We start from the raw sequence: 62,468 nt of genomic DNA, 5'->3' as shown, positions 1-62,468 counted from the left end.
CAGACGATGCTTGGTTCATGGAAACCATTAAAGGTCCTGCTATTCAGTTTTTCAATTGATTAGTATTGGCAAGCGATCGCCAGCTGAGAAATTGTTTAAGATAATATTGGATTTACATGCTGCACTATCTGATTTGTTGCCTGATATTATTTTGTGTTCGAGTCAAAATCGAGTGAGTCAATTAGGGTTCGTGCCGTTGAGATACTAGTTGAGGTAGCTAGAGGGATATTATTGGATCTTTCTGGTGGAGTCGTCGGAGCGACCATCATAATGGACAGTAGCAAGGTCGTAGGTCCCACACGAAATAAAAATAAAAAATAAAAAAAAACTTTGATAGAGTTAACTCATCACCTGGTGCGAGGGGCAAATTGCTTAACTTATTGGACGTTAAGATGCGAATAGAGCTCAACGTTTCCTTAAGGTTGTGAACGCGATAAGGGGGTGAATGTTGGGGGGGGGGGGGAATTGCTACTTCGCCCTTTAATAATTTATAAGCTCTTGAGAAACTACATCTTATTAAAATTTATAAACACTTTAAAATAAGATTAGTCAAATACACTCTAAATATACTATCAGAGAATGTATTCTTATGATATATTAAATTAACACTTAGAGATTTTCTATCCCAACTTTAATATCCCAATATAAATTTACTTCACAAGATTGTTAATCTTATATTATAGTCCTTCCACTCCAAAAAAAGTTTGCATTATTTTATGTTTGGGGTGTCCCCGAAAAATTTATCCTAATTTATATTTGGGTTTAAGGTGCAAATGCATCCTTAATGTAGACACCCCTAGAGCATATATCCCCTCATACTCGACATTGGATCAAATAAGCCCATGATGTCACAAAACCGGGGAAATTAAACCCTCCCGCCAAACACCGTTACACGACCATTAGTTATTTAATTATTTTTTTATCATTCTCTCTCTCTCTCTCCCCAACTCCGTCTGCCACCACTCGCCGGCGACAATGGCTGCAGCAACAGCGGCGTTGCCATTGTGCCACCATCTCTCCTCCTCCAATCTCTTCATCTTTCCTCTCGTCTCTTAGAAGTTTAGTGGGCATTTTCTTGGTATTAGTGGGATTTGCTGCGAAATTCTTGGATATTGCAAAAAGGTTCATTGAGGGAGCTGGAAATTTGCAATCTTTGATGTGAAAGTGGTGTTTTTATTGATTGAGGTTCATGCTTGGATTGTGTTGGATTTGTATACTGAAAGCAAGAACTTTTTATGCTTGTATACAATGTTTCCTAAGTTCACTGTTTATCTCCTATCTGCATTGTTCATGATTGCATATGTATGTCCTATTATTTCTATATAAATAGATTATATGGTGTGTTGTAGATCACAGAAGACCATATAGTTCGAATAACCTTATGAGATATAAATTGATCACAATCGAGATGACTTTAGGACGAGTCGTTGGTTTAGGCTGTAGTATATATGGAAGTAGTTTGTTTTGGCTACTTATTTATACTGGTGCGTTAAAACGTATTGATAGGATCACAGTGGGATGTATTCTTCTGTCTGACCTAAGTGAAGAAACAAGATCTCGGTGACTTAATGAGACCTAAATCCTAATAAGATTTCATATATATATATAGGGTGTGGTTCTAGAGAGAACTACATTATTTGTGATAACGGGAGAACCATCAAATCTAATGCATTCACTGTAAAAATTAATGCATTCGCTGTTAAAATTAATGCACTAAAAAAATAAAATAAAAAATGATACCTTCAGGATTCGAACCCAGGTTCTATATTCATCCAACAAGATGATGCATCCACCGTAAATCTTGATAATCGAATGGCTGAAAATGGTTCTCCGTTCTTTTCTTATTTATGGTTCTTTCTTGAACCTCTCCCTATATATATATATATATATATATATATATATATATATATATATATATATTAAATTGTGTATATCACTTTGATTTACTATGGGTGAGAGTTATATATTAACTTGAGTACTCTGTAACTTGGGTGATAGCAATTTATATATGATATTTGGTAATCTGTATTAGGTAACCGTATCCAGTATAGGATAACAACATCCCCTTAAGGAGCTCAAAAGGTTTATTGCGTTAAACCCTGCACGTTGATTAAGTTCAGGCGCAATAATAAAGGTTGAGTGGTACTACTTAAGGATTAATAAGAAATTAATTAATATAAGTTGTCATAAGCTTTAATTAATTAATGAATGTTGGATATTTTAAATACGGGGTCTAATAAGTCTAAATACAATTTATCAGTGGTTGAGCATGCCAGATATTAGTGCATTTATCAGTGGTTGAGCATGCTAGATATTAGTGCATTTATCACTAATGCTCGACATGCTCGACTTGTATTGGTCAAGCATGTCAAGCAAAGTTCGCTATTTGAGCAAATTTTGCGATTTAAGTAAGGATAACTTTATGCTTTCTAGTTCAGAATGTGTAATTTTTATAATTTTCTTTTATAATAGATATTTTTTGTCTTAGGAAATGAGTAAAAGCAACTATAAACTCGAAAATAAAAAATCAGAACATATATAAAACAGCTGTAGCACCTGCACCACCACCATCGACCACTGCGGATAAGTTCCGTAGTTACCTTACTAAAAAAAAGGCTCGCACCACCGCCCCCGACTCGCTTCTTCTAATATTGTCATGTCGAGCATCAACATCCAAGGGCAACACCACCATTGTCGGTCGCCTCGTCTTCCTTCACCACCTCGTCAATTGATAACAAGAAAATATTGCAACGTTTTGAATCGATGACTACACGTAAAAAACAATTGTCATTCTTTTCTCAAATAAAAATTATTAGCTCGCCAAGTATTTATTCTTAAGTTATTTCTAATGGATTGAAATTATTTAATCTATGAAACTAGTGACGTCCAGGGCTAATTGAAACCGGGTGACTCGGCCGGTGGTCAACGATGCGGGCCTAAAACTATTGACAGTAGGCCAAATTTGGAACCGACCGACACCCGGTCAGATTACGGGCCTCTTTGTAGTGAACCAAAAAATCAGCAGTTAACCTTCGGGCCGGACAGACGGTTAACCAACTGGCCTACTAGTTAATAGGGTGACATGGGGTAGGGGCATGGGTAGAGGTGTCAAGTGTTGCAGTCGAAGCGAAAAATCGCCGATTTTGGGCTGTTAATCGACGATTTTTTGCCATAAACAGCCGATTTTCTGATTTTAGTTATTTTTAAAATTCAAATTTTGATATTTTCTCCCCTCAATTTTATCTACAAATACCTCCCACCTTCAAACTCACCCCATTGTATTAACAATTCTACACTATTTTCTTTCTCTACTTCTATTTCTCCTCCATTCTTTATGTGCTCTAGTTGCTCTTGCTAAATTGCTAGTGTTATAGTCCATTGTTCTTACTAAATTCCTATTGTTGTACTCGCTTGCTCTTGCTAAATTAACTTCTACTGGTCATAGTCCTACTACTACTACATGTCCTATATTTATCATCATGTCTTCATCTCGTGATAATAACATGTCTTCATCTTCGTTTCTTCGAGGACGAAGATATTGTTGGTTGCACTCCAACCTATCCTCCTCCGCATTCATCATAATGAAGGTGGAGAAGGGCTCCATCATTACACCATGAGGCTGCCGAAATGATGAGTGAATAATATGCTCGACAATAACAAGAAGATGATGATGCGCTTGCACGTAGTTTGCAAAGGTAAAAAATCACTTACATCTAATATATTTGTTAAACATTTACAGTTCACCTTTCTGATAAACCGTGAACTGCCAGTTCAGGTCTGGAACTGACGGTCATCACTATATGAAAAACTATTGTTTGTTATTATTATTATTATTATGCTTATTTTTTAAGTGCGAAAAAAAAAATTATATGAAATGTCCAAATTATATGAAATGCATATTGTTATTGCCCCAAGCCCCGAATAAGTTCCCCTCCCCCTCCCAAAAAGAAAATCCAAAATCCGAAATTCGTGGGCGGGCCCGATTAGCTCGCCAACTTGAGAGGGTTAGGGTTGAAAATTTTCAATCTGATAAAATTACTAGCTTGAATAACTCGTAACCACTAACCCGATACCCAAATAGGGTTGGCCCGAAATCCTATAGAGCTTGATTAGTAGTATTATAAGATATTTTTTCCATAAGTTTTTTAAATGTTAGAAATTCAATATTAGAAAGTCATACAATTATTCTCATCACTTCGCTTCTCTGTATTCATAATCCAATACTTAATATAAAATATTTAGATGTAAAAATTAAAAAATGATAAGTATTCAACAAAATGTTGCATCTTTATATCTAAGAGTTGTATATTAGTTATTATGTAAGTTGACGTTGAAATTTTATTTATGCATGTATTTCTTTATTACAAATATAATATTGTCAATAGATATATTAGTTAATTTTTTTTAAAAATATATTTTCGAGCTAGACTAGCTCGATTGACTAGCTCGAAACCTGAATGTTTAGGATTAGGATTAAAAATTCCTAACCCGTGAAATTTTCAACTCGATTAGTCCACACTCAAATAATTCAATAACTTGATAGGGCTAGCTCGAAACCGAGTGAGTTGGCTCGATTGACATCTCTAACAACGTTCCCCACATTGATTAATTTACAAACAACCAAGAGGAGATTAAATTACAACCTCCCCATGAAACATTGTCGAAAATTTTGCTACCATCAAGAGCATTGTTGCAAACCATTAGAAGAGCCTTCTTCTATGGGATGGAAATCGAACTTGGTGAGCGGATCACAGCAAACCAACTTCTGTTTTCAAATTCCAAACTTTGCACCAATTTGGAGAGAGAACACTTTTGATGAAATCATCAGTCTGGAACAAAAGATTTTACAAAATCTCGCTACATTTGCGTGTGGATTCAGAGGGTTTTTGTATGTAACTTCACAAATTATATAAAGTTCATTGTGAAGATCAAATTTTGTATATGATTTCATTTTATTTGTTTTATTGAAATCACTTGGTTTTTACACGCTCTCCTATGTGGCTGGAATACATAAATCAGACATTCTTGAAGGCTACCCTACTACATTGTTTTGTCGCCGGCCCCTCCTCTTTTTTCCCGGGCTTGGGACCGGCTGTGACGGGAAAACCCCATCACAGGCAGAGTTACACGACTCTACCTATCCGTGAACATATATATAACCTAAACGCACACATATAATGAGAGAACATGAATGAGCAATTCAGTGTCATTTTCACAAGCAATATCAAAAGGGATAATAAAAAGTTTTATTATAGACAATTTTCATAAAAATATAAACATCTTATGCAATGAGAAACTAATTTCAGCAATGGGGTCCAAAAGGGATACCTTTTCCATTCAAGATCTGAGCATTCATACTAATACAACCTAAGGTACCCAAAGTCGCAAATATTAACTGGACTAAGAAGTTCAAATAGTTTCTAGAGAGACATCAAGCTGTTCATTTCATTTCTTCTAAGACCAACATAATCCCCTATTTGTTTCCTAGTGGCTAATGTATCAATGCACTATTACTTTTTTCTAATATGAAATAGCTGTGACGGGAAAATCAGATGAAGAATCAAACAACTAGTTTCATGGTGAAGTTCTAATTTTATTTTATTTTGTTAATAAGTTACACACATGGAGAATCAAACAACTAGTTTCATGGTTGAGAGTGCTGGGAATTTTCGATCATTTCATTACTGCATTTAATAGATTTGATAATGAAAATCTATGAAAATAGCAAATGAAAGATAGTGAAAACAGAGGTCAGTAATGCCAAGAGTAGTAATCAGGAAACATTATGACTGATGAGCAAGTAGAAATCAGAAAACAAGCTAGTCATCTCTACAAAAGAAGGCTCCCCACCATATTCCCAATCGTAGTTCTACAAGATATGTATTATATAAATGGAATTATAGGAATCTTTTATACGACACAGAATTCTCACCAAAATAGAAACTCTCACCAAAATAGCAAAGCACTTATCTCATTAGTTAATTGGAGAGAGGACATAAAACAAGAAAATTTTAAAATAAACACGCCGATATCTACAACGAAAAAAGTTCATATATATGATATGATAATTATTTCTTGAGTATATCATCCGACTTCCAAGACATCAATCAAGAGATGAATTACAAAAAAAAACGTACAATAATCAGTCAATGTAACAACATACTCACCAATCAAAACAAGTTTGCAGCAAATGATGAAGACAGAAGAAAAAAACAATGTTGTCTAAACATGTTCATGAAATTATACCTAAAGAACTTCTAATGACAAAAAAACAAGAAAGCAGAACAGTATACCCACAACAAACAGTCAAGATGGCGAACTTCAAGTCCAACATCTTAGGCAGAGGGAGAGGAAACACCCTCCCAATCAAAATATCATAAGCAGCATAGAGTTTCAGACACTTCCCAAAATTTAGAAGACCAACAATAATAATCAAATAAAAGCCTTACGAGCAAGATCTAAGGAAGCTACACCAAAATCTCATCCAGCAACTTTATCAGCATGCAAGTACAACGAACATTCTGCTTTAGGCACACATTCTTGTAACTGAGGAAACCAGAGTTGAATAACCTTAAAAAGAAGACCACAACAATAGAAGAAAACCAGATATAAGTTGAACACCGGAACGCCTTCCTCTGTAAACATTCTGCTTTAAGAACCACCACCCCAAAGATCAGACATCTGGAAATTGAAGAGCATAACAATAAGCAAGAGGAATGTCCAGCTAAAAGATAAATAACAGTAGGAAAATATTATACTCCCTCTGCCACCCTCGATAAATATTATATCAATGTCAGCATCAAAGATTGGTCCATGTCCAACAACTGGACCAACATATCCCCCACGGCCCCCACCTCAAGTAACTTATTTGTATCTCCTGTTACAAGGTGAGGCCGAAAACAATATCCACATAACAGACAAAAAACTGATGAAGCAGACCAAATGGGAACCAAGAATCAAACCAAGAGGACGCCTTCCCTTGTAAACTGAGCAACCCTCAGATCAGACTTCTGGAAATTGAAGAGCAAAAAAAATAAGCAAGGGGGAAGTTCAACTAGAAGATAAATGGCAGTAGAAAAATATTGTACTCCCTCTGCCACCCTCGATAAACACTTTAAAATACTGTCAGCATCAAAAAATCCATCCATCCATGTCCAACAACTAGACCAAAATAGCCCCATCTTAAGCTCCTTATCTGATCGAACTAAAACTTATTTTGTATCTCCTGTCACATGGTGAGGCTGAAAACAATAATCCAAATCTACGTAACAAACATAAAACTGATAAAGTAGAGCAGAAGGGAACCAAGAACCAAACCAGAAATAGCCACCCTCGATAAGCACTTTATCCAATGTCAGTATCAAAAAATCCATCCATCCGTCCAACAACTAGACCAAAATAGCCCCATGGTGAGGCTGAAAACAATATCCAAATCTACATAACTAACAAAAAACTGATTAAGTAGAGCAAAAGGGACCAAGAACCAAACCAGAACCACATTCCCTTGAAAACTGGTTAAGAAATACACAAAGAACATCTGAAAAGGAAGAGCATAAACAATGAGGAAGTCGAAAGTCCAGCAAGAAGATAAATGACCGTAGAAAAATATTATACTCCTCTGCCACCCTCATAAACAATATATCAATGCCAGCACCAAAGACTGGTCCACGCCCAACAACCAGACCAAGATAGCCCCACCTTAAGCTCCTAATTTGATAGGACTGATACTCATTTTGTATCTCATGTTACAGGGTGAGGCTGAAAACAATATACATGTCTACGTAACAAAAAAAAAAACAGATGAGACAGAGCAAAAGGGAACCAAGCATCAAACAGACCGCCATACCTTGAAAACAAATCAAGAACCACCCAAAGATCAGACATCTGGAAATTGAAGAGCATAACAATAAGCGAGGGAAAGCTTCAGCTTGAAGATAAACGACAGATGAAAAATAATAATACGCCCTCTGCCACCCTCGATAAACATTATATCAATGCCAGAATCAAAGTTGGTCCATGTCCAACAACCATACCAAAATAGTCCCACCTTAAGCTCCTAATTAATCATAATCATCCTGTAACAGGATGAGGCCAAAAACAATATCAACGTCTACGCAACAAATATAAAATAGATTCAGGGCAAAAGGGAACCAAGCATCAAATTAGAACTACAGTGAAGGTTGACTACGAACCACACAACTATCATACATCTGGATAAGCACAAGGAAAGTTTAGGTAGAAGATAAAATGTAGTAGAAAATATATTATACTATATATACTCCCTCTGCCATCCTTGATAAACAATATATCAATGACAGGATCAAAGATTGTTCCATCCAACAAACCAACAAGGATAGCCCCACCCTGAGCTCCTATTTTGAGAGAATCAAGCACCAGAATGCCTTCCCTTGAAAACTGATAAAGAGCCACCCAAAGATCAGACTCAGACTTGTAAATTGAAGAGCAAAACAATAAGCAAGGGGAAATTCCAACTAGAACAAAAATGATAGTAGAAAAATACTATACTCCCTTCTGCCACATCTGATAAACACTATTTCAAGGCCAGCATCAAAGATTGCTCCATGTCCAACAACCAGACCAGGATAAGCTCTTAATTTGATAGAATCAACACTAAAGTATCTCCTGTCACATGGTGAGGCCTAAAAAAAATATCCACATCTACGTAACAAACAAAACAAAAAACTGATGAAACAGAGCAACAGGGAACCAAGCATCAAACCAGAATCGCCTTCCCTTGAAAACTGATCAAGAACCACCCAAAGATCAAACATCTGGAAATTGAAGAGGCATAACAATAAGCAAGGGGTAAGTCCAGCTAGAAGATAAATTACAGTTGAAAAATAAATACTCCCTCTGCCACCCTCAATAAACACTATATCAATGCCAGCACCAAAGTTGGTCCATGTCCAACAACCTGGACCACCCACCTTAAGCCACTAATTTGACAGAATCAAAACATATTCTGTATCTCCTGTCACAGGGTGAGGCCAAAAAAAATATCCACATCTACGTAACAAACAAAACAAAAAACTGATGAAAGAGAGCAAACCAGAACTGCCTTTCAGTGAAGGTTGTTTAAGAACCACACATAAATCAGACATCTAGAAATTGAATAATATAACGATAAGCACGGGGAAAGTCTAGGTAGGAGATAATATGAATCAAAAAGATACTATACTATACTATACTCCCCCCCTCAGCCACCTCGAATCACTGACAGCATCAAAGATTGGTCTATGTCTAACAACCAGACCAAGATAGCTCCACCATTGATAGAATCAAAACTTACTTTGTATTTCCTGTCACAGTGTGAAGCCAAAACCAATATCCACGTCTACGTAACAGATAAAAAAATTGATAATAGAGAGCAAAGATAACCAAGCATCAAACCGCCACAACTGCTTTCCAGTAAATGTTGATTAAGAACCACACCATGATCAGACATCTGGAAATAGAAGCGTATAACAATAAGCGCAGGGAAAGTCTAGGTAGGTGATCAAATGTGGTAGAAAAAAGAATATTATACTAACTATACTCCCAGTGCCACCATCGTAAACACTATATCACTGACAGCGTGAAAGATTGGTCCATGTCCAGCAACCAGAACAAGATAGTCCCACCTTAAGCTCCTACTCTGATAGAATCAAAACCTATTTTGTATCTCCTGTCATAGGGTGAGGTGGAAAACAATATTCATATATATGTAACTAACAAAAACTGATGAAAAGGAGAGAGCTTTATGAACTACAGCCTGACCAACCCCAAATATTGGTACCTATATCACTTGCTCAATGCTGCATATTAGATGCGCGCATATGGATTACAAATTAAGTAATAGTAGTGATGGAATAAATAGAGACCAAAACCACCTTTCTTGTCCAACAGTACAGCTCACATTTTCAACTCCTTTTTCTCCAAACTCAGTGATCAGCCATACTACTGGAAAATGCCCAACATTGCACAAGAGGAATAGTAGCACAACCACAAGTTCTAGAAGCAAACCAACATGAAGACTTACCTACTATGACTACCTTGGTACAAAAACTACTACCACAACCACTAACAAACTAAATAAAGTACACACTCAATGACCTAGGTAAGAAACCTAATACAGCACCTGGGATAACAACATTATTAGCCACCCCAGAGAAATGCTGAGCCTGGAAGAAAAACTACAAACTGTTTAGATTTCCTGACATCAGATATACCAAACAAATTCTTTTGAAATTAGGATTTATTAGCAAGTAAAAAGGAGATAAGCTCATCAAACCCAGTAGTCAACAGCCAGAGCCACCAAAATTCAAACCTCTGAAAGTACAGGAACAAATATATATGCAAAGGGACTGACAAGGCAAATAACGATAGAACACATAAGTGATCACTATTTTACTCCCTCCACAAACATTATATGTATAGGGGCATCAAGCATACCATCGATGCTCAACAACAAGAACAAGATAGCTGCACCTTGAAAAATTTCAGATTAGACCGACTCCAAGTTGTTGAATATATTCTCCTATAAATGATCGTAGATAAAACAAAGATAATTAATAAACCAAAACTTGACCAATTGTAGCCATCTTATCTGGTCACAGGAGCTTCTAGTATCCATGGATATAAAATGCCAGGGTGACAAATGATGGTCTGCTAATGAATCAAAACCAACAAGAGCCAAAGATCACAAATTGGTGGAAAACAGGTGTTCCTAACGATATTAAGAAAACCGGAGAGAGGGAAATAGGAAGAGCAACACATCGCAGCCGCAGCCTTATACGAATTTCATTTTTCAATACCCAAATGACCTGAAAAACAACTGAAAAAGTGACAAGATACAAGACCACAAGTTTCAATGCATAAGGATAGATTTGTGAACTAGCAGATGTTTAAATCTGGTTGTAAAATTGAGAGACCACAAGTTTCAATGCCTAAGGACCAGACTCTGGCACAGCATCAACATATCAATAAATAAAGGCACATACACACCTCTAAGAAAGGTAGTTATCTGAAATGTCATCAATAAAACTGGTTAGATAGAGGTTGATTACAAAAAATGATACTGTAGACTGACCAATCCCAGTAGCATCGCCACTGACATGGTTGACGGGAAAAAATAACCAAGGCACCAAATGATACACAACTACAGGGATTCTGCAATGAAAAAATATAGGTGATGTGGAAACATAAAGGAACATAAAAAAATATAAAAAGATACTACAGAAAATAGCTTAGCCAAGTAAAAATAATTAAACTGTGGGCTGCCGCTATGTTGACTGACTTTTCAATTGAATAGACCTCCATGCCAATACAAGAAACGAGGACATCCAGTGATTGACATAGCGAAGTGAAAAAGAAGTGAATTCACCAAAGAATCAGGACCCCGGAGAAGGAAAATAATTTAACAGGGACTGGGAAAAATGTTAATCCTTTTTATCGCCCTACAGTTAAGAACCATACAACGATCAGACATCTGGAAATTTAAGAGTATAACAATAAGCAAGAGAAACTCTAGGTAGAAGAGAAAATGTTGAAAAAAAAAAATACTATTATGCACTCACTCTGCTACCCTCGATAAACAATTATATCAATGGCGGCATCATAGATTAGTCCGTGCCCAACAACCCGACCAAGATAGCCCCACCTTAACCTCTTACTTTGATATAATTAAAACTTATTTTGTATCTCCTGTCACAGGGTGAGGCCGAAAAAATTTCCAAGTCTACATAACAAAGAAAAACTATAATAGAGAGCAAAGATAACCAAGCATCAAACAAGAACTGCCATCCAGTGAAGCTTGACCAAGAACCACACAGCAATCAGGCATATGGAAATTGAAGAGAATAATGATAAGCACGGGAAAGTCTAAGTGGAAGATAAATTGTAGTAGAAAAAATACAATACTCATTCTGCCACCCTCGATAAACACTATATCAATGAAAACGACAAAGGTTGATACGTGTCCAATAACAAGACCAAGATTAGCACCACCATAAGCTCCTACTTTGATAGAAAGAATAATTTCAATATTCTAGAAACTTATTTTAGACAATTTTCATACAAATACAAACAAATGATAGGCAATCAGGACGAGAAACTAATCTCCACAATAGAGCACAAAAAGGATACCTTTTCCATTTAAGATCCTGACTATTCATTGCTGCACGAAAAAAAGAATGATTTGGCTCATACTAATACAACCAAAGGCACCCAAAGTCATAAATTGGACTAAGAACATATAGGTTCAAGTATAGAGACATCAAGCTGTTCGTACTCTTCCTAGTGGCTAATGTACCAATGTCCTATTGTATTTTTTGAATATGAACTAGTTGCAGTCATCTACTTCTAATATGTAATGAGGACAAGGTGACTGATGAGCAAGTAGTAATTAGGATCAAGTTAGTCATCTCTACAAAAGAAAGCTCCCGAATATATTCCCTATCGTAGTTCTACAAGATATGAATGTATTATATGAGTGGAATTATAGGATATCTTCAATACTAAGCTCTCCCTATCCTCACAAACTCTAACCAAAATAGAAAATCTCACCAAAACAGGAAGCAAGTATGTCTCGTTAGTTATTTGGAGAAAAGACATCAAACAAGAAAATTTTAAAAGAAACACTGCTGATATATACAACAAAAAGTTCATATATATGATATAATAATTATTTCTTGGGAATAACATCCGACTTCCAAGATTAATCAAGAGATGTAAAATAATCGTCGATGTAAAACAATAAACACCAATCAAAACAAGTTTGCAGCGAGCAAAGATAACCAATTATCAAAATAATAAGATAACCAATTATCAAACCAATAAACACCAATCAAAACAAGTTCGCCTAATAGGAGGAAAGATAACCAATTATCAAACCAGAACTGCCTTCCAATGAAGCTTGAATAAGAACCAAACAACGATCAGGCATCTGGAAATTGATGAGAATAACGGGTAAGCACGGGATAGTCTAGGTAGAAGATAAAATGCAGTAAAAACATACTACACTATACTACCTCTACTACCCTTGATAAACACTATTATCAATGACAACATCAAAGGTTGGTCTGCTTCCCACAACCAGACCAACATTAGCCCCAACATAAGCTCCTACATTTATAGAATCAAAACTTAATTCTTATCTTTTGTCATAGGGTCAGGCAGAAAACACTATCCACATCCACATCCACATCCACATCTACATAATAAACCAAACTGCTTTGCATTTAAAAACCACACAACGATCAGACATCTGGAAATTGAAGAGTATAACAATAAGCACGGAAACTCTAGGTAGAAGAGAAAACGTAGTAGAAAAAATACTACTTTGTACTCCCTCTGCTACCCTCGATAAACACTATATCAATGACAGCATCATAGATTACTCTGTGTCCAACAACCCGACAAGGATAGCTCCACCTTAAGTTCCTACTTTGACATAATCAGAATTTATATTGTATCTCCTGTCACAGGGTGAGGCCCGAAACAATATCCAAGTCTACACAACAAAAAAATACTAAAATAGAGAGCAAAGATAACAAAGCAACGAACCAGACAAAGATTAACCCCACCTTAAGCTCCTACTTTCATAGAATCAAAACATAATCTTTACCTCCTGTCACAGGGGTGAGGCGGAGAACAATATCCATGTCTACGCAACAAACAAAAAACTGATGAAAGAGAAAAAGATAACCAAGCACCAAACTAAACTGCCTTCCAGTTAAGAACCCCACAACGATCAGACATCTGGAAATTGAAGAGTAAGTATAACGTAAGCACAGAAAACTCTAGTTAGAAGAGAGAATATAGTAAAAAAAAAAATATATATTCTGTACACCCTCTGTTACCCTCGATAAACACTATATCAATGACACCATCATAGGTTACTCCGTGTCCAACAACCGGACAAGGATAGCTCCACCTTAAGTTCGTAGTTTGATAGAATCAAAACTTATATTGTACCACCTGTCACAGGATGAGGCCCAAAAAAATTCCAAGTCTACGTTACAAAAAAAATGATAATAGAGAGCAAAGATAACCAAGAACAAGACAAATAACGATAGAACACAAAAGTCACCACTATTTTACTCCCTCAACAAACATTATATGCATAAGGGCATCAAACATCCCATCCATGTTCAACAACCAGAACAAGATAGCTGCACCTTGAAAAGGTTTCAGGTTAGACCGACTGCAAGTTGCTAAATATAATCTCTTATAAAATGATCGTAGATAAAACAAAGAAAATTAATAAACCAATACTTGACCAACTGTTAGCATCTTATCTGGTCACAGGAGCTTCTAGAATCCATGGATATAAAATGCTCACAAATCATCGTCTGCCAATGAATCAAAACCAACAAGAGCCAAAGATCACAAATTAGTGGAGAACAGGTGTTCCTAACGATATTGAGAATATCAGAGAGAGGGAAATAGGAAGAACAACACATCAAAGACGCAGCCTTCTCAAAATTTCATTATTCAATACCCAAATGACCTGAAAAACAACTGAAAAAGTCACAGGAAACAAGGCCACAAGTTTCAATGCATAAGGATAGACTCGTGAACTAGTAGATGTTTAAATCTGGTTGTAAACTTGAGAGACCAGAAGTTTCAATGCATAAGGACAGACTCTGGCACAGCATCAACAAATCAATGAGTAAAGACACAGACAAAAAATTTCCAAGTCTACATTATAAAAAAATATGATAGAGAGCAAAGATAAAAAAAAAAAATTCCAAGTCTACATTAAAAAAAAGCTATAATAGAGAGCAAAGATAACCAAGCATCAAAAAAGAACTGCCTTCCAGTGAAGCTTGATTAAGAACCACAAAGCAATCAGGCATCTAGAAATTGAAGAGAATAACGATAAGCGCGGGAAAGTCTACAAAAGAAAGCTCCCCAATTATTCCCTATCATAGTTCTACAAGATATGAATGTATTATATGAATATAGGATATCTTTTATTCTAAGCTCTCACTACCTCACAAAATCTAACCAAAATAAGAAATCTCACTAAAACACGAAAGGAAGTATGTACCATTAGGTATTTGGAGGAAATACATCAAACAAGCAAATTTTAAAATAAGCACGCTGATATAGACAATAAAAAGTTCATATATATATGATATAATTCTTATTTCATGGGTTCCAATGACCTGATATCTGACTTCCAAGACATCAATCAAGAGATGGACTACAAAACAAAACTGTACAACAATTGTCGATGTAACAACAATATACACCAATCAAAACATGTTTGCAGCGTCTAAACATGTTTACGAAATTAATACCTAAAGACCAGGAGCACCTGGTCAACAAATACCACTAACAACTTCTACTGACAAAAAAAAAAAAAAAAAAACAAACAAACAAACAGAACAGAACAGTAAACCCACGACGAACAGCCAATATGAGAAACTTGAAGTCCATATCTTCGCACCGCATCATATACATACTACACCATCTTAAGCACACGAAAGGAACTCCCTCCCAATCAAAATGTTATAAGCAGCAAAGAGTTTCAGAGGCTTTCCCAATATGTAGAAGACCAACCATAATCAAATAGAAGCCTTACAAGCGAGATCAAAACAAAGCGACACCAAAATCTCATCCAGCAGGTTTTATCAGCAAGCAAGTACAACGGACATTCTGCCTTTAGGTAAACATTCTTGTAACTGAGGAAACCAGACATAATTTGAACACCCGAGTTGAATAACTTCAAAAGAAGAAGAGACCACAACAGTAGATAACCAGTATGAGTGTCGAAGATAAACTATACACATCTTCACCAATTGAAATGCTGAAGATAAGCCGACCATCGCAGCATATAACCAGAGAATAATATAAAGAGCATGGAATAGTTTCAAAATAAAACCATCTTTCGTGTAGACCAGTAGACTCCTCAAAAAACAGATTAAAAAGAGCAAAATATCTTCAGCATTGGTCATGTCCAACAACCAGACCAACATACCCCACCTTCAGCTCCTAATTTGATAGAATCAAAACTTATTTTGTATCTCCTGTGACACGGTGAGGCCGAAAAAAATATCCACATCAATGTAACAAACATAAAACTGATGAAACAGGCAAAACGGAAACAAGCATCAAACCAGAACGCCTTCCCTTGAAAACTGATAAAGAGCCACCCAAAGATCAGACTCAGACTTCTGGAAATTGAAGAGCAAAACAATAAGCAAGGGGAAAGTCCAACTAGAACAAAAATGACTAGTAGAAAAATACTATACTCCCTTCAAGGCCAGCATCGAAGATTGCTCCATGTCCAACAACCAGACCAGGATAAGCTCTTAATTTGATAGAATCAACACTAAAGTATCTCCTGTCACAATGGTGAGGCAAAAAAAATATCCACATCTACGTAACAAACAAAACAAAAAACTGATGAAACAGAGCAACAGGGAACCAAGCATCAAACCAGAATCGCCTTCCCTTGAAAACTGATCAAGAACCACCCAAAGATCAGACATCTGGAAATTGAAGAGCATAACAATAAGCAAGGGGAAAGTCCAAGCTAGAAGATAAATGACAGTTGAAAACTACAAATACTCCCTCTGCCACCCTCGATAAACACTATATCAATGCCACATATTCTGTATCTCCTGTCACAGGGTGAGGCCAAAAAAATATCCACATCTACGTAACAAACAAAACAAAAAACTGATAAAAGAGAAAGCAAACCAGAACTGCCTTCCACTGAAGGTTGATTAAAAACCACACAACAATCAGACATCTGGAAATTGAATAATATAACGATAAGCACGGGGAATGTCTAGGTAGGAGATAATATGAATCAAAAAGATACTATACTATACTCCCCTCTCAGTCACCATCGAATCACTGACAGCATCAAAGATTGGTCTATGTCTAACAACCAGACCAAGATAGCCCCACCTTAAGCTCCACGTTTGATAGAATCAAAGCTTACTTTGTATTTCCTGTCACAGTGTGAAGCCAAAACCAATATCCACGTCTACGTAATCAGATAAAAAAACTGATAATAGAGAGCAAAGATAACCAAGCATCAAACCACCAGAACTGCTTTTCCAGTAAATGTTGATTAAGAACCACACCATGATCAGACATCTGGAAATAGAAGCGTATAACAATAAGCGCAGGGAAAGTCTAGGTAGGTGATCAAATGTGGTAGAAAAAAGAATATTATACTAACTATACTACCAGTGCCACCATCGTAAACACTATATCACTGACAGCGTGAAAGATTGGTCCATGTCCAGCAACCAGAACAAGATAGTCCCACCTTAAGCTCCTACTCTGATAGAATCAAAACCTATTTTGTATCTCCTGTCATAGGGTGAGGTGGAAAACAATATTCATATATATGTAACTAACAAAAACTGATGAAAAGGAGAGAGCTTTATGAACTACAGCTTGACCAACCCCAAATATTGGTACCTATATCACTTGCTCAATGCTGCAGATTAGATGAGCGCATATGGATTATAAATTAAGTAATAGTAGTGATGGAATAAATAGAGACCAAAATCATCCTTTCTTGTCCAACAGTACAGCTCACATTCTTTTTCCCCAAAATCAGTCATCAGCCATACTACTGGAAAATGCCCAACAATACACAACTACAGGGATTCTGCAATTAGAAAATATAGGTGATGTAGAAAGATAAAGGAAGAGACGTGAAATCTTGAAACGAAAAATCATGAATAAAACTCTTGAAACTTCTCATCGGCACAACGCAAGAGAAGAATATCCAGCGATTGACATTCATGGCCAGAGGAGTAAAAAGAAGTGAATTTCACCAAAGCATCAGACCCCGGAGAAGGAAAAAAATTTGACAGGGACGGGGAAAAATGTTAACCCTTTTTATTGTCCGGACACGGTAGAAGCATGATCAAAATATACCAAACCGGGAACCCTAACCATCCCTAGATCATCAATCGTTGCCAAATACCCGAATAACCCTTAACAGACGCAGCAGAAAATTTACAACCTAAATCGAACGGTCGCCAGTTCAAATCCATCAATATACAATCAACATTAGAATCAAAAGACTCGGAGTCGGAGATATCAAATCGCACGTCGCAAAATAGCAATCCATTCGGAAACACAAAAGCAGTATTCTATCGGAAACACAAAACCTGATTGCCTATGTTAGAAGCACCAACCGAAATCGCACAAGAAATCAAAATTATTCAAGCAAGAACGTAAGAAATAGTAGAAAACATAATCAGAAACGATACGATTGTCCAAAAGATAGTTTGGGTAATGAGAGAAGCTATGGTATATAGAGAGATTTTGGGGTAGAATAGACGGACCAAATTGATTTGATCAAGGTGTCGAGAAATAAATCGATATTCAAATTCCTTTTCTAGGTTGGATTCGCTGACGTGGATCATACTAAATACTCCCTCCGTCAAATTAAAAAATTGACATTTATTGTAAATAATACATTATTTATAATTATTGTACATTATTTATTCATATATATATATATATATATATATGAGATGGAACAGATATTCTGCAGTTACAGAAATATAGAAGTTTTTATTTTTTTTCATGTTATCTTCTATTCTTTTCTGATATAGTTCTCAGGTGAGAGAGAACATAGTATGTTCTGCAAATTTGCTCCAAATTCGACCAACTACATATCATGAATATTCCCCAATACAATTAGTACGTGGTAAAGAACCAAACATTTCCCATCTGTGAATATTTGATTGTGGAGTTTATACTCCAATAGCGCCACCAAAACGTACCACAATGGGCCCTCAGCTTAAGCTAGGTATATACATGGGTTATGAATCTCCATCTATAATTAAATTTCTTGAACCATGATTGGGAATCAATTTACTGCTCGGTACGCTGACTGTATTTTTGATGAAGATTATTTTCCGACATTAGGGGGAGACAAAAGCCCAACTTCAACACAATGTCGAGAAATTTCATGGAATGAAAAGAATCTTCACTATTTAGATCCACGTACTAATGAATCTGAACTAGAAGTTCAAAGAATAATTAACTTGCAATATTTAGCAAGTAATTTGCCAGATACATTTACTGATCATAAAGGAGTGACAAAATCTCATATTCCTGCTATGAATGCACCGCAAAGGATTGAAGTTCTATATGGACAAAATAAATCAGCTGATAATCCCGAACGCCAGAAGCGTGGGAGACCTATTGGTGCTAAAGATAAAAATCCCCGAAAAGCAAAATCAAATAAGAATATAATATCACTCCAACAACCTCTTGAAGAGGATCATCTCGTAGATGATAATCCTAGTACTTCTAAAAGTGCACTAACTAATAATAGAATTGCGGAACAACCAGATCATAATATAATGGGAATTGACAAAAATTTGGTTGATGTCAACATTAAAGTTGCTATGAACTTTATAAATATGGGAGAAACTTACAACAAAATGTTATTATAATAGACGATGTATTTGCCTCTACAATTACATGTATTATTACAAATGATAATCTGGATCCAAAACCAAAAACAGTAATGCAGTGCCGGAAGCGCTCTGATTGATTGAAATAGAAGGAAGCAATTGAGGCAAAGTATAACTCGCTAAAGAAAAGAAAAGTTCTCGGCACTATAATACTTATACCCGACAATGTTGAAGCATTGGGATATAGATGGGTGTTTCTACGAAAGAGAGATGAGAACAATGAGGTGGCAAGATATAAAGCGAGATTAGTAGCTCAAGGTTTTCGCAGAGACCTGGAATTGATTTTAATCAAACATATTCTCTTGTTTTAAATGGCATAACATTCTGCTATTTGATATCTCTGGCATCATCAATGAATTTAGAAATGCAGTTAATGGACGTCGTGATCGCATATTTATATGGGTCATTGGACGCTGATATCTATATGAAAATCCCTGAAAGATTTAAAATTCCTCATATGAAGGAAAATGAAACTCGTGACATGTATTGTGTGAAATTAGAAAAATCGTTATATGGTTTAAAACAGTCGGGGAAGATGTGGTATAACCGACTTAGTGAATTCCTCTTGAAGAAGAAATATGTGAACAACGATATATGCCCTTGTGTGTTCAATAAAAGATCACAAAATGGTTTTTATATCATTTCTGTCTATGTTGATGATATAAATATAATTGGAACACGCAAAGAGGTTGAAGAAGCTCGTTCATGCTTAAAGATCGAGTTTGAAATGAAAAACTTGGGTAAAACCAAACTTTATCTCGGCCTGCAGATTGAGCATCTCCCTGAAAGAATTTTTGTACACCAGTCAACTTATGTGAGTAAGATTTTAGAGAAATTCTATATGGATAAATCACATCCCCTTAGCACACCTATGGTTGTCCGATCACTAGAAGTGGATAAGGACCCATTTAGACCTAAAGAAGATGATGAAGATATTTTAGGACCAGAAGTTCCTTATTTGAGTGCAATTGGAGGACTACTTTATCTCGCAAATTGCATAAGGCCTGACATATAGCATTTGCGGTTAACTTGCTAGTAAGATTCAGTGTTTCTCCTACACGAAGACATTGGAATGGTGTTAAACACATACTTCGTTATCTTCAAGATACAAAAGATCTTGGCTTGTTCTATCCAAGAAACCAAGACATGACATTGGTAGGCTATGCGAATGCTGGTTATTTATCTGATCCCCATAATGCTAAATCTCAGACTGGTTATATTTTCCTCTCTGGTGGTACAACTATTTCTTGGAGATTTGTTAAATAAACTCTAGTTACTACATCTTCAAACCACTAAGAGATTATCGCTTTACATGAAACCGCTAAAAAATGTGCATGGTTAAGATCATTGATACAACACATTTGCGGATCTTGTGGTATTGCTGTTAGGTCCGAAGGGTCTCGAATAGGTGTATAGGGGGGAATACAGCTATAGGCTATTTTTCTCCAAATTCAGAGGGATCTCAAGATAGAGATCAAAACGAAACTTTACACGCAAACTTAGACGCCTGTTTACAGAAAAGAGTTTTGACCAAACAGGGTTGACGACTGATACTGAAATACTCTTCAGTAATGAGTTATCAGTTAAGTCACTGGAACTTAACTGATGCACGTTAAGGCTTCAGTCGAGTTTGCTAAGACAGAGATGTTACAAGTCTTCCTGACTATCAGAGGATAGATCAGTCAGACTGATAACATACGCAGCGGAAATACTTTGTTTCGAAATAGCCTGTGTTGAGCATGTTGTTAGTCTTAGGTTTCTCTTTGCTTTTAATTAGTATTCAGTTTATCAAATGTAAGAACACAAGTAGAAATCTCAAACTGAAAGCTGTAAATAACACAGAGATTTTTATGTGGTTCGGAAAACACTTCCTACATCCACGGTCGGTTGATCAGACCAACAACTTTACTCCGCAAGTGCTTAGCCGGGTGCACTGCAAACCGAAACTGTGTGCTTAGCCGGGTGCACACCACCGAATCAACTGAAGATCCAATCTTTAGTACCAACACTTCACTCGCGTTGGATTTCTCACTCCTAGCACAAACTGGCACTAGGATCTCACGGAGTCAGAGTACCTTCCTGAACTCCTTTTCAGCTCAAACACTCGATTCTATCGGTCGAAGGGAGGTTTGATATCTTGCCAACTAAACTTCAAATAACAAGTTCTTTGGAGTTAGTTTTGACCTAGGCTCTGGGTAAACAGGGGTTTGCCTAAGGTCTAAGAGAATGTATGTAATCAGCAGTGACTGATTTTTGGCTTTGGTATTCTCTTATTCGATTCAAGCTTTGGAGATGTTAAGCTTTTGGCAGATAAACAATTTTGGCAGAGTTTCAGCTTATGTCATTGAATCAGTGAAGATTGAAGTGATCCTCGAGCGCTATTTATAGGAGAGGTCTTTAATAGATCCGTTGGCGGAGAACGTCTTCAAGATTTCTTCCGTTGGAGAGCTTTTTGAATTTGGGCTGAGGCTTCAATCTTCGAGGTTCCTTATTTGGTGAGAACGGCTACGTTGAAGAGCAGGAGATGCGACGTCTCTGATAAAGTAGCCACCAAATAGGAATGACCTCTGCAGAGAAAAGGAGGATCCTAAGATCTCTGCATTTAATGCGGCTGTACTTTTAGAGTACGTGACTTCCTTTGAACGTTGGAGGTTCAGTCCAAGGAAGAATGCTTAACTGATACTTGACTTTAGTATCAGTTCGCTGAATCCACGTGGCACGTATTTAGTAATCAGTTTCGGACTGATTCTTCAACTGATACTTCAGTTGGTAACTTCAGTCTTCAGTCTTCAGTCCTTCGTCCTTCAGTCTTCAGTCTTCAGAATAGCAAACTAAACTAGAAAATAACTCTAACACTTGAGTTCGAACAGTTCTAGTCTATTACAATTAAGGCCTATGGATTTTGGTATCATCAAAACAAGGATTAGGATATTCTATTAAGTTCCCAACAATTGCGAATGATAGATCTCCCACTATCCTATATGAGGACAATGCTGCTTGTGTTGCACAAATGAATAGCGTACATTAAAGGAAATTTAACAAAACATATATTATCTAAAATTTTTTACCCACATGAGCTCTAGAAGAGCGGTGAAATTAAAATAAATAAAATTCACTCTTGTGATAATCTGGCAGATTTATTCATAAAATCTCTTTCTACGTCAACTTTTGACAAACATGTTCACAATATTGGAATGCGTAGGCTTAGTATATTATTAGTTTGAGGGGGAGCGAATTCATTACGCCTTGAAGGTGTATTTTTTGTTGTACTTTTTTTCCATTACTAAGTTTTTCATATTGGGTTTTCTTAGTTAAGGTTTTTAATGAGGCAACAAATGCAACACAAATTATATCACATGTACTCTTTTCTATGATTGATTCATCACTTTGTTGGATGAATTCATGGTCCTGAGTTCGAATCCCATAGAAGCGAAAAATTTATTTTTTGCAATTCAAACATTTACACAAAGAATTCATAGGTGTTCTACATATAATTCATACATTTTAATTAGTTTATAATTTATATGTTAAGAAGTGTTTATACTGTGTTGGGAACTTAATGAAATATCATAATCCTTATTTTGATGATACCAAAATCAATAGGTTTCTTTTGTAATAGACTAGAACTGCTCGAACTCAAGTGTTAGAGTTCTTTTTCTAGTTTAATTGCTGTTTTGAAGACTGAAGACTAAAGAACGAATGACTGAAGACTGAAGACTGAAGCTGCCGACTGAAGCATCAGTCGAAGAATCAGTTTTGACTGATTACTTAATGCGTGCCACGTGGAATCAGCGGACTGATACTAAAGTCAAGTATCAGTTAAACATTCTTCCTCGGACTGAACCTCCAACGTAAGGAAGCCACGCACTCCAGAAGTACAGCCGCATTAAATGCAGAGATCCCAGGACCGACCTTTCTCTGCAGAGGTCATTCCTCTTTGGTGATTACCTTTTCAGAGATGTCGCATCTCCTGCTCTTCAAGATAGCAGTTCTCACCAAACAAGGAACCTCGAAGATTGAAGGCTCAGCCCAAGTTCAAATTACTCTCTAACGGAAGAAATCTTGAAGACCTTCTCCGCCAACGGATCTATTCAAGACTTCTCCTATAAATAGCACTCGAGGATCACTTCAATCTTCACCGATTCAACGACATAAGCTGAAACTCTGCCAAAATTGTTTCTCAGCTATAGCCCAGACTCTCCAAAGTTTAAATCGAAAAAGAGAATCCCAAAGCCAAAAATCAGTCACTGCTGATTACGTAAATTCTCTTAGACCTTAGGCGAACCTCGTTTATCCAAAGCCTAGGTCAAACTAACTACAAAGAACTTGTTCTTTGAAGTTTAATTGGCAAGTTTTCAAACCTCCCTTCAACCGACTGAATCGAGTGTTTGTGTTGTAAAGGAGTTCAGAAAGGCGTTCTGTCTCCGTGAGATCCTAGTGCCCAGTGCGTGCTAGGAGTGAGAAATCCAATAAGGTGTGTTGGTACTGAAGATTGGATCTTCGGTTGTTTCGGTTGTGTGCACCCGTAAGCACATGTTCAGGTTTGCAGTGCACCAGTAAGCACTTGCCGAGTGAAGTTGTTGGTCTGATCAACCGACCGTGGATGTAGGAAGTGTTTTTCGAACCACGTAAAAATCTCTGTGTTATTTACAACTTTCAGTACTTACTTTCTTACTTGTGCTCTTCCTTTCGTAAACTGAAAACTGATTAATTGCAAAGAGAAACTTAAGACCAACAACGTGCTCAACTCACAGGCTATTGCAAAACATAAGTTTTCCGCTGCGTATGTTATCAGTCTGACTGATCTATCTTCTGATAGTCAGTAAGATTTATAACATCTCTGTTTATCAAACTTGACTGAAGCCTTACGTGCATCAGTTAAGTTCTTTTGACTTAACTGATAACTCCTTACTGAAGAGTATTCAGTATCAGTCGTCAACCCTGTTTTGGTCAAAACTCTTTTCAGTAAACAGGTGTCTGAGTTTGTGTTTGAAGTTTCGTTTTGATCTCTTGTAAAGATCAAAAATAGCCTATAGGTGTATTTCCCCCCCCCTCTCATACACCTATTCGAGACCCTCCGGATCTAACAATTGGTATCAGAGCAGGTTGTTCGCAAGAACAATTCTGTTTTGATTAGGTTCTAACTGAACTAGATCCTTCAGAGGGTTATTTTCACTGGTCAAATTCTTCTCAAAATTTTTCTTGAGGTTGCATGTTCTGTGTTCTTTTTTTTGTTCCTGTGTGTTTCATTTTCTCTTCTTCATGAACAGGATCAAGAAAGACTCCTCCAACGACTATATCAAAAAATTCTTTCGAGGAGTCAATGAGCTCGAGATTGGGCCACTGGATTCTGACCTCAACGACAGACTCATCTTTCCAGAAGAAAGCCAGAGTCCAACCCACACACCTCCAGGAGAAACTTGCAAATATGATCAAGTTCAACAAGAGTATCAAGACCTAAGTATCTTAATATGACAAAGATAAATAAATCATTCAAGTTGAATGGCAACAAACAAAGAAGATTAATGCTCCATAGATTGTGAAGCAACTATGATCTAATTCTTCTATTATTTAATAGAGAAAAATTTTGAGATAGCCAAAATGAATCATGGAAATCAATTTATGGCCACTTTTTGAAAAAACTTAAATTCTAGACATATTTTACAAATTCGGACGTTTTTACCCTTAATGAGGCGGACTGGGTAGGATCAGACACGCGGGTCGCGTGTCGAGTCGGGTTAGGCACTTATGGCACTATTAGTGTCATAAGTGCCAAGATTTTACTTCGTTTTATTTTGAAGCCATAAGCGCCAACGAAAATTCAAAATAAAACAAAGTAAAATGATCTTTTTTGGCACTTATGACACTATTTAGTGCCACAAGTGCCAACGAAAATTCAAAATAAAACTAAGTAAAATGGTCATTTGGGCACTTATGGCACTAATAGTGTTATATAGTGCCATAAGTGTCATACGTGCAGCACACATACAGAAACAACAACATCATTTAAACCCTAAATGGAACATGTAAACCCTAGGAGGAAGTGTTTAAAATGGTCTTTTTGGCATACGTGCAGCACAAATACAGATCAGATCAGATCTGCCGATGGCTGAAATTGAAAGAAGTGACGGCTACTGTTGCAGCGTAGATCAGATCTGCCGATGGAGGAGGCGGCGCAACGATCAGATCAGATCCACCGTCGCCGCCTCATCAGATCAGATCTACCGCCGCCTCATCAGATCAGATCAGATCCGCCGCCGCCGTCGCTGCCGCCGCCTCATCCCCCGCTCCAACGACTTTTGCCCAAGCCGATCAGATCAAATCCATCTGCCGATCAGATCAGATCCACCGCCGCCGCCTCATCCTCTGCTCCGACGACTTCTGCCCAAGCTGCGAGATCTACATGCTCGGCATCGCTACCGCACAGCCACTGGAAAGAGAGAGAGCTCTGGTGACTTCTGCTCGGCGCCGCTACCGCGCAGCCGCTGGAGAGAAAGAGAGGGAGATGAGAAAGAGAGAGGAGAGAGCGGCAGCCGCTGGAGAGAGAGAGAGAGAGGGAGATGAGAAAGAGAAAGGAGAGAATGGCAGCCGCTGGAGAGAGAGAGAGAGGGAGATGAGAAAGAGAAAGGAGAGAGGAGAGAGAGAGAAGGGTAGAATAGTCATGACATACAAAAAATGGCCAAAATTTATTTTTTTTAAATGATGGACAAAATTTGATGTTGTATATTGAATAGGGTCATTTGGCCCTATTGTTTCTATTTAATATGGTGTGTACTTATAGTGTATGAGTTGGATTATTACTGACCATGCTATTTGCTCTTCATCTGTATTAACTAAGACATTTTTCGGTCTTCCTTTTTCAGCCTTTTTTTAATTTTTGTAAAACAATTTTTTTTACTATATATATATATATATAAAAGCACAACCACTTTCAAAAATAACAAGTTATATTTTCCCGGCAAAAATCACCTTTCTATTTTTGGAAATAATTTTTTATTTCTAATTTTTTTATTCATTTCGTCTACTCTAAATTAAACAGATAATTTTTTTTGTTATAATTTTTTCTATTGGTACAATTTATCACATTTTCATAGTTTTTACCGTGTAGTTCTTATTTAAAATAAAATTGTAGCTTAACACTATCTTATATGACCAGTATTGCATATTTATTTAATGGAATATTATTAAACTGCGATTTTATTAAAAAAGAAAAGAGAAAACCTAAAAAAACCCTTGAAAGCACAAGAAAAGCAGACTAAGGGTCGAGCCTCATTAAAACCTTTTTACGGAAAACCCAAAGGGAAAAACCGTAAAAAAGAAAATGAGTACTCGTCTACAAGACGAAAAGCAAGAAGGAAAGAGCGGAAGAGAAAGTTTCCGAAACACCGGCCTAACCATCGTCCCCAAACAATCTCGGCTCTAACCCAACGAAAACCAAAACCCAAAAAGCTCGGAAGGCAGAAAGGCCGATGAGATGCCGTCGCCAAAAAACTGCCAACCTCAAATGAGCCCAGACCCAAAGAAGGGAAGCTACACGGCCGGTTATACGCCGTCGCCGTAAGCACCTCACAACCCACAACCCACAACCCAACCGACCCCACGAAGAAAGCAGAAAGGGTAGCTACCCGGCCGGTTATACGCCGTCGCCGTAAACACCCCACTGCCGAGAAAACCCCGAAGGAAAAAAATCAGAGGCAAAAAGTTTCAGCCGGTGAGACGCCGTCTCCAGAAACTAACCATCCTCAAATTCGCAAACCGAATAGACATTAGCCATAGGAAAGCAGCAAGGGTAGCTACACGACCGGTAATATGTCGTCGCCGCAAACACCCCCCTGCCTATCCGGTCTGCAGATCTGCCCAGAACGAAGTCCTCTCCTTGAGTTTTTTACATTGCAGAGCAGCGTTCCGGGGCAAAGATGTGCTGCGCAGCGCTCCGGGGCAGGGCTGCGCAGAGCAGCGCTGAGCAGTGCTCCGGGGTCTGTTTTGGTAACTGAGCTGCTCTGGTCAAGTAACAGCTCTGACTTCATAGTTGTGCTATGGTAATAGGTCTGCTCTGGAAACAGCTCTGCTCTGGTCGCTACTTGTGGGCTGCTCTGTTCTGGTCTCCAGAGCACAGACCTGCTCTGCTCTGGTATATTCCTGTGGGCTGTTCTGACGCTCTGGTAACAGCTCTGCTTTGGTCGCTGCTTGTGGGCTGCTCTGTTCTGGTATCCAGAGCACAGACCTGCTCTGCTCCGATAACAGCTCTGCTCTAGTCTATGCCTCTGGGCTATTCTGATCTGGTCGTTAGAGCACAAACCTGCTTTGCTCTGGTCTCTGCCTGTGAGCTGCTATGATCTGGTCTTCAGAGCTGCAATGCTTAGGAATCTGCTCTGACAACTGCAAAGATCCGCGCCGAACTCTGCCCTGACCTTTGAAAAGATCTGCTCTGGTCTCATAACTTAACATGAACGGTGCTATGCGTTGCCATATCCAGAGACACCGCAAGTTTAATCTCATCCAGAGCGTAAGGCCACCAACCTTCGTTTCGATCTAAGTTTGCCATCAGATCCGCCGGCTTGTTGCCTTCCCGATAAATATGTGAGACTTGAAATTGGAAGTCATCAAGAAGCCTTAAAGACTTTTTCCAAGCCGCCAGAAAGCGCCAAGGCACTTCAACCGATCGAGTCTGAAGAAGACGAACAATATAAGTCGAATCAGCTTCAAGCCAGAGTTGCCGCCAGCCACGATGGTGAGCTATGTCAATAGCATGAATAACATCGAGGAGTTCAGCCTCAAAAGCAAAACCCTTGCCCCCTTTAAAGTGGAAACAACCTCGAACCCAGCCCCAATTATCTCTAAACACCCCGCCCGCAGCGATAATGCCCGGGGCACCCATCGCCGAGCCATCCGTGTTTACTTTAATCCAGCTGTCCACTGGTGGCCACCATTTATTTAATGGAATATGTAACAACATATTTTTGTCTAAAATCATCATAAAATGTTCAGTTAATAAATATACAATATTTAGTTACCTGCATATTTAATAAAACATGTAATAAAATATTTTTGTCTAAAACTATCTTAAAGTATTTTCAGAGCGTATATACAATATTCAGTTAAATATTTATTTTGTAACACCCAGCATTTTCACTATTGTATATATTATTAATATTATTTTCTATTTTCTATTATTTAAAAGATGAAAAAGAAGTAGAAACACTTAGATGAGATGAGATATTATTATAATACCATGAGCTTTTATTTCCGTGATTGCATAATTTGACTAATTAAGTGTTCTTGCATCATTTATTAATTTTATTCTGGGAAACAAGTTTATAATTCCTGGTTAAAGGAATTATTTTATTATTTTCAGAGATGAGAATGGTGATAAATACAAAATATTATTAGTCGTGTTGGGAACTCAATGAAATATACTAGCCCTAGTTTTGATGATACCAAAATCCTTAAGTTTTCCTTGTAATAGACTAGAACTATCGCAGCCCGATTCTGACACTAGTAATAGCGGGGACCGAGTATCGATACGACTAATAAAAGAAAGGGGGAAGATGGAAAGAATACATAGATCAACCGCGGAAGCTCACAAAGAAACATGCTAAGGAAAGATCATCATAATTCATCAAAAGGGAATAATCGTCAACATCGTCATAACTCGATTTTTATGTAGAGTCATAATATTCAGAGTGTGATTGACTCATCCAAAAACACCTAACGGATGGACTCGAATTTATACGAGGTCGTCCCAGGGTGGTAAGGTGACTCAAGTCGTCTCACAAGGAAGACTTAGCAGGGCTCTAATCGTATTGCTCACAAGAAACTTAAAAGAAACCTAAACACTCTAATCGGGTAATTGGGTCTGACACTTTCTCTCCGATTAACTAATGCGTAATTAAAATAAAGCATATAAGTTAACTAGGCAAAAGATAGGAAGCCAATAAGAACGCAAGAAGGAAAACAAAGCTAAGGTTCTAAACTAGCAATCTAGAAAGCAATCATCAATTCAACACCATAAACAATGATTATCTAGGCGAAATAACATATTAACATTTAATCAAATGAATGTAAAGCAAACACACACAATCCAAGAGAATTCCGCAAGCAACTCAACAACGAACTAACTAGAACATGGTATTTGAACATTAACGAAATCAACAAGAGTTTCCAACTCAAACACTAAACCAAACGATCATAAACTTGTAAACATCAAAGATTAATAACTACCTAGGCAAGAAACTAAATCAAGCATAAGATTCGAATGCAAAGAAAATCTTAATCTCCATAAAAAGAAATCTCTAAACTTTCACCAACAAGAAGGGAAAAACGTAAGCAATAGCAACGAACTACGAATCACGTAGATTATCTAAACTCAACAACAATCATCTCTAATCCTTACATCCATCAAAAGTATAAAACAAGGATTCAATTAACCAAAGAATTCATATAATCAAGATTATCTAAACTCAACAATAATAATCTCCAATCATCACATTCATCAAAGCATAAAACACAAAACTTAATTAACCAAAAGATTCATAAACAAAGAGAATCAAAGGGAGTTCTTACAAAACATAGCAATCCAAGGAAATCCAATCGGATGAAATGTTAATTGACATCCAAAGCAATCCAATGAATCCACAATCGAAAGTAATTGATTTGAAACTCTAAAAACCTTAAGAAGAAGGTGGAAATCGCCTATGGAGGCTGCTGGGTTCGTGAATGATAATAAAACCCTAAAAATGGGTTTTTATACGAAAATCCGTAACTCCCGGAATTGAACAGACACGGCGGCGGCCGTGAGACGGCGGCGCCGTGGACGGCGGCCGCCGTGAGACGGCGCCGCCGTGATGGCCTTTCGCAGAATCTCCAAAAACATGCACGGCTCGCGCCGTGGGGCTGCGGCGCCGTCTAGACGGCGGCCGCCGTGGGACGGCGGCGCCGTATACGGCGGCGGCCGTGGGACGGCGGCGGCCGTGAGCTTTTCCTCCGAAACTGCTCCAAACGATGTCAACACGCGCGGTAACTCCTAATTCCTGCATACGACAGTAGCATACCCAAAAGATCATCGAGCACGTGAAATAGAAGGTAAAAGTCATGAAAACACGCTCGTAAGCACAGCAGAACATACGCAAAAACTGCCCAAATACGAGGTAAACAACCCCCCCACACTTAAATCCTTGCTTGTCCTCAAGCAACAAACACACAATCGAAAGGAAACCCACAGGCAATTCTTCTTACCAATCAAACTCAAGCCAATCCAAGCCTTCCAAGAAATCAATGTCCCCCAATCAAGTGTTCAAAGCTAAGATTTAAAAGTGCAACAACAAGGTGATACAACTCAATCCGATCAGACCCAGTTCTCTGCTAAGGGTGAATTTCCTAATGCAATTCCCTTTACAATCATGTCTCATTCCCTTTCATATTCTTTCACTATTCGAATCAGAGCTTTTTTTTTTTTTTTTTTTTTTTTTTTTTTTTTTGGGTTAAGTTATTTTCGCTCTTAATAGATGGGCCATAATTCACGAGATTTCACTTTTGGAGGTTATCCAAAATGTTCTCGTGTGGTTTCCCATGCTCATAATGAAATCATTAGAGGAGCAGAGACCCAGACTATCAGAAGCTCAACAACCAACCAAACATTTCACAACAGAGACAGATATTAGGAAATTGCACTGAAAACACTCCCCTTAGCATCTACCGGACAAATCACGTCACGAGTTGCTCATCAGGGTGTTGCACCAAAACCTTAAACTTATTACACTTCCTAGGGAGCAAATCAATCAAGAAAAACGAGGACAACAATCCAAACAGACACAAACCAGAATCGCCAATAAGTCACCATCAACCATGTGATGTACTTAAAAACAGGCAAGAATAAAAGAGAAGGGGACCATTCGCCCCAAGACAAGCTAAACAGGGCACCACCACCAAGCATGCAACGAATTGAAGAAGCATCAAAAAGACCGCATGCGGCACAACCAACAATACAACCAAGACAGGACCATACGACCCCCAAAACTCATAAATCATGCCCCTCCCCCACAGAGAAAAACATGCACTGTCCTCAGGGCACAAAAAAGAGAAAGGTTAAGAACATCCCTGGATAGGAGTGCAGCCAACACGGCGACGGCGGAAGAGAGGGCGGCGACCACAACCTGTAAAACGAGCAACCAGAAAAAGGCCCACAAAAGAAGACAGCATAAAACGAGAAAGAAAGGAAAACAAAGTAAAAGGAAATAAAACAAAATGTACAAAAGTGGGTAAAAGGAGTGCTCAGTTGGGGCCCCGCGGGGGGCCCGGGGGAGGGTGCCAGAACTGGTCCTGGTTCTGCAACGAGAAAGCGGCCCACTGTCTCTCTAGGTCGGCGAGGTAGTAGTAGGGTGCCAAAATTTGACTCATCCAAAAACACCTAACGGATGGACTCGAATTTATACGAGGTCGTCCCAGGGTGGTAAGGTGACTCAAGTCGTCTCACAAGGAAGACTTAGCAGGGCTCTAATCGTATTGCTCACAAGAAACTTAAAAGAAACCTAAACACTCTAATCGGGTAATTGGGTCTGACACTTTCTCTCCGATTAACTAATGCGTAATTAAAATAAAGCATATAAGTTAACTAGGCAAAAGATAGGAAGCCAATAAGAACGCAAGAAGGAAAACAAAGCTAAGGTTCTAAACTAGCAATCTAGAAAGCAATCATCAATTCAACACCATAAACAATGATTATCTAGGCGAAATAACATATTAACATTTAATCAAATGAATGTAAAGCAAACACACACAATCCAAGAGAATTCCGCAAGCAACTCAACAACGAACTAACTAGAACATGGTATTTGAACATTAACGAAATCAACAAGAGTTTCCAACTCAAACACTAAACCAAACGATCATAAACTTGTAAACATCAAAGATTAATAACTACCTAGGCAAGAAACTAAATCAAGCATAAGATTCGAATGCAAAGAAAATCTTAATCTCCATAAAAAGAAATCTCTAAACTTTCACCAACAAGAAGGGAAAAACGTAAGCAATAGCAACGAACTACGAATCACGTAGATTATCTAAACTCAACAACAATCATCTCTAATCCTTACATCCATCAAAAGTATAAAACAAGGATTCAATTAACCAAAGAATTCATATAATCAAGATTATCTAAACTCAACAATAATAATCTCCAATCATCACATTCATCAAAGCATAAAACACAAAACTTAATTAACCAAAAGATTCATAAACAAAGAGAATCAAAGGGAGTTCTTACAAAACATAGCAATCCAAGGAAATCCAATCGGATGAAATGTTAATTGACATCCAAAGCAATCCAATGAATCCACAATCGAAAGTAATTGATTTGAAACTCTAAAAACCTTAAGAAGAAGGTGGAAATCGCCTATGGAGGCTGCTGGGTTCGTGAATGATAATAAAACCCTAAAAATGGGTTTTTATACGAAAATCCGTAACTCCCGGAATTGAACAGACACGGCGGCGGCCGTGAGACGGCGGCGCCGTGGACGGCGGCCGCCGTGAGACGGCGCCGCCGTGATGGCCTTTCGCAGAATCTCCAAAAACATGCACGGCTCGCGCCGTGGGGCTGCGGCGCCGTCTAGACGGCGGCCGCCGTGGGACGGCGGCGCCGTATACGGCGGCGGCCGTGGGACGGCGGCGGCCGTGAGCTTTTCCTCCGAAACTGCTCCAAACGATGTCAACACGCGCGGTAACTCCTAATTCCTGCATACGACAGTAGCATACCCAAAAGATCATCGAGCACGTGAAATAGAAGGTAAAAGTCATGAAAACACGCTCGTAAGCACAGCAGAACATACGCAAAAACTGCCCAAATACGAGGTAAACAGTGATAACAAAAGGTGAACCGACTATATGTATGAAGACACATAATCGTGAGTAAACTGCTTGATTTAATATAACATAACTTCATATCAAAACTCTATCGACAAAACAGACATACGATAGAGAAAGAAAACGTCAACCCGAAACATTCCCCACCAGCACCGCACCATACTCCCCCTCCGCTTATCCTGCACGTTTAGAAATACATGCAGGGCGTGAGTACATAATACTCAGTGGGCATATCGCCGAAAATAAAGCTGCTCATAGAGCTATAAATTGAACTTGCCACATTTCAGCAATACACAGGAATTATATCTTAAAAGAACCTGTGCAAGCAGTTTTAACCATAAACATCATAATTAAGTGTATGCAGACAAGTACTCGACATGTATGTACCACATCTACAACTCTTCATCATCATCAAGGTACTGAGAAGTAGGCCTCTTTCTCAAGCACCGTGACCGGCCGACACCCGAAGACGGCTCACAGTCACCTCAGTATACACTAGCCCTGGCAGGATAGCTATCAACTGCCTAGGACCCGATCGTCTCATCTCAACTCATCAGTAGAGGGTAAACATACAAGCTCAACATCATCATAAAAATATTGGCAAGTCAATAATTCTCAAACATCATCATAATCTCAAAACATCAAACATCTCATAATTTCATCATCATTTAAAATAGTTTAGAAAAGCTCTTAAATTGTATACTCAAAATAATGCCCACCTGAAGACCTTACTCAAAATCTCCCGTCAAAGTGGAGTTACTTACTTCATTGCTCTGCTCGTGTCTTCAGGGATCATCATCATCGAAAGTTCATGTCATAAAATGAATCTCGATTAGAAACTCATTGACTAATTCTCAAGCCTTAACTCCTGCTCTATCTCATATTCTATCTCCTTACTCAACTCTATATAAACTCTTCACTCATCTCACATCCTTAAGTTCAAGGATAGGTTTCAACAAAATCATGGTTCTAAGTCTCGATTTATCTCTCATATAAGGTTCGTCTAATCTCATTCAAACACATAGGCAACGCAATCACATAAGGCACATAAGAAATCACAATCAAACATCAACAAAACATGCTCTGTTTTTACACTGACTCAACTTCAAAATTTAAACCGTTCTGACTCCGACATCTCCTGGACTCGAGACTCATACCGAAAGAACGATCTTTGAGTCTAATTTCATTTAAAAAAAAGTAGAGTCGAAAATTCCAAGTGGTTTGAGAGATATAACGTTTTTACCACGATCTACCATTTCTGGCAGTTTTGTGAAACCGAAAATTAAAATTTTTGAAAAATAGTAAACGTTGTCAAACTGGGCTCAACTTTGGTGGATATCTAGCTAACACAATAAGGTTGATACCATAAAAATTTGGAAAGCTAGATCACATAGGAAGCTACTGAAATAAATGACTCTTTCCCATGTTCTCTGAAATTCTTAGTAATAAAGTGCAGTTTAGGTTTTGCATTTTAAAGAAATATTAAACAAAGTTGAAATGGCTTGAAATTTTACCAGGCTACTCAAGACTCATGTAGGGACTTGCTATAAAATTTTCAAAGCTATTAAACATCGACAAACCATCGATCACAGTAGGTCAGTAGGCCTACGAAATTTCTCCAATTTGTACTTAAAACTCATATATCTCAAAAACATCTCTAACTTGAATATAACATCATAACTCTCAACAACAAACTCATACCAAAACTCATTTCATCACTTCTAATCATCAATCTAAACCATCACTTAACATCATAGCATGCTCGAGAACTCATATAACCACTCAAATCTTCACTTTCTTCGTGAACTTCAACTTTCCAACATCACACAACCTAACACCTTAATATTCCATATCTCAAAATCAATTCATGCTTTTCATTCAAAGACAAATAAATAACATCTTAATAGCATGCATATACTCTCCACTTAAAGTTAGAAGATGACAAAATTTTAGAAGACTTCCAACCCTAGTAATTTTTGAAAATTACCAGCTTGAATTAGGAGTTGTTTTCATGCTTATACATGCTTATACAGCTTAATTATGAGTAGATTCATGTGTTTAGAGGCTTACTCTTATGATTTGTGTAGAGAAAAGTATAACTCCACCTTCTTGATTCCTAGCTCGAACCTTCAACTTAGCTTTTGTTCTATGGATTTAAAAGTGTTTTCAGCTTGATTTAATCGGTGGTTATGGCATAAAAGTAGCTTGTGAAGTTTTTTTTTCTATCACATCAATGGTGTTGGGTGAAGACAGTCGAGAGAGGAGAGAGAGAAAAGAGAGAGGAAAGGGACGTCTGTTATGAGGGATGAAAGAGAAATAAGGTGCTTTATTTAATCTCATTTACTTAGCCACCAAGTGTTTCAAATAAAACACATGCTTAATTATCCAAAAAAAAATCTAATCCGTTAACTATGTTTATCCACTTGCTTTGACTCCTCTCTCTCTAAAGTCGGTTCCGCACCAGAGCAGAGCACATCTCAACCATCAGAGCAGAGCTTGATTTCAGCTTTGCCTCCAGAGCAGAGCTCACTCAGCTCTGCCTCGCTCGTCAGAGCAGAGAAGAAATACTCGCCAGAGCAGAGGAATGCTCGCCAGAGCAGAGCAAAAATTCACGTCAGAGCAGAGGAATGAATTCTCTGTCAGGGCAGAGGAATGAATTCTCTGTCAGGGCAGAGGCATGAATTCTCTGTCAGGGCAGAGGAATAAATTCTCTGTCAGAGCAGAGGAATGACTTCTCGGTTCAGAGCAGAGCAAACACAACTCGGCAAAGTAGAGCAAGACTTAATGCAGAACAGTGCAGACAAGAGCAAACTCAAAAACTCATCAACTTTTTCGAGAGCAGAGCTCAACTTCAGCTCTGCTTCCAGAGCAGAGCTCGGCTACGCCAGAGCTCGGTTTCGCCAGAGCTGCTACCACTAATGAAAGAAAAGAAAATTTTTAACTTTATCAATGTTCAACCAACATCTCCATACATCCTTATTTCCTCAGAGTATTTCATTCTCTAGTCCCATCATCGAAAATATAATAGCTCAAACTATTGGGATATCTCATCTCATCATAAACTTATTTTTATATCTCAGTGTTCTTAAAAATAAAGCTAAAAAAATATTTATAATGAGGAAAAATGCGGGGTGTTACACTCCATCTCATCTTAATTATAATCTCATATCTCAGTACCGTAGTACTCTCTGTAGTGTCTCGACACTACTACTACTCATAAAAGTACGGGGTGTTACAAGAACTTTGTGAACTCAAGTGTTGGAGTTCCTTTTCTAGTTTAGCTAGTGTTCTGAAGACTGAAGACCGGAGGAATGAAGAATGAAGAACGAAGGACTAAAGACTGAAGGCTGAAGAACTCGACTGATGTTCGCAATTAAAGGCAGAAGTCAAATACTGATATTTGACTAGAACGAGTTTCTCAACTGAAGAATCAGTTATGACTGATTCATCTAATGCTGGCTACGTGAAATCAGCGGACTGATACTAAAGTCAAGTATCAGTTGACATTCTTCCTCGTACTGAACCTCCAACGTTAAAAGGAAGCCACACAATTAAAGTACAGCCGCATTAAATGCAGAGATACAGAGGATCGTCCTTTCTCTGCTGAGCATTCCTTTTTGGTGATTACCTTTTCAGAGGCGCCTTACCTCCTGTACCTGAGTAGCTGTTTCTCACCAAACAAGGAACTTCGAAGATTGAAGCCTCAGCAAAATTCGAATTACTCTCCAACGGATGAATTCTTGAAGACCATCTCCGCTAACGGATCTATTCAAGACATCTCCTATAAATAGAGCTCGAGGATCACTTCAATCTTCACCGATTCAAATACACAAGCTGAAACGCTGCCGAAATCGCAACTCAGCCAATCAAATCCTTCCAAAGTTTGAATCAAAAAAGAGAATCACAAAGCCAAAATCAGTCCATTGCTGATTACATACATTCTCTTATAACCTTATGCAAATATTGTTTATCCAAAGCCTAAGTTACTGATTACAGAGAGCCTGTTCTCTGTGATCTAGTTGGTAGTTTTCGAACCTCCTTTCAACTGAGCGAAAAAAGTGTTTGAAGTTGTGTGGAGTTCAGACCAGTGCGTGCTAAGTGTGTTGGTGCTAAAACGTGTGGTTTCAGTTCAAGGTTTGCTGTGCACCCGTAAGCATAAGCCCAGAGTGTTTGTCAGTGTGATCTACTGATCGTAGATGTAGGAATTGGATTCCGAACCACGTAAAAATCCTCTTGTCGTTTATCGCTTTCAGTATTTACTTTCTTATCTGTGCTCTAGCGTCTTTAACTGAAACTGATTAACTGCAAAGTGAAACATAAACCTGACAACGTGTAATCACAAAGGCTATTTCAAAAGAAAAGTTTTCCGTTGCCAAGTGTTATTTGTCTGACTGATTTATCTTCGGATAGTCAGGAGGATTCTTAACACTTCTCTGTTTTACGAACTAGACTGAAGCCTAACGCATATCAGTTAAAGTCTTGGACTTAACTTATATCTCGTTACTGAAGAGAGATTCAGTATCATTCTTCAACCTTTGGAATCAAAGTTTTCCTTAAGTATTTCTTTAATCTAAAAGGTTGTGCCTGTCGTTTGAAAAATAGCCTATAGGTGTATTCCCCCCCCATACACCTATTCTAGACCTTCCGGGACCCAACAAGTCGACTTATTGAAGTGACGGGTGTTATTTAATTATCTATCTATGAGCTTTCTTATTTCATTTATGTACATGGATATTGGTGTGATATATACATAGTAGTATGGATTGGATCGTAGGATATAAATTGGTGTTGGTTTATAGCATTTCCTTTAAAACCTTATTGATATATAAATTTATTTGAATTGATGCAAATCTTTTATTTGGAATAGCCTTTTCGTAGGCTTTAAGGAAACACATATACATCATTTATTATTACTCCCTCCGTCCCATTAGTAGTGTCCCATTTCTTTTGGGCACGGAGATTAAGGAGTATGTAGAAAGTAGATAAAGTGGAATAGGACACTAATAATGGGACGGAGGGAGTATTATTTTGGGGATGACCACTAGGAATTCTTAGAAAGGAAGCCAACTCTTCCCTTCATTTTTCTTTAACCCTTCCAGTTCGCATCTTTCTATTCCCCTCCCTCACCTTCGATTTATTCTTCCTTCAAGCTTAATTTCGTAGAGAAATCTCAAGCAGTAGCTGCACTATTTTGAAAGAAAAGATGAATTCTTTGATTCCCTATCTATCTGTGATTTTAGCTTGAAGAAAAATTATGTTCTGAATTCTAGGGTTCCGAAAATTTGGGGATTTCATACTAGAATTGAAGTATGATTTTAATATTGAGATATATTACGTTTTTTATGTTCCTAAGCATGATCATGCTGATTAATTGTGTTAATTCTTACTTGATTTTAGTATGAACCCTAGGTTGGGGTTGAGAGTTATGATTATACTCTTGAATAATTGAGTTCATATATGTGTTATTGAGGTGGAATTATGTCATATATGAATAAATTATGAGTTTACACCACATATGTTTGAAGCTTGTATAATTGTACTCTTGAGATTGTAAAATGAACTATATGATAGAAATTGGAGAATATCAAGCATGCTAGTATGTACTAAGATGATGTATATTTGAGCCCTACATCTCTTTATTTAGCCAAGATATGTATTTTGTTGGGTTGAAGCAAGAGATGCCCCTGCTGTCAGTTCTTGACTGTACAGAACAGTGTATTGAGGGATAGTTTTGGGGGTGTTCCTGTGGTCCAAATGACTTTAAATTTTTACAGTGATAACTTCGTTATGAGTATTAGATCTCTGCAAAATTTCAACTGAATCTGAGAACTCTAGATAGGTCAAACAATTTCCTTAAAAGTATTGCGCGAAGCAGCAAGGTTCTGTGGCAGATTCAGCCTTCTGTGAGATAATTTCTTATACACTTGATATATTGTATTTTTGTAACTTTATAATAAAGATAGACTTTAATAGCTTTTTGAAAAGGTAAAGCTTGTATTTTTTTTAAAGAGGTTGATTTTATATGATTTTTTTTTAAAGTTGAGATTCATATATGATTACATATTTAAAGTTACTTACTTAGGATAGTCGAGTAGAACTATGCTTAAGTGATTGGTCAATTCTTGAATTGGTGTTTTAGTTGTTAATTGTAAGCTAATCTATATAGAATGGATTAGTTTACTTTTAAGCTTTCTCAACTTGAGATATCCCAAGATATATGATGTTACAGTTTGCTTTTAGGGCGTGTTTGATAGGCTTTATTAGTTGAGATAAATTATCAATCTCACTATTTCTCCATGTTTGATAGCCTTATTCAGTAATGTCCCAGGCCCGCTGCAAATGCAAAGCCCGCACTAAAACTACTGTTCCACTTAGATTTCTGATCACATGCAGACCCCCAGTTCAATAATCTCCTCACCAACAGTAACCTTGATTAATTTTTGTTTTACAAATTTAACCCTCTTTTCCCAAAACAAAATCAAGTTTCTTTGAAGATGCTATTTCTGATTTCAATTCATCGATTCTCTGAGTGGAAGACCTACTCTCACTCTGGTACGTAAGAACAAGGTAAAGCTTGCTTCCATCTTTCCAGAGCTAGTAAAAATTGTGCTTGTTGGTGGTGGATGGAGACGAATAAAATTGTAGCGGAAACAGCGGCTGAAAAAATAGTTGGGGTGGGTGGACGCCGCCGCCGCCGGCGGGGGGGAGGGAGGGAGAGGTAAAATCGCCGCCGTCTGTGACTGCAACAATTATTCTGGCCGTGGTTCTACAACAGGGGGAAGTGGAGGGATCTTTCTTTGGTTGTTCATTTGTGACTACAATAATTATTCTGGCGGTGGTTCTACAACAGGGGGAAGTGAAGGGATCTTTCTTTGGTTGTTGATTTGTGACTGCAACAAATATTTTGCAGAGGGAGGAAGAATTAATGGGGAGGAAAGGCAATCTGCCGTGTGGGGGAGAGGGGGGTTGGGGTTGGGGGGGAGGGGGAAATGTTATGGAAGAAGAAGTTGTTTTGGACGGTGGGGGCGGCTGGTATTGGGGTTGGGATGTGGGATAATTATTTTTTTATTTTTCTTTTGTTTAGTTTTTTTATTTAAATATAAGGTTAAAAGTGTAATTTACTTTTTAATCTATAGTTGTATATTTTGTATCAAACAATAATATTAGTTATCTTAGTATTTATATCTAATTTATCAAACACCTATAAAATATTAATAATCTCACCCAATTTATATTATTTATCTAGATTTTATTTATCATCCCTTATCTCATTTCAGCTATCAAACACACCCTTAGTTAATTAAGTCCATAAAAGTAGAATACTCAGATTAGAGGATGCAACCCTAAGGTTTCAAGCGATAGAAGTTTCATTCTAGAATTCTTTTCTATTTATTTCTTGTCTATCTATTCAATCTTACCTTGGGAACCTCATTATAATGAAGGTTCGAGTGACAATATAAAGTGAACAAGCAAGGACTTCTACTTTCATTAAGTATATTATGTGGGCTTACTAACTCAAGAGATAAAGATGCATACTTTAATAGTATAAAGTTTTAGTATATGCATTTATTTTCAAATTATTGAATTGCCAATGTTTGAGATTTGTATGATACCATCTACATAGAAGAACGAATTCGGGTCCTAAGCGAGTAAGGATTTGTGTACACAGAGTTGACAGTTAACCTTTGAGTTAACTTGTCATTGTGTTTGAGAAGGAGGCCTACTTCTCAACACTCAGATTTATATGATGCGTAGATATGATACATATATACATGTTAATTGTCTAAAAACATATATGATGTTATGATGATTATAGAGAAGTTTTACAGTTTTGCATGCAAAGGTTATTAATATATCTAGGTCCCAAAAAAAATTTCGTATGAAAAATACTAAAAATCCGTGTATATAACAGTCAAGAATTTCCAGCACGACAACAAAAGTTGATGTCCAACGATTTCTGAACTCCACGTGAATCCCCAACAATCTTACTCGAATTTCAGATGCCCTAAAATCGATAATTCGAAAACATTATGATAGATTGGAATATAAAATTTATTTCTTATTCCTCTGAAGTTGGCGTGGAATGTGATGTTAAAGAGAGATAATGGCAGTACATGAGTGCCTTTTTGTTGGTGGTGTACATGGGAACCTAACAACACACTGCTCTGCAACTTACAATTAAAAGCTAATGTAAGCTCACAACTCTGGTACAAGTCGATCAGAAACGGGTCCGTCGCCGTGGGGACGATGGTGCACGAAGGCAGCAGAATGAGACCAGCTGTAAAGCCCGGACGCTGTGGGGGGAGACGGAATCTCCGGCACTCTCCAGAAACAAGTATTCTGCTCATCTCCCTCTAACTCCATATCAGCAACTTGCACCACAGGGGACCAATCTGCATCTCCAAACTTCCCGCAATTCGCCTCACTCTAAAATCACATTATTCAACCTTTTATTTAAGACTACTGACTAAGCAGTGCAAGCTAGTTAGTACTCTATTCAATGGTACCACAAACAAGACTCAGATAAAAGCATAAATATATGTGAGTTGCAATCAGGAATGATGGTACCTTGGATGAGCCAGTAGGATCCATAAAGTCATACTTGTGAGTGTAGTCACCGAGTTCAAGGAATTCATCCAACGGCCACTGCGACATGGAACCTCCCGTCTTTGATGAGGAAATATCCCCTTGGGCTTGGGCAGGCAGATCAGTTGTTGAGGGAGGAGGAGCTGGATCCAATTTGGTTGCTTCAAGACCTACTTTCACTCCAGTGAGCAAGAATCTCTGATGAGCAGCCACCAAGCGATTTGCAGTGTGTACAGAAACATCACATCTTCTGCAGAGCAGAGCTCGGTCTTCCAAGCAAAAGAAATACCCTACTGTTTCCTGCATCAACCAACAACCACCTCACTGTGTCTGCCTTGTTTCGACTAAATTAGAAAACAGTAGAAATTGAGGTACGTACCTGGCATATATCGCACTTGGGCTTCTGCGACGAACAAGTCGAGAGAGGAACCCTCTGGTGTTTGCTGGCGAGCTTATTGGCGGCGTGCACTTTCTGGTCGCACTCGGTGCAGAGGGCGGCCTCGTCGGCGCAGCACAGCACTTTCGCCTCCGCCGCCTCACACACGTTGCATTGAATCTTCATTTCACCTCAAAATAGCAGACTAGTGAATGTTGGGGAGGAGGAAGGAGGTGTTGTGGCGGTTAAATCCGGTAAAGAGAGAGAAATGTCGGTTAAAGCCTGTGTGGACAAGACAAGTGTCCCCTTGGGTGGTGTGCCAGGAGCTCAGGGTATTGCTCAACCACAGACTAAGATACCAATGTATCTTAACACTAAAGCTAAGTGAATTTTTTTGTTTGTGTTTTTTTTTATATTTTGTACACAAACTTTAATTTTTTAAATATATAAGGTGGTGGCAAGTATGTAAGAATGAAATTAGAAGGGAATGGAATAAATTGTGGAATGAAATGACAATGGCAATGAAATGGAATGAAATATAGGATTTCTATGGTTGGTATTCACAAGGAATGAATGTATATGAATGAAATAAAATTAATACAACAACAACAATAATAATAATAATAATAATAATAATAATAATAATAATAATTATTATTATTATTATTTATATTATTAATTTTATTATATAATATTATTAAAATTATTTTTATTTTTGAAATTATTATTATTTATTATATTAATAATATAAATTATTTTACAATTATTATTATTATTATTATTATTATTATTTAATTAAAAAAAATAAACTTTTATTATAGAGTAATCTCATATCCGTGAGAATAGATAATGCCATGGGGATGAGAGGAATGGCTAATCCCATATGCATGGGAATAGGCATTTCGATCCATCGAAAATGACGATTCTCATTACAAAAACCGTACCAGCCATAGGATTAGGAATGGGCACAGAAAGGAATCACCATTTCATTCACATTCCATTCCTACATACCAGTCATGCCCTAAATTTTACATTTATTGAATAATTCAACTATTCTATCAAATCAAAATTGATGTGATGATATCAACGTGGGTTCAAATGATGTTAGTACACAATTTTTTTATTTTTTATTTTTTGAATTAGATGGTTGTACACAAATTAATGAAGTGTTAACCAATATGTTATATTGAATTATGTGCTAAATTAGTAATTGATATTTTAAAGATAAGAATAACATCATTTTATCTTTTGATTCATATATCACATCATTTTAGACTATATATACAAGTGTTTTTTTTTTCAAGTGTATTCTAATTAAATATTATATCAACTTTAATTTGACGAAAGTATTATCTTAGTAGAAAATTGTGATACACGTAAATTTTAAGGTGAATACAAAGAAAAGTTTGTTATTGCAGAACAAAAAAGAAAAAAAGGAGAAAAGTTTATGTATTTTAAGGAAAATAACATAAGAAAATAGTAGGAAAGAAGTGTGATTGTGATGAATTTGAGATATATGTATTAAATGGAATATTATTAGAAAAGAAAAACGGACTTAGAGGAACCCTTGAGAGCATATGGAAGCAAATTAAGGGTCGGATCTTGTTAAAATCTGTCAAGTAAAATCCGAAAGGAAAAAAAAGAGTACCCTTCTAAAAAAGAAAACAAAAGAACGAGACAAGAAAAGCACCATTCCGAGCTCCGGATTAACCATTGTCCGAAAAATGCCACTCAAACAGAGAACCCGGTACAGAGGATGCCGACGCATATGTGGAACTCGGGCGACATGCGCTAGTATCCGAGATATATGTATATGTTAAATGATATTATAAGTAATTTCAATTCTTTTCCTTTCTTTTCTTTTATTGAATGAATTTATTTAAAAAGGTGGTTTTTGTTTTTATGCTCATGTTAAGAAATGTGCACGTGAGGCTGAATGATAATTTTGGATGTACTTCTTGTCAAGGAATGCGACTCTGCTGATTTTGAGATATATGTATAGATAATCATGTGATGAATTCGAGATATCTTCTATGTATTATAGTAAAATAAATCTTATCCTACGTGTCATCGTATAATCACTATATTTTAATTTTCTCAATTCTCATTCATTCTTATTTATTTATACATTTCTAATCAATTTTTACATTATAATAAAATAAATCATATCTTATGTGGCATCGTATAATCATTTCATTCTAATTTTCCTCAATTCTCATTCATTCTTATTATTAAATTGAAATTTTATTAAAAGAAAAGAAGAAAAAAGAAAACCTAGAGAACCCTTAAAAGCACAAGAGAGCATACTAAGGGCCAAGCCTCATTAAAACCTCTTTAAGTAAAACCCAACGAGGGAAACCTTAAAGAGGAAAAAGAGTACTCGTCTAAAAGACCCAGCGTTCGTAAGCGGAGTTAGGATTATTTCAGAAGTTCCGGCCTTACCATCACCCCTAAATAATCCCGGCTTACAAACACGGAAAAAACAAACAACGACAAAAACAAGAAAACTAAAACAAGCACGCCCAAGACGCGCAAAGCAAGACCACCCAGAAAACCAAAACGACGTAACCAAAGCCAAGTAAAAAATACCAAGGAAGAAGCATAAAAACCGAGAGAAGTCCATTAAGGAGAGAGGATTAAGAAAAACAATGTATGCTCGTCAATTCTCATTCATTCTTATTTACTAGTATGCTCGTGTCGCACGACAAATATCGAAATTAAACGAAATGTTTATATAAATATTAAAGAGAGTAAAAAATATGGACAAATACTAAATTTGTTTTAAAAATAAAATAATATAATGAACACGAATTAATCAAAAAACTCAGATTTGAAAACATCAAATTTTCAACTTTATATAAAGTTTAATGATAGTAATAGTTATTAAATAATTAAAAATTATTTGATAATAATAATAATAATAATAATAATAATAATTATAATTATAATAATAATTATTATTATTATTATTATTATTATTATTATTATTATTATTATTATTATTATTATTATTATTATTATACGTCATATTTGATACAAAAATATAACTAATATTTGAAATTATATTTATATAACTATTTACTATCTACAAAGTTGTATTAAAATTAATACAAAAAAAATATTTAGAAAAATAGTTATATTATGAACCAATATATTTTCATTCACCTTTGTTACATTCTAAACTGTTATAATTAAAAAAAACATGTAAAGCAAAAAATATGCGATCTACTTATTTTCCCTTTAAAAACATAAAATAAAAATAAATACATATATCGAAGAAAAATATAGCATAAAAAAGTAAACATGTCATTAAGGAGAGAGGATTAAGAAAAACAATAAATAGAGTAGAGAGGAAGTATACAAAAAATTATTTTAAAATTTTAAATTACTATAACTTATACTCCCTCCGTCTCACAAAAACATGAACAAAGAGAAATGCATGGGTTTTAAGAAATGTTAGTTGAGAGTTAAAGTAAGTGGAAAATGGGTCCCACTTTAAAAGGTGTTGTGAGAGTAATGAATTAATTAAGGAAAAGTAGTGGTGGGCCATGATGTACCAAAATGGAAATGTTCATGTTTTTGTGAGACACCCCAAAATGGAAAAACGTTCATGTTTTTGTGAGACGGAGGGAGTACATTTTAAATTTATTTTTTATGATTTTAAATTTTAAAAGGTCTAAAATTTTATAAGAAATCTTAGCAAAAAAAAAAAATTACAATTATATCTATCGAATCATACTTTTTTTTTGAGAATTTATGAAATAATACTTAAACATGCTATGCAAAAAAATAAGAGGATAAAATCGAAAAGCAAAAAGAAAATAAAAAAATATCTAAATGTAAAAGAAATAAGTGAATGATATACGAAAACAAAATATAATAAATCAAATGAAAAATAAATCATTAAAGAAAAAGAAGTAAAATAAGAGAGAGGAGAGAGAAAATAATTTAATTTGAAACTTTAAATTTTAATATCTTCTTAAATTTATTTTATACTTATTATATATCAAATTAAAGCTAATTTTATGATCTTTAATTTGATATGCATTGAATATTTTATCATTACTCACATTACATGATTTTCAAAAATAAAGAAAAAAAAGTAAAAAAGAAAAGAAAAGAAAAGAACAAAAGAAGTGTGAATTGAAAACAAAAAACTGCTCCATACCTCCACCTATCTATATAATAAAATCATGAATATAAAAGTGAGTGGAAACATACTTGAATAACTGAAATTTAAAAGTAACTAATTTTAAATTATGGCGGAAAAAAATAGCCGTTAAACTGTTCTTTTATATAATATATAGATTTATACATTTCTAATCAATTTTTACATTTAAAAATTATTAAATAATCATATAAATTTATAGATAAATTCTATACTATTAAATAATCGTATAAAATTATTAGATAAAGTATGTACTATTAAATAATCGTATAAAACTATTAGATAAATTCAACATATCCATTTAATTATAAATCCTACATATCTATTTGATTATCAGAACCATTATATGACTACATTAGTACGTGGCATCGTATAATCACTTCATTCTAATTTTCCTCAATTCTCATTCATTCTTATTTATTTATACATTTCTAATCAATTTTTACATTTAAAAACTATGAAATAATCATATAAATTTATAGATAAATTCTATACTATTAAATAATCGTATAAAACTATTAGATAAAGTATGTACTATTAAATAATCATATAAAACTATTAGATAAATCCAACATATTCATTTAATTATAAATCCTACATATCAATTTGATTATTGGAACCATTATATAACTCACGGCCTTCTATTTTTCCAGCCAAATTAAAACGCATTAGCACTTCGAGGGTCCATTCGTCTTTATCATATTACTGAGGTAAATCCCTTGCATCGACGACAATAAATACTCTTGAGATCGAAGACTAGCCACAAAACCCATAGATCCACAGCAAGAAACCCCAATATATCAGGAACAGAATAGAACTTCCAATTCAATCATCGAAATCGAAGATCAACCACGAAAAACATGGAAAACGCCCATAAACCCCCTCCTTTAAACGAAAAACGTCTATAAACCCCCGGCACAGAACCAACGTAACAAAAACAGATTATCACCCCCGATTCAGCGATACAAAGCGAGGATTAGTCACCAAAACATAGGAAGTAACGGTAATTATCAATTGCAAACAAAGAATACCCACGGATTAGCAACGCGAACCCGAGCACAACAGAAGCAAAGTATTAATCGGCGTATTATCGATGCAAACCCATGAGTTAACAGTAATAACCACACGCTTCACCGAAAACAATATAAAACACGCAGATCGCCCACAATTATCGCATTAACACGCAAAATAACCACATACAAGCAACATAAACCCAAAATATCGGGGATCCGTAAGGAAACGACGAACACAATCGAAACAGAGCACCCAACTACAATTTCCTCATGCAAAACATTAGATCGGTGAAGAAAACCTCAATTCTACAAGAGAACCCCTTATTCGCAGATAACTACCCCAAACAAGCGGTAAATAATCGTAAATTTCCCCCGATTCATGTTTTACGCCCGTCGCCACCTTTCCCCATGCACCCAAAACATAAATCAACGCAGAGCTCAGCAGATTAACAACATATTAAACCAGAAAACACAATTAACTGATTAAACACAGCTGGGTGTCCGGTTTATCGGACCAATCGGTGCCAACGCCCGCAAATCCGATTGGATTCACAGATCTGCGTACGTCGGCGACCGTAACCTCACGTCTTAATTCAGTAGCTTTCCCACAGACGGCGCCAGTTGGTGTTTACGGAACCAACACCTAAAACTATAAAGAGAAAACGTGAACTATACCTAGTGCAATTGACTGGAGAAGACGAAATAACAATGATCGGAAAACTTGCTCGAGAAAAACTAGCTGTTGTATTCAAAAGTATGATAGCGTAAAAAATAATACACGAGCTCGGGCCCTATTTATAGATTTACAAGCGGAGGGGTAAAATAGTAAAAACATCTTCGGTGCATGCGTCTTGCGTGGTGGAAGGGTACGCTGGTAATTTCGATAATACGCGAGAGACCTTCCCGCGCGTTTGTTGGCTCCTCTTATGGAAATGTCTTTTCTGGCGAAGGCGTCTTCTCTGGTGATGTTGACCTCTCTGGTAGAGGTGACTCTTCTGGTAAACATGTCTTCTCTGGCAAGGGTGTCTCCTCTGGCGGTAATGACTTCTCTGGCATGAAGGACTCCTCTGACGTGGATTACTTCTCTGAGGATGATGACTTCTCTGATGGAATTGACTTCTCTGATGACGATGACTTCTCCGACGATGGTGACTTCTCTGGCGAGTGTATCTCCTCTGCCATATTCGTCCCGCCAATGGGGTCGATTCCTCTGATTCGTATTCCTTCCCTACTCTGCACATATTACTCCTCATCAACCACTCCCCCCTCTAGTCTGGTTGAACCGGGTATTCTTCGTGTTCAACCATTGTAGTATTGTTAAAGCTGGTGCTATGATGTTTTCCCTGATCCCTGCAAGTCATAAAGATATAAACACTCTAATATTTTACGAAAATAAAGGTAAGTCCTGTAAGTTGCTCTCTGGTGTTTTTTGTCACTCCCCCCCCTGGTCTGGCTAGTTCACTCTGGAGTATTGCCACTGGCCAGAGGACTCGCCCGCGTGGATGATGTCACCCGCATTAAATGCATGCCCGATCTACAGTACTTTCCCCGTACCCCGAGGTTACTTTTTAACCTTTGCGTCCTTTCGTCTCTCCGTAGAAATCCTCATCCGTTGATTATTTCCCGTGTGCCACGCGTCGTTCATCCCGTGTGTTGGTGGTTGCCCGCGTACAATTTTACTTAGTCGATTCGAACTCCCATTTTTCACTATTCTTCTTCTCTTGTTTTTTCAAAATCCCTTCATCTGTAAATTTTCTGCGATTCTTATTCCTGTTTCGACGTGCTTCCGGCGATCCTTCCGTTCCGGTGCTTATACTCAGTCCTTATTCGACCTAGGTAATTCGTGCGCCTCTTCTTCCAGTATTTGTGATTAGTTGTAGTATGGTGGTATAGTTGTTGGTGCTCTGATTGAGCGTGCTAGAAACCCTAGGATTGAAATTTCCAATAATGGCTTCTACGTCCGCCCCACAACCCCCGCGATCGCCTTCTCCCTCCCCCCAAGCTTCTTCATCTTCGTCTCCTCAACTCCAAGATCTCGAAAATCTTCCTTCCCCCTCTGTTTCTCATGACTTTGAAACTGCTCCCAGTCCCTCTTTTCCAAAGAAGAGAACTAAAAAGACACCCCAATCCCCGAAGCGTGTTCCTGCATCCCGCCTTAGTGTCGCAGAGATGGAGAAGATGCAGCGCCAATGTCGTAATCCTGAGGGTTACAATTCGTTGCCTTCTCCGAAGCCACGACACCCCCAGAAGAACTTCGAAATCATAAAACCGTGGTGATCTGGCAAGCTCAGATAAATGCCGGTCTCAGGCTTCCTCCTCCTGCTCTTTTAGCCAGTGTGTGTAACCATTACCATATTCCCTTTTACCAGGTTGCCCCCTCCGCCATCCGGAGGTTCTACGCTTTCCATGTTCTTTGCCGCGCCCATGGTGTTGGGGATACTGGCAAATTATTTTGTCAGACCCAGACTCTTCGTATGCAGGGTAGTCCTTTGTATAGTTTTGCTGGCCACCCAAGTCATCCCACCTCTTTTCTTTCCTCCTTAAATTCTCTTGATAAAGGTTTTTTATCCAAATATTGCTATGTGCGCACCCTTGTCGGTAGTTGGCGTGCTTACGGAGTTTCGGAACTAGAATGGCATGGTTCCCGCACTACCTATAGGCCAGCCTCTTCAGAGCCTCCCTCGAACTTTGACTTGGGCGTTATTGCCCAACTGAATGCTATGAATAAAGCCCAGACCTTAGACTGTAGGTACCTTGCTGAAAACCCTTCGTCTCTGGCATTCAATGGCTTATTTTCCCTATATCCAGAGAAATCGATAGGTAAAAGATATAAATTAAAAAAAAAACACATTAGCTTTTGTTACCCTGATTTTAACGATGTATAAATTTGATTTGCAGATATGTCTTGGAGGCAGAAATGTGGGAGCAATTTGCCTGCCACTACTTCTCTCGCTGGCAGCGGGGATCATGGCACGAGTGGCTCTGTTTCCGGAACAAGCCCTTCGGATCAACCAGTTGGAGCTGATCTGATCGCCACTCCTCCTGTGGTAGAGGTCCCGGAGGGGGATGTAGAAGCCTCGCGTCCATTTGACGCGGAGGAAGTTGATGCGGGAGCCCTTGTTCATAGGGGTAGACGCTCCAGCGCTGGTGATGCCGCTGGCACCTGTGAGGAAGATATCCAAATCGTGGATATTACTGATGAGGTTCCTTCGCCCGATTCAGCTCCCGGTGCCCCCCTCGCTGAGCTTTCGAAGAAAAGGAAGAGGTGCTCCCTAATCTCTGTAGGTGAGAAGGAGAAACAGGAGGGCCTGAAAAAGGCCGGCAAATCTTCAGAGCCAACAAGGAAGTCTGCTGGTGGTGTAAAGATTCTCCCCTCTGCTGGGGGCAAGGGCAAGGGGCCAGCTAAGAAGTCAGCTGGTGGTTCTAAGATTCTCCCCTCGGCCGGTGGAAAGGGTAAGGGCAAAGCTGTGGTGCCCTCGGCTGATGAACCAGAGGATCTTGTTCCTGGGCCGATTTCGAGTTTATCGGGGCAGGAATTGATTGATGCCTTGATAGCTCGTGTCCACTCAAAGGACCAAGAGAAAATGGAGAAGCTGTCCCGACCGGCTTTAGCTACTCATCTCTGCCGGTTGGCTCTTCAGGTATTCTGCATCTTATACTCTTTGTTAAAAAATTTTAAATTACTAACCTTTTATTGTTTTGTTGGAACCCATTTTATTTTCTTGCAGGTGGAGTCGGGGATGTGGGGGGCTGTTAAATGCATCCATGACTACGAGGTGGCAGAGAAAGAGAGAGAGAAAGAACAAGCGGACGTTGCCAAGCGTGATGATGCTGTCGCTGGGGTGGTGGAACGCCTGAGTAAAGCTGAAGCGGAGATTACTGATCTGAAGGCCCGGCTAGCTCAAGTAGAAGTAGAGAAGTCCTCTCTGGTTTCTGAATTGACCAGAACAACTAAAGAAAGCCATGCGAGCCTTGCCAAGTTCAAGGCGGAGTATGAGCAGGCTTACAGAGGAGCCAGGCGCGACTGGAAAAAGACATCTGCAGAAGCTCAGAATCGCGCTTATATCCTGGGGGTACGAGATCAGCGCCTGGAGTATTTCCTATCTCCGCAAGGTCAACACTTCCTGGGGGTGATGCTGGAAGGCACTCTGGAGGCTTTCAAAAAGACTCCCGAATACCTGGAGGATTTCGGACCCCTTTTTGCTTACGTGATAGAGCGTACTGCTACAAAGGCATTGGAGATGGCGGGAGCCACCCCAGAGCAACTTGCTACCCTGAACCTGCACGCCTTGATGGACAACCTCAAGGATGAGGAGATAAATAAGCTGATGGGCATCCCTGCAAATTCTCCAGGGAAGCCAGAGTGGTGGTATCCAGTGCTGGAGAAGGCCATTCCCTATTTTACTCTTGGGATTGGATCTGACTCATTGCCTTCCGCGCCCATGTACATGCCTGCTTTCTCTGCTTCCCTAGTACGCTTTGTGAATCGGCTGCGGGATCCTTCTGGCAAGAGCACCCGGACATTTTCTCAATTCAGCATGGAGCCTCCCCTGCCTTCTGACTTGGCACCCTCAGCTTTCTCTGACTCTGCCTCCTCCTCTGCCGCGGTGGACCGGCTGTTTGAGCTGTATCGAGATGAGAACTTATATGTGCAGGAGGCTGTGAAGCTGTTGGATTTGGGGACTCGTCTTCCCCCAGTGAAGGAAGCAGGCATGTTGCACGTGTTCACAGAGAAAGCCGTTTCTGGCCATGCTTCTGCCAGTGGTGTTCCTCCCCCAGTTTCATCTGCCTCTGCTCCTGTCTCCTCTGCTGTTGCTCAAGCTGCTTCTGTTCCTCCCTCTTGATGTTCCCCCTTTTTCTCCTGACTTTATCAAAAGAAAATTTTGTAACTCTTTAATTTGTACCAGCTGAACACTTACCGCCGGTTTTTGATGTACATCTTTGCTTCTTGGGCATGCTTTAATGAAATTTCATTCCCATCCTTGCTTCTTTTATCTCTGTTATTTGTGTTGTTTTCGCTGCTTGTTGAGGTGGGGTTTATATTTCCGTCTTTCCCCTGTTGATTTGAATTGACTTGTTATGATTGTTGTTGATGCTTCTCTGATCCCCTCCCTTGGAGTTGCTTTAATTTCTGCTATGAGGATTCCGTTGACTCTTCTGTTGGATGATTTCTCTGAGGATTCTGATGACTCCTCTGGCGAGGATTTTGATGACTCCTCTGGCGAGGATTTTGATGACTCCTCTGGCGAGGATTTTGATGACCCTCTGGCGAGGATTTCGATGACTCATCTGTCGAGGATTCTGATGACTCCTCTGGCGAGGATTCTGATGACTCCTCTGGCGAGGATTTGGTTGATTCTTCTGGAAAGGATTTTACCGCCTCCTTTACCGAGGATTTGGTTGATTCCTCTGGAAAGGATTTTACCGCCTCCTCTGCCGAGGATTTGGTTGATTTCTTTGTTGGCGATTTCGTGCTTCCCCTCCAAGCTGCTTCCCATCCGCGCTGCTTCCCATCCAAGCTTGAGCACTCTGCGCGGAGCATGGAAGACCCGGGGGGTGCAACCAACTTTCGCGGCTTACGATTAAATAGTAACCCTCTGCGTGGAGCATGGAAGGCCCGGGTGGCACGACCAACTTTCACGGCTTACGATTAAATAGTAACCCTCTGCGTGGAGCATGGAAGGCCCGGGTGGCACGACCAACTTTCACGGCTTACGATTAAATAGTAACCCTCTGCGTGGAGCATGGAAGGCCCGGGTGGCACGACCAACTTTCACGGCTTATGATTAAATAGTAACCCTCTGCGTGGAGCATGGAAGGCCCGGGTGGCACGACCAACTTTCACGGCTTACGATTAAATAGTAACCCCCTGCACGGAGCATGGAAAACCCGGGGGGTGTGACCAGCTTTCGTGACTTACGGTTAAGGACAACCTCTGCGCGGAGCATGGAGGACCCGGGGGGCGTAACCAATTTTCGCGGCTTACGATTATGTGCCACCTCTGCGCGGAGCATGGAAGGCCCGGATGGCACGACCAATTTTCGCGGCTTACGATTGAAAGAACACCCTGCACGGAGCGTGGAAAACCCGGGGGGTGCGACCAGCTTTCGTGGCTTACAGTTAAAGCAACCTCTGCGCGGAGCATGGAAAACCCGGGGGGTGCAACCAACTTTCGCGGCTTATGATTAAGTGCTATCTCTGCGCGGAGCATGGAGGGCCCGGGCGGCACAACCAACTTTCGCGGCTTACGATTGACAGGAACACCCTGCACGGAGCATGGAAAACCCGGGGGGTGTGACCAGCTTTCGTGGCTTACGGTTAAAGCAACCTCTGCGCGGAGCATGGAAAACCCGGGGGGTGCAACCAACTTTCGCGGCTTATGATTAAGTGATATCTCTGCGCGGAGCATGGAGGGCCCGGGCGGCACAACCAACTTTCGCGGCTTACGATTGACAGGAACACCCTGCACGGAGCATGGAAAACCCGGGGGGTGTGACCAGCTTTCGTGGCTTACGGTTAAAGCAACCTCTGCGCGGAGCATGGAAAAACCCGGGGGGTGCAACCAACTTTCGCGGCTTATGATTAAGTGCTATCTCTGCGCGGAGCATGGAGGGCCCGGGCGGCACAACCAACTTTCGCGGCTTACGATTGACAGGAACACCCTGCACGGAGCATGGAAAACCCGGGGGGTGTGACCAGCTTTCGTGGCTTACGGTTAAAGCAACCTCTGCGCGGAGCATGGAAAACCCGGGGGGTGCAACCAACTTTCGCGGCTTATGATTAAGTGCTATCTCTGCGCGGAGCATGGAAGGCCCGGATGGCACGACCAACTTTCACGGCTTACGATTGAATAGCTTCCCTCCCTCTGCGCGGAGCATGGAAGGCCCGGATGGCACGACCAACTTTCGCGGCTTACGAGCGCTGTCCTCTGTCTTTGGTGGGGTGTGATCCCTCTGCTCTGTCGGAGCGTGATCCCTCTGCTTTGTTGGCGCGTGATCCCTCTGCTTTGCTGAGAAGGGATTTTTGAATTTAAAAATTGGGATCTACGGGTATACACCCTACTCCCCCCTCTGGTGACATGTGCAATACTCTGTTATGAACATGTTGGCCCAATTATTTCTTACTCCCTTCTTCGGCCCAAAAGTTCGTGCGGGCCCATTACCCCCTTAGCCCATTTCTTAAGCCCCATACTGTCTCTATATATACCCCTCCATTCTTCATGACCTAGCTCAGAATCCCTTATTTTCTTTCCGCCGCCCCCAGCTGCTTTCTTCTCAAACCCTAGATCTCCCGTCTTTTGGCTCACAATGCCTTCTTGTCTTGGTTGTAATGCCCTCAGTCGGGGGGAGCGAGTCCTTTTGAGAAAGTACGCCGGCGCCCGTTGGTGACTGAAAAAACAGGACTCCCCCCCGCCTGAGGGTTTTATCTCCAGGATTCCTGAAGAAAATTTTCTCGTTGCCCTTTCTGCTCTCTCAAACCCTAGATCTGCCGACATTTTGCCTCCCTAGATCGGTTGTAAAGCACTCAAGTAAGGGAAGTTCCCCTCTGAACACTCACATCCCTGAGGGCTCCGCCTTTTCCTCTGTGCTTCTGGTGCAGATCCCTAACTTTGTGGCTGTAATGAGCGGACTTCCCTTGCTTGAGAGCGTTATTACCAGGTTTCCCAGATCTAGACGTTGGTCCTCCGGATCTGAGCGTTGATTCCTCGGATCTGGGCGTTGATTCCTCGGATCTGGGCGTTGATTCCCCGGATCTAGTCATTGGTTTGCCCCTTTTCTGTATTTCTTCTTTGTAGCATTTTGACTTGTTATTTTTCTGGATATTCTGCAGGCGTGTGGTGGAGCTGAAGTAGATCTGAGAAATGAGCATGTCCCGGCAGCGAAAGAGAACTCGAAGTGTTGGATCGTGGAAGAAGAGACGTCCATCCCTGATGCTTGCTTTCCCTTTGACCTGCTAAGAAGCAGTTTTTGTATTTGTTTCTCCCTTGTCCTGCTAAGAAGCAGTTTGCATTTTGAATTTAAAAATTGAGGATTACGGGTATACACCCTACTCCCCCCTCTGGTGACATGTGCAGTGCTCTGCACGAACATGTTAAGTAGCATATGTAATGTAAGAAAACAAGAATTGGAATAAACAAACACAACACCAGGGAATTCCCTAGAACCACATATCTGTTTTATTGATATTATGGCCCCGGACCTCGTTAAAACCCCTGTGGGGAAAAAGAGTATCCGGTCTACAAGTGATTACTCCTGCTAAGAAGCAGTTATACATAGAACTTTTTGAGTGTGTTTATATTCCATGGTCTGGGGAGAGCTCTGCCGTCTGAATCCGACAATATGTACGCACCGCCTCCCAAGACCTCTGTGACGATGTATGGCCCTTCCCAATTGGCCTCGAACTTGCCCACCGCCTTTAACGCATCAGCTCGCTTGAGAACCAAATCGCCCTTTGACAATTTCCTCACTCTGACCCGTTTGTCATATCCCGCTTTGATGATGCCTTTGTACTTGGCCGCTCTGATACGAGCTTCCTCCCGCTGTGCTTCCACCAAGTCCAGCTCTGCTCGGCGGAGCTCCTCATTGTGCTCAGTGTTATACGTGGTAATCCGGTATGATTCTATTCGTGCCTCTGCTGGTATCACCGCGTTAGATCCGTACACCAGCGTGAATGGTGCCTCCCCTGTTGCCGTTTTTGGACTAGTTCGGTAAGCCCAGAGAACAGTGTCCAGCTCTTCCACCCACTTCCCTCTGCTCTGAGTCAGCCTCTTCTTGATTCCCTCACATATGGTCCTGTTAGCTAATTCCACTTGTCCATTTCCCTGTGGACGAGCCACTGAGACAAACCTCTGTGTAATATCCATTCGATCACAGAAATCCGCGATCCTCTGCCCTGTAAATTGAGTCCCATTATCAGACACAATGATTCGTGGTACTCCGAATCTGCAACAGATATTCCTCCAGATAAAGCGTTCCACTGTAACTTCATCGATCTTGCTCACAGCCTCAGCCTCGACCCATTTAGAAAAATAGTCTACTGCTACAATGAGAAAGCATTTCCCTCCCGGTGCTGTAGGTAGCTTGCCGACTATATCAATGCCCCATTTATCGAACGGACAAGCAGCATACATGACCCCCATGGGCTCCCCTGGTATGTTGATTCTCCCGGCATGCCTCTGACAAGCTTCACACTTGCGAACGAACTCCCTGGCTTCCTGGTTGATATGAGGCCAATAGAACCCTGCCCGAATAATCTTGCGTACAAGGTCCCGAAATCCCGTATGCCCACCACAACAACCTGCATGAATTTCTTGCAAAGCAAAATTAGCTTCCTCTGGAGATAAACATTTTAGCAAAGGTTGAGTGAAAGATCGTTTGAAGAGTTGATCGTTGATTAAGCAATAGTTCTCATAGCGAGCCCTCTGATTGGATTCTCTGCTCAGCCGCTCCCCTGTCTTTAAGAAGTGTATGATCGGAGCCCGCCAATCATCCCTGATCTCTACCGAGAACACCTGCGAAGTCTCCATCTCTCTGGTATCACAGAGTAGAATAATCTCGTCGCTCCAAGTTTGCTCTACTGCGCTAGCCATGCGCGCCAGTAGGTCGGCCTTCGTATTCTCCTCCCGAGAAATCTGTTCGAGCTTAAATTCCATGAACTTTTCTTTCATTCCGTTAATTTTGGTATGGTACGCCTTCATCCTCTGATCCTTGATATTATAACTTCCCGAGAACTGTTGTGCAACCAGCTGGGAGTCTGTCTTTATGATGACACACTCGACTTTAAGCTCTGACAAGATGTGAGCCCCTCTGACCACGGCCTCATATTCTGCCTCATTGTTAGATAACCGACAAGTGAATTTGATGGCGAACTGGTATGTCCCATATCCTGGCGAAGTGATATAAACCCCGATCCCACATCCCTCTTTCGTCACGGACCCATCCACAAAGGCCACCCAAAACTCTGGTATAGGACGTCGAGTTGTTTCTTGTATGAAGTCTGCCAATGCTTGTGCTTTGATTGCTGTTCTCGGCTCATATTCGACATCATACTCCCCTAATTCCACGACCCACTTGACCATTCTTCCCGACAAATCCGGGCGCCCCAAAACTTGCTTGAAGGGAAGAGACGTGCGTACTATCACTCGGTGTGAAAGGAAATAGGGCCTCAACTTTCTGGCCGTGACTATGACTGCCAGAGCAGCCTTCTCAATCTCTGTGTAATTCTGCTCAGGCCCTTGTATGATTCTGCTGACAAAATAGATAGGTCTCTGATGACTTCCCTCCTCTCTGATTAGCACAGAGCTGATTGACTCCTCCCCCATAGCTATGTATAAATACAACGTTTCTCCCGGGACTGGCTTGGTCAGGGTTGGGAGTTTCGCTAGGTATACTTTAAGATCCTCAAACGCCGCGCGGCATTCCTCTGTCCACAGAAACTTGGTTCCCTTCCTCAGTACTTTGAAAAACGGCATGCTCCGTTCTGCCGATCTCGATATAAACCTGCTTAGGGCAGTGATACGCCCGTTCAGAGTCTGCACCTCCTTGATTCCTCTAGGCGGTGTCATTTCCAAAATAGCTTTGACCTTGTCGGCGTTGACCTCAATCCCTGCTGGTGTGACTTTATACTCCAATTGGTGCTTAAGGTGCCCACAATATTTCGTGTAATGCCCGAAGGAATTGTGATATTCACACAACTTATTGTTAGGCCCTTCCTGCGGCGGCCCAGTCCGGTAGGTCCCCGGTGCCCTAAAGAACGGCTGATCCTTTATCAGATGAAAAATTTCTTCTTGTGGTTTAATCAAGGGCGTGTATTCAGTAAACCGCGTTACTTCATTCACTGTGCGCTGTTGATTAGATGGCATTCCTCCCTGGGGTGGGAGTACCCTGGGAGGCAACCCTCTGAACGGGGCCCTATCTTGCTGTCTCTGTCTTTCGGGTGCTTCCTCAGCTTTCTTGACTCTGTGTTTCTCATTTTCCACCTTCCTCGCCATTTTGGCATCCTCCAACTGTAGATAACCCGGCAGCCTTGCCATGATGTCATCAAAATCCCTTGCTGGTCGAATTTGTAATTCGTCAAAAAAGATCCCCGGCCTGAGTCCTCTGACATAGGCGCAGTTTTTAATTTGCGATTCTGCCTCTGGCACCTCCAGAGCGGCAAGGTTAAACCTCGCTGTGTACTCCCGTAGCGTTTCTCCCTGCTCCTGCTTAATATCCATCAGCGAAAGGGCTGACTTCCCTACCCTCCGTGAACTCGCGAACTGACGCAAAAAACGAGTCTGTAATTCTTCGAAAGAGTGAATGGAATTTGGGGGCAGCGTCCCAAACCATAATTGAGCTGGTCCAGTAAGGGTAGTGGAGAAGATCCGGCACTTGATGCCCTCCGTGTACATGTGCAACGTAACCAACCCTTCAAACCGATTGAGGTGTACCTCCGGATCGGTAGTGCCATCGTAATCCAGTGAGATGGGCTTGTAGCTTCTAGGTAAGGTATCTGTCAAAATATTGTCCGAGAAAGGACTGCGGTTGTTAATCGGGTGGAACCTCGATGTCTTAGCTCTCTTGTCCCCCTTATGCCTCCCCTGTTCCCTCCTGTCCCTGGGTACTTCATGAGCGTGGCGCTTGTGGACTCTATATTCATGTCTGCCAGAGGAATACTCCGGCTCTCTTTCCTCTGACCTCTCTGTATAGCGCGATTTTTCCGATCGATGGGACTTCTCCACCCGGTGCGATTTTCCTGACCTTTGTTCCCTGTCCTCCCTTCGGGATTTCTCCCTCAGTGATTCCTCCAGATCCTGGAGTTGATGTTTCAGCTGAGACACTTGGTTTTTTAGCCGAGCTTTCTCCCTCGGTCTCTCTTCCTCGAACACCAAGGAGACGGATTGACTATCAGACTCGTCAACCCTCTCCTTTCTCACAACACTGTTGAGTCTGACCCGGCTCCCCTCTGGTCTTCTTTCCACTTCCCTGTCAGCCGGGTCCCCTTGCACTTCCAGAGGCATCGCAGCTTGTTTGTTGATCGCTAAAGTGTTTACCTCCTGAGCAGCGGGAGGTGGGGCCTCAGTGCCCTGCAGAGTAGCCGTTCCCACCAGTGGAGCTACAGTGGGAACAGTGGACAACATAGGAGTTCCTAGTGCTTGGCGCACAGCGGAGTAGTGAAGCAGCGCCATCATCTGTTCCATCGACCCAAACATGAGTTGTCCCGCTCCAGACGCGGGAGTTAAGCATGGCATGTCAGATCTTGGAGTCACCAGAGCAGATCTCTGGAGGCTTGCATTCAACCCTGTCAACGGAGTGGCGGAGATAGCCTGAAACCCTGGTGGGGCAGTGAAGGTAGCATTGCCCTGTAGGCCGGTGAACAATGAAGGAGGCACCTCAGTGGTAAGAGCAGCGGAGTCGAACTCCCTCTCCAGGTTGCGGTGAGCATCTGATGATCCCATGGTACCTACATGTAAGCAAAGTGAGAAAAGTTCCAAGGACAAAAGAACAAACCCTCCGTTACCGATGGGAGTCCCAATATAAGAAATCCAATAAAGAATCCCGAGCACCGGTACAAAGACCATTAAAAAGTTCCGAGTAATTCTACACTCTGGAAAATAAACCCAGAGTATAGATTGAGAAAAACAGAGCCCTCAGTAAAATCCAGCAGACGCGAGATACCCAGAGATAAGTACAAACAGAGCAACCACCAGAAGACATGTTAGCACGATTCATTAAACATGATAACAAAAAGAATTATGTAAAATACTACCATAATATGAAGATTAGTCAAGGAAAACATGGAGAACATGAATAATAGTTTCCCATAAGTGAAGATCGTCCACAAAACAACGATACGAATTTCATCGCAACAAAGACAAAGTGTTTAATTATCATATTACTGAGGTAAATCCCTTGCATCGACGACAATAAATACTCTTGAGATCGAAGACTAGCCACAAAACCCATAGATCCACAGCAAGAAACCCCAATATATCAGGAACAGAACAGAACTTCCAATTCAATCATCGAAATCGAAGATCAACCACGAAAAACATGGAAAACGCCCATAAACCCCTTCCCTTAAACGAAAAACGTCTATAAGCCCCCGGCACAGAACTTAACGTAACAAAAACAGATTATCACCCCCGATTCAGCGATACGAAGCGAGGATTAGTCACCAAAACATAGGAAGTAACGGTAATTATCAATTGCAAACAAAGAATACCCACGGATTAGCAACGCGAACCCGAGCACAACAGAAGCAAAGTATTAATCGGCGTATTATCGATGTAAACCCATGAATTAACAGTAATAACCACACGCGTTACCGAAAACAAGATAAAACACGAAGATCGCCCACAATTATCGTATTAACACGCAAAACAACCACATACAAGCAACATAAACCCAAAATATCGGGGATCCATAAGGAAACAACGAACACAATCGGAACAGAGCACCCAATCACAATTTCCTCATGCAAAACATTAGATCGGCGAAGAGAACCTCAATTCTACAAGACAACCCCTTATTCGCAGATAACTACCCCAAACAAACGGTAAATAAACGTAAATTTCCCCTGCTTCATGTTTTACGCCCGTCGCCACCTTTCCCCATGCACCCAAAACACAAATCAACGCAGAGCTCAGCAGATTAACCACATATTAAACCAGAAAACGCAATTAAACGATTAAACACAGCTGGATATCCGGATTATCGGACCAATCGGTGCCAACGCCCGCAAATCCGATTGAATTCACAGATCTGCGTACGCCGGCGACCGTAACCTCACGTCTTAATTCAGTAGCTTTCCCACAGACGGCGCCAGTTGGTGTTACGGAACCAACACCTAAATCTATAAAGGGAAAACATAAAATTCTACCTAGTCGAGAAGGCTGGAAAGAGTAAAAATAGCTGATCGGAAACCTTGCACGAGAAAGAAAACAACTATTGTATTCGAAAATATGAGAGAGCGTAAAATCACAGTACACGAGCTCGGGCCCTATTTATAGATTTACAAGCGGAGGGGTAAAATAGTAAAAACATCTTCGGTGCATGCGTCTTGCGTGGTGGAAGGGTACGCTGGTAATTTTGATAATACGCGGGAGACCTTCCCGCGCATTTAACAACTCCTCTGATAAAAAATGTCTCCTCTGGCAAAAGCGTCTTCTCTGGTGATGTTGACATCTCTGGCGGAAGTGACTCTTCTGGCGAACACATCTTCTCTGGCAAGGACGTCTCCTCTGGCGGTAGTGGCTTCTCTGGCACGGATATATTTTCTCTGATGGCAACGACTTCTCTTGGTATTGACGACTTTTCTGACGATGACGACTTCTCTGATGGCATTGACTTCTCTGGCGAGTGTGTCTCTTCTGTCATATTTGACCCGCCAGTGGGGTTGATTCCTCTGATTTGTATTCTTCCCCTACTCTGCACATATTACTCCTCATCAACCACTCCCCCCTCTGGTCTGGTTGAACCGGGTATTCTTCGTGTTCAACCAGTGGGGTATTGTGAAAGCCCAAACTATGCTATTTTCCTTGATCCCTGCAAGTCATGAAGACATAAGTACTCTAATTTCATAAGAAAGCAAAGATAAACCCTGTAAATTGCCCTCTGGTATTTTTATTATTCCCACCCTCCCTGGTCTGGCTAGTTCACTCTGGAGTATTGCCACTAGCCAGAGGACTCGCCCGCGTGGATGACGTCACCTGCATTAAATGCCTGCCCGATCTACAGTACTTTTCCCGTATCCCGAGGTTACTTTTTAACCTTTGCGTCCTTTCGTCTCTCCGTAGGAATCCTCATCCGTCGATTATTTCCCGTGTGCCACGCGTCGTTCATCCCGTATGCTGGTGGTTACCCGCGTACAATATTACTTAGTCGATTCAAACTCCCACTTTTCACTATTCTTCTTCTCCAAGCTTTCCGAACGATTTTTCTGCATTTTCCGGCGATTCCCTCACTGTTCCGGCATCCTCCCGCGACCCTTCCGCTCCAGGTTTTACCGTCCATCTTTCTCTG

At 39.6% G+C, this 62,468-nt stretch overlaps 2 protein-coding genes and 1 long non-coding RNA gene across 11 annotated transcripts; all 3 read right to left on the bottom strand.

Moving 5' to 3' along the window:
- Window positions 1–6,559: 6,559 nt before the first annotated feature.
- Window positions 6,560–18,411, bottom strand: LOC130986856 (uncharacterized). 9 transcript variants are annotated; one of them, XR_009089446.1, is made up of 4 exons: window positions 17,446–18,366; window positions 17,201–17,334; window positions 9,797–17,115; window positions 9,396–9,685 (listed from the first exon to the last, which is right to left on the bottom strand). It is a non-coding gene; the product is annotated as an uncharacterized LOC130986856 (long non-coding RNA). The 9 variants fall into 9 exon arrangements; XR_009089449.1 differs by adding an exon at window positions 6,560–8,792 and having other exon boundaries at window positions 8,949–9,685; window positions 9,797–18,367; XR_009089445.1 differs by having other exon boundaries at window positions 9,797–16,351; window positions 16,448–18,367.
- Window positions 18,412–27,900: 9,489 nt separating this feature from the next.
- On the bottom strand, window positions 27,901–28,344 carry LOC131025811 (uncharacterized). Its single transcript, XM_057955600.1, has one exon. The coding sequence runs from the start codon at window positions 28,342–28,344 to the stop codon at window positions 27,901–27,903; it is 444 nt and encodes a 147-aa protein (XP_057811583.1).
- Window positions 28,345–41,407: 13,063 nt separating this feature from the next.
- On the bottom strand, window positions 41,408–42,653 carry LOC130986853 (B-box zinc finger protein 22-like). The gene is made up of 3 exons (XM_057910390.1): window positions 42,289–42,653; window positions 41,892–42,209; window positions 41,408–41,750 (listed from the first exon to the last, which is right to left on the bottom strand). Exons 1-3 carry the CDS (start codon window positions 42,469–42,471, stop codon window positions 41,520–41,522), a joined length of 732 nt encoding a protein of 243 aa, XP_057766373.1. The 5' UTR covers window positions 42,472–42,653; the 3' UTR covers window positions 41,408–41,519.
- Between the last annotated feature and the right edge of the window lie 19,815 nt (window positions 42,654–62,468).

Source organism: Salvia miltiorrhiza, chromosome 5 (assembly GCF_028751815.1).
Source record: "Salvia miltiorrhiza cultivar Shanhuang (shh) chromosome 5, IMPLAD_Smil_shh, whole genome shotgun sequence".
NCBI classification, from domain to species: Eukaryota; Viridiplantae; Streptophyta; class Magnoliopsida; order Lamiales; family Lamiaceae; genus Salvia; species Salvia miltiorrhiza.
Note: the sequence above shows the minus strand (reverse complement) of the source record. Positions and strands in the feature narration are given on the sequence as shown.

Bases quoted from the DNA above. Each gene is read 5' to 3' on its own strand.
- LOC130986853 (XM_057910390.1), bottom strand. From the start codon at position 42,471: ATGAAGATTCAATGCAACGTGTGTGAGGCGGCGGAGGCGAAAGTGCTG. The intron at 42,210-42,288 runs GTACGTACCTCA...TGGTTGATGCAG, and splicing joins CCAAGTGCGATATATGCCAG to GAAACAGTAGGGTATTTCTT. The intron at 41,751-41,891 runs GTACCATCATTC...ATGTGATTTTAG, and splicing joins ATCCTACTGGCTCATCCAAG to AGTGAGGCGAATTGCGGGAA.
- LOC131025811 (XM_057955600.1), bottom strand. From the start codon at position 28,344: ATGGGTGCCCCGGGCATTATCGCTGCGGGCGGGGTGTTTAGAGATAAT.